Genomic DNA, 65,713 nt, shown 5'->3' with positions numbered 1-65,713 from the left:
CAAAGATATTTTTATATTTCCACACAGAATGGTCAAACTTTTTTAAGTAAAGAAGTTTAAACATTAAATTAAGGATGAATTCATTAGGCACAAACAATAATATTAGAATAATGATCATAGCTAGGGAACGGATTTTATTTTATCTCTGATCTATACTAATATCTGAGAGATCGGAACGCGAAAGAGACACGAAAGCGAATGTATATTTTGCCAAACGTACCACGACGTTAATCCCAGTAAGTTGCGGCTGAATCAGTAAGTTTTTCCGTAAAAGCATGTAATCGACTATCGGATGTATTAATTATTATTTTTTTAATTTCTAAATTTATTTGTTATATTACATTTTAAACGGTTTTCCACTAAATGGCATTTAATTTTTATAGTAATAATATGCTTTAGTATTAAGTCTAATTTGATCAATGGTGCCTTACTATATGCATTCGGAACCTGCTGTTCCAAAATAAAACTACAAAAATTAAGTGCCTTTTAGTGGAAAATTATTAAAAATGTTATAAAATGAATTAATTTAAAAATTTAAAAATAATTAATACGCCTAAAAGTCTATTACATGCTTTTACGGAAAAACTTACTGATGCAGCCGCAACTTACTGCGATTGGCGTCATGGTGCAATTGGCAAAATATGCATTCGAAACCTTAGCTTTCATGACTTTTCGGCGCTCCTAGCACTCGGATATTAGTATAGGTCAGGGTTGGTTATGATTATTATTTTATTAATATTGGTTGTCTCATTATTATTAAAACCTAATGAATTCATCCTTAATTTAATGTATATTCCTACTTCATTATTTAAAAAGAATTGTCACTTCAAATTAAAAACATCTAATGTCCTTACGCACCTATTCTCATTTAGTTCTCATACACGGTTAAATATCGGTCACGGCATTACCATATTTTGAATAAAAAATTTTATTTCAAGACCAAATTCACATTTGTTATTAATCTTTTAAAACTATATTACTATGTAGTGCTCCGTAGTCCACGGTATAGTAGTACAGAACAAATGTCCACTTGTATAGTTGTATGAGATTCCTTAATATATTTTTTAAGTCAATTAAGTTCATCAAAAATTAAAATGCCAAAATCACCTACAAAAAAAACACACAAAACATTCAGTACTCACTCTAATCCTATAATCACCCAACTGTCATCCAATCAAATTCCAGGTAATCCACCCAAATGTCTGAAAAGAAACTGGTGTAGAGACCTACTCTCTCCTTAAATCGCTTCCCACAGGATGTCGCTACTGGGCAACTTCCCCCTCCTGTAAATCAATCCCCATCACATTTACTTATTGTATAACTTGAAAATACAGATTGTAAATATTATGTTTTGTTCAATAAATAAAAAAGAAAGTGTAAAAAAAAAAAAAAAATAATTAAAAATTACCTACGAAATACGATGACACAGGAAAGACTCTCAGCATTAGCAGTTTTGTCCATTGAAACGAAAATTGCAAATAATTTAAATTACGATGATATACTTATAACATTTAGTGAAGCAAAAAGCCGAAAAGTCCATTTCTTGTAAATAAAAAAAAATGAAACTTCTAACAGTATTATTAATTTAAAAAAATATGTATTTAATTTTATATTAAAACTACATTTGCAAATAAAAGGTTAATAATTAGAGTTTATTGTTTTAAAAAATTATAAATCTTAATATTTATTTACTAACTATTGTTACTTAAATGTTTACTAAAAAAATTTAAAAAAGGACCTCTTTAAGTCTACTTCGCCTACATATAAATTTTACCTCGCGACGCCACTGCAGGAGAATTAACATCAAATGATATTTGTCACTTTAAATATGCTCCTAAAAATCCGTGGACGTCGAAAGGAGTTTTTCAACATATAAAAATATTCTTTCGGACAATAGAAGGTCATTGGTGTTTGAAAATATTAAACAATATATTATTGTTCAATGCAATGCTCAACATTTTATAGGTAAAATAGCTTAACGTAGAATTTAACATAATCTAAAGTGTATATTTTGGTATGTTTAGAATGATCAATACAGCCTCCAATCAAATAGTCAAATACAACCTTTCAGTCAAATCCATCTTCGCTAGTCGCAAGTCAAATTTTTCGATTTTCAGTTGTTTTTTTTTAAATAAATTAAAATATTATAAATTACCAATAATTTAATAAAAATGTATGTCATTTTTTAAGGGGTGAATTTTCCTGGTAAAATGCATTTTTAGCTATTTAGAGCATTTTCAATGATTTTTAGTGCATTAAAATCCGGACCCTAGTAATCATATAAATAAACCGCAATTACCACCAAGACCCGCAGTTGAGCTGAGTCTAGCCAATTGACAGCTGATCGCGATAAGGCCTATGAGCCGTGGTGTTACGGGGCGCCGATGTATATGGTAAGATTAAATTTTGCCACTGCACGGTGGAGAACAGCATTTTACACACCAATTACAAATGTGTTTTTAGCGAAAAGCGGTGAAACTTAGTTTTGTATTTCCAATAATATAGCTTAATGAATGACATTATTGTATAAACACTTATTATATGAATTATAGTAAAGTTTTTTTAGGCTTGTATAGGAGTTAATTGTCGGTATTATTTTTTTTTAATGTCAAATATATAGTTTTTAATATGGTAATATTTTACTTCTTACATTTTAATTATTTAGCTTAGCAATTAAAATATCAAAAATCGGCTTCTATACAAGCACAGATTAACTTCTCTTTTACAATATCGATAATAGGTGTTTTTGTTCTAAAACACACCCAAAAAGCCATATTATAAAAAATAAATAAAAAAAGTAACAAATCCTTATGGTGTTGTAATCACAACTAAAAAATCACAGTTTAATCATAATATATCATGTACATAACATTAACTTAATTATAATAGTTGTAATTATGTTCATTCTTGTCATGAAAATCTCTTTGTTCATGATCACATTGATTTTAAAATCTTCATATGGTTACTATGAAAACATCACATCAATAATTGCTCTGTGAAATAACAAATATTAATATTATTACTTATTAGGTATTTGTATTTTATTATTATTCATATTTCTAATACTCAACCTATTTTATAGAGTTATTAAAAAAAAATTAAATCACTTTTGTTTTTAATATTCAAAAATAAATTTGTATTTACTTGCATTTCTGTTATTTTTTTTTGTTTTTTTGCAAATTTTGTTTGCAAATCATGAATTTTTTTTCTCATTTTTTTAATTTTTTCCATTTTTTTCATTTTTTTTTTTTTTTGTAATCAAAAGTGTCAGATTGATATGGCAACTTTTAGGATTAATTTTTCAGGATAAACCTGATTCAGTGAAAGTTGCCTGTAATAGAAATATCACACATCAGTTGGACGAAACACAATTGCATTTGAATATGATGTATTTACACGCGAATAGGTTTAAATGTTGAAAGGGATTATGAAACGAATTTTAGGATAATTATTGTATTCATATTCCATGGATGCATCGGTTGACATGAATATATCGAACCGATGGAGGCGAATAGCTATAAAGAATCGAATTCTACATCTTATTAGATTTCGATGGAATGTTGAAAAGTGTTAAATTTATATTGTTGTTTAAATATATATAATAACTTTATTAAGTCGACTGCCCTCAATGCGGGTTGTCAAAAAACACAGTATACATATTCAATATTGATATACATTGGATTGTTTTAAAATTATAGTAAAAAATTATATAGATATAATTACGATCATTATAAAAAGATAAAATATGTACTTGGTAGAATTGATAAAGATTTATAAAAGAAAAAAAACACATTTTATATGAAATAAATAATTGGTAATGAGTAAATTGAAAAAAAATTGTAAAAAGAAAATAACACAGTTTATTGCATAATATGTGCTGGATTTGTAGTCTTATTAATATAAGTAATAATTTATAATGTGTATCTTTCAGAATAGACAAACATATTTTCACTAGATCAGAGATGTTTAGTATAATTACGTATAGTGCAATACGATTTGAGATATGCAATTTTGAAGCGAATGGTCTATTATTACTTTTTACCATTGATTTTTATTAATTGATATATTCTAAAATCAATGCTACAACCCTATGTATGACTATTAGTATTAACCGTTTTGTATTTAACGACGATAATGGTGACGAATACAAGTATTCATCCATCATCCATCACGATTTTACTGCTTTACTGAACACGTTTACTTACTTCAATCGATCGGTTAGCAGATCGACGACCATTGTCTCCGTCCAACGGTCGGCGGTGCATAACCTTTTAACTTGACGTTGTGGAATGATCAAGTCGAAATCCTCTTGTTTCCTTTTTCCTGGAAAAAAGATACATAATTGCATACATACTATAGGCATTGCTGTTGTTTTGAATAATTCAGGCATGAACGACCGAATTAGTATCTGATTAAGGTGTCTTTCGAAGTCTTACCACTAGTTACTGACATCTTTAGAAAATCAATACCACGAACAATTTTTATAAAACAATGTGGACGAATACCAAATGAAAACTAACGTTTCTTAATCGATGTATTAAAGTCAATTTTAACAATTCCTTGACAACGTTATTTTGGTTGTCCTAGGAAATTATAATAAACTTTGTATACCTAAATACTTAGAATTTCTGATTTACATAAAATTATTATTATTATTTTTTATTTTTAATATTAAAATACATGTACACTTTTAATTTGTGTATAGGGACCAATACCGAACATTGTGGTCTACAGTAGGTTGGGGTGGGTCTCTGATTCTTAAACGTCTATCTAAAACCATTATAATAAGCATATAAGACATTAACATATTATGTTGTTTATTTTTCGATTGGTTGTTCATTCAGTTAGTGTTTCAAACAAGTTTATTAAACATTTTTTTGCACCGATAACATTCATTTTTATACCTAAGTAAAATCGTTGTTCTTCTCCAGTAAAAATGAAAAAGGTAATTTTTAAACATAGCAAATACAAATTGTAGCCAATAAAAAAAGTCTCAAATTTCAAATCGAAAGTATATAGGAAATAGTATAGATTACATTAAAACCACACAACAAATACCGATTATAAACAGCAATTCGAGGGATTTTGTTTTGAAATTCAATTTTATTTTTACGAAGAACTGATTTATTGATTGTGGTACGTTTGTGGTAAATTTCACTTTATTTTTTGTCGTTGGTATTTTTTTTTTTACTAATTTAAATACTGGTTATGCGACTATAATTACTATTCATCAAGATAGGTGGAAAACAATTGTCTAGCGGTATTTGTACATCGAAAAATAAAGTTTAAAGATACCATTATTAATAATCCTTAATTGGTTTTTAATCGTACTTAATGCATTGAATTTATGCTTACACTGAACTTAAAGCGATAAAGTTAATTATCAATACAGTAAAAAAAAATGTTACAGCTTAATATTACGATTAATACAATTTACTGCGTACGGTACGCGCAACCGTAGGATATATTTCATCATAACTTTAACGTGTGTCATATGATTTATCATTTTTTTTTCAATGCAATTAGAATTAAGCGTATAAAATACGTCCTAACCCATTCCTTGTTCAACGCAGAGTAAAATGTAATACAACTGTGGTGCAATAACGGATGAAAAGTTTCGATTTATAGAGTGATCTATGAATATCTCGAATGTATCCAGAATCAATGTAAAAATAATCATGAAAAAAAAATGATTTTTTCATCTTAGATAACCCTTAGATACCCATCAGCATTTTCATCTAAATATGGTAAAAGAAAAGTAAATATAATATAGATGAAATATCTAGATAAATTAATTTAGATAAATCTCAACCAGGGACTGGAACCGTTTAAATTTATCGGTATCGGTTCCGGCACTGGTTCTCAGAAAATAAAATAACTATTCCGGTTCTATGATTAAAATTAATAAAGGTACCGGTTCCTGTTATCAGTAAAATATAATATTATTTCTTATCAACGAAAAAAAAATAGTGAATATACTCAAGGGCGCCCATAGGAAAATTCTCAAGGGGAGAGGATAACATTTTAATTTATCAATCTATTCATAAATATATATATAATCATTGATTATGGATATATCTATGAATACTATCTATAATCAATGGTATCATTAACAAAATTAACAAACTCTTTTTGTTTATAAATAACTATTTTTTATACAATCATATTTTTGATCAATGCCAATTCACGTGATCACGTGAATATGATTCAGATACGTGCTCACGTGATTATGCTTTCGTTGATTGCCGTGTATTAACCATACGTGATTTATTTTGATTCATTCACGTGATCACGGTATACGTGAACACGTACATTCATATTCACGTACAAAAACGAGACTCCTAGTTTTCATAGATGAACCCGTTTCTTTATCGATGGTTACATGGGAAAAACCGATCGAAACGCCGTGCGATAAAAATTAGTTATTCACTAATGTTTAAGGAATTGTGCACAATTCTCCTACAATCTCACTTCTATACTATTCTTATCTGTACCCAGTGGCGTACACAAGGGGGGTGTTTGGTAGATATGACACCCCCCTTGAGTCGTGTCATATATTACATTATTATAGGAATATAGGTAAATCGATAATACAATATGAAATATAAAATAATGCACAATACTAATTACATATATACAGGTTAACATTATCGCGATTGCGACAATACGTGACGAAAATTATTCGTTTACGTTTTCGTGCAACACAAAACGTTTAATAATAATAGGTATTGTAGCATCTAATACTGATATTCGAATAATTTATGGTAAAGCTATCCGAATTCGAATATACATTACATCTCTATTACAGACATTATGTATACATATTAATTAATTAAAATAAAAGTTTTAGTTTGTACGTATTATATATAATATTTAATAATTATAATTAACACCCCCTTTTAGAAAATCCTAGCTACGCCACTGTCTGTACCTATACATAAATTATTGTTTTGGCTACTAAAATAATTACTAATTTATTTACAATTATTTTGCTATTCCTGCGTAGTAAAAAATTGTTGAAGAAGTATTTTTTTTTCATTCCTATTCATATTTTTCTATTGCGTTGGTTAGTTTGCATAAATTATGACCCAACATTTTTCATTCAATAATGTAGGTAATAAATAATTAAATGCCCTAAGTATGTATTTTTACTTCTTTGTTATTAGTTATATAACAAAAAATAAAACTAAATAATAATTGTATATTTTTGTACATCTTTAAATAGCATTCATCACCAATGACTGTAAAATGAATGGGAAATAACCAACCTTTGACTTGTATTTATCGATTTAACTTTTATCTTTTAACTTTTAGTTCAGACGTATACCGGTTACTTATAATTTTTTCATTATACCTATTATTATTATATTAACTTGACGCATTTAAAATAAAATATTATTCAATTCAATTTTAAATACGCAATTCTTGTATAACATATAATTTTTGATAATACTTATTGGATACTTATTAATACGTATTGGATAAAATATATTTGCGTACAAAATGTTGTATTTATTTAAAAAAAACAAGTTTAGATTGACCAAGAAATCCACAAAATTTCATCTAATACTTTTACAATTATTCGCCACGTTACCAATTACTTCTTTCACTCCGGAAAGAACGTTTTCAACACTTAATCGCTTAAACATTTTTTTAAGAAGCACCATGTCGAAAAACAGACAGAATGGGTTAGCTATGGCTAATATAAATAAAAAAGAGCAATTCGATGAAAGTGAAATAATAACTGAATTTGTCAGAAATTCGCCTAAGAGAATGCAGCTGTCAGAGATGAGCAAGTGACTGAACACTGAAACCAAAATTATTATTATTATTATAAATTATATATTAATAAATATTTTTAAAATTATACTAAAATGCTTGAATTACGTTTAGAAATTTGGTGGTAGATGGTGGGGGGGGGGGTTAAGGGTGAATTCTCATATCCTCTCTTACCTAACTTATCCAAAAAAAGTGGTTAGCCCCCCCCCCCCATTTAAAAATCCTGGCTACACCACTGATGATGAGATATCAAGTGATCTCGAGAACACTGTAATGGACCATATGTCCCTATCCATTCATGGCCAAAACTTGGTTAAGGTATTCTTATATAATTAATATAAATACATAATGGGTGGGACTTCCAACTTCTTGGGAAAATAATTTATATATTTACTTTTTTTTGACTGCAAGAGTAGGTATATAAAACGTCGAAACACGCAGAGATAAAAAAAATGAATAGTACAGAAATGAGATTGTAGTAGAATTGTACGCAATTCATTTAACATTAGTGAATCACTGATTTTTATCGCACGACGTTTCGATCGGTTTATCCCATATAATCATCGATAAAGAAACGGGTTCATCAGTGAAAACCATTGAATGAACTTACATATGTACATACATGTATATAAAGGGCCTGTCGGTAAAGGTCGTTAATCAGTCGATAACGGTTGTTCCGATTCACCTAACCGCGTAGATATAAATCTCAAAATCACACTCTGCAAAGACCTGCGCCGACGACTTATCGAATACTGCTAACCTAAAAACATACGCGTACGCAATAGAGCGGAATCGATACGATAATCCAGTGCAATTCAATCGATTCGACGTTCGTTCAGATAAAAAAGAAAATGAAGTTTGAGTGCAGTTTTGTGTTGATGACGGCGGTCGTGGCGTTGACGGTATGCAGCAGTTCGACCGACGCGTTCCGGTTGAACATCGACTGGATGCCCGGCGTGTCGCAATTGAAATCGGCCGGCCAGGCGATTATGGGCGATACGGAAGGAGCGAGGCGTACGCAAGAGAACTTTTTGAGGACCGCACCGGTCGTTTCACAGTTTAACTCGTTAGGGCATGCGATCGCCGGCAAGTCGGACGAGGCGAAACGTATCCAGGAACAATTCTACAACGAACACTTTGTCGACAACGCAAAAAACGTAGCCACGGGGCTAGGTGCTTTTGCCACTATAGTTGGCGGTAAAAATATCGGCACAGGAGTCGGCTACGCTTCGGAAAAAGTTTTCGGATCACTGCCGAGGGCGGGCGGTAAATAGTTTTAATCATTTTTGTAATTATTTTATACGATATTTTAAGATTATTTATATTATTGAGATACTTCGTAATCATTCGACATTGTTATCTGTATTATTTTAAAAATATAAATTTTTTATTATACATCGATTACGATAAAAAATGTACATTGAAATAAAATCGTCGAAATTAAAAATTAAACAATTCTACATTTCCTCTAAACGTCTAAGCCAGAACATAAAGACGTTCCGAACCGGTACACGAAATCCAAAACCGGTGACAATCCCGTTTTTCCGGGACGTATGCCAACCCTATTCTTTTATATATTTTACAGGAGGGATAATTTAAAAATATATTTATAGAATAAAATATTTGATACATGTAGGTTTATTTAATTAAAAATAATTATAATATTATATGTATTTTATGTTTTTTTTTTATGCGCACTGTATAGTATGCAATGTTTAGTACTTAGAGTTTTAATTAATAATAATATTTTACGCGAGTATATAGAAAAAATATATGTAGTTGGCAGGGCCTTATTAGCGCATAGGCACTATAGACACTGTGTTTAGGGCCTACGAACATTTTTGGATCTACGAAAATGTGTGGCTACGATTTTTTTGTAGTATTCAAATTGGTATAAAAAATATTTTTTTTGTGGTGTTTGACAATTTATATTATACATGTTTTGGATTATAATGAATTTTTTTTTTAAAATTTTTTAAACTTTTATTATATAAAAATGTATAATAGTTATCATATAAAAGTTTAGATTTGATTTTTATGTTGTAAACATTATTGTTTTTAAAAGCTTAACACTGCATGAGATTTAACACTTCCTCTTCCAAAGTGAAGGTTTCTTAACCATTTAAATACTAGTCAACGGCCCTGCAAGGACTAGGGCTCTAGGACCTACGTTAGGACTACGATAGTGTTAATCCGGGCTTGGTAGTGGGTCGATAAAAAATTGAAATTCAAAACGGAGTCGTTACAGTAAAAATGTAGAGAAACACTGCTATAAATTATATTGATAAATGATAACGGTAATTTACATATCGGTGGATATTTCTCACATTAACACGCGCCACTGGCCAATAATAATAAATTATAAACGCAAAAGTCCAATGCGGAGTAGCGTTCATCACAGCTGCAACAACGAGCAGCAACACTGAACCGTCGTCGTTAGTGATAAGAAAGTGATAACCGTTATCAGTGTCGGCGGTGACGTTCATGCTTGACAACGTTGGGATAGGACAGGATCATGTATGGCGGACAAACATAATATTCAATTTGACGAAACATCGATATTTACAACAAAGGGAAACACCAGAATCGTCATCTGTTGATATCTTGTTGCTTGGGTATGTCAATTCTCTGTAGATTATGAGTCGAAATTTTGTTTTAGGGTATGCATGAAGCCGAGTACGTCATGTTCCATAGTAAACCTTTGCCTTCACATTTCTTTCAGTAGTTAATAATAGTACTCGATGCCTTTTTTTGTTATTAACTCTCAAGGTATATTCAAGTCTGATAATTAATGTGACACAGGTGCGAACGTAGGGGTGGTTGTTAGGGGCTTAAATCCTTCCCGAAATATCAGAAAAATGTAATAAAAAGATGATCTGACCTACAAATTTAAGAGTTATTTTAAAGTGTCTTATGAGACTTGCATATAAAATATATAAATATATATTATACATTGAGTTTTATGCATACTATATGTCAATATTTTATATTTTTTCAAATCCCTTTCTGTTCTCCGAAATGTTTTCCTGCGTTCGCCTATGTTATGATAATATACTCAATAGTAATTATTTCTTACAGAATTCAAAGTAGAATAATGTTCTTTTACATAATATAAATTATTTTACCAAACAAAATTTATGAAATATTTAAGTTATTAACTAAACGTGCATTAACAGGTTTATTGATTATTAAAAATCAGTATGTATTTACCTCACTATTTATAATTTACAAAACTAGTTAGCACAAATCGTAATAATTAATTTTTTAATATTAGTTAAAATTAATTGAAATTTTTTTCTATATTTTATGCCAAAAAGATAATTTAAATAGGTACAAATTTATACAAATGTTTATTTATCTATTACATTTTTATTGTACCATGGGAGAGGATTGTATTTTAATTGTAAAAATTTTGTCATCACAAAGATGTTATGCTTTCAATGTTCAACTGTTGCGGTTCACTAATGTAATGGTAATTGTAATTGTCGTGACTGATGATCGAGTGTAACGAAATCTAAATGAAAATTCAAAATAATACGGTAAAAAAATAATCACATCGACTTGTGTCGAATACAAATGATCGATGTATCGAACTAAAACATCGATGTTTGAGAAAAATCGATGTTTTTTCCCATCCCTACCACGAATTTTAAGAGACTAAGAGCTAAAATATGCGAACGAACAAAAACGTTCGTTCAAATATAATACGTATATTCATGTACGTTTCGCCACATTTCGGTCGATTCTCAATCAATAGGTAACATAATATAATATTAATATTATTCATAATTACTATTATTATTCAGGCACGTAATTTAGGAGGGAGAAGTAGGAGCGATCGTCACCCTCGAACGCTATATTGTAATAAACGACGAATTAAGATATACAGTATATAATACCAGGGGGGTATTTACGAGGGACTGAAGGGCTCAGACCCCCCTCAAAATTTCAGAAAAACATTTTAAGGCTGCTTCTACCCTATTAAATTTAAATTGTAGAAGCTCATATTTTCTTTGTTTTATGAATTATTAGTTTCAAATTGTTCGTGTTATGTAGTGTACCTATTTGTTTATCAGACAATTTTGGTCGTAACGAATACATTTACATTTAATATAAATTGTTTCATTATTATTATATTAATTTTCAATTATGTATATATTTTATTTCATTAGTTTTGTAAAAAGAGTTAAGATTATAGAATGAAAATAAAAATTGTTTACTAAAATTTTAATTTTAATTTTAAATTGGTTGAATTGTGAAATTTTTTCTGGTCAGCAAATCCCCCCCCCCCCCCCAAAAAAAAAATCATCTAATTACGCCCCTGTGTAGTATATTATTTATTTCTTATTATGATCATTTTGAAGAATGTTAATCGACTCTCGCTCTAAAAGAAGCTCCTATTTACGTGTGCCCGTTATTCTTTCCCGATCAGAACGTATTATTTTTATCACCAAGGATTATCAAAAATTATCATTGTTACGCTGCGTGTGATAAAAAAATCAAATCAAATCATATATATTTCGCAATAGCAGCTGACCAGTAGCATGTTCACGTTGAATTTCCAAGTTGAACCTGTTTGGTCATTTCCTTTCCACCGCATTATCATTATTTAATATTTTTTTTTCCCATTGTATTCCGTGATAATTTACATATATTATTATTATTATTATTATTATTATTATTAACAGCTACGACCGTCACCGCGTTCGACTTGGCCAACCGACGTTCGTTTGTAAAACGTATTCATTTACTAATCATTCAACATTAATATTATATTAAACACACACGCACATCCATCCGTAACTCGGCTGCATTTGATTATTGTTATTAGGTAAGCACGAATACGCAGTAGAAGAAAATATCAGGAGAATAACGTGTCGCGGACGTTATCTTGGCGTGTGAAAATTCGGACAGATAACCGAGATAACGCTGGCTGACACAAGACCCGTAGTTTGTTACTGCTGTAGATGTTGTGTTCTTCGAAACCGTGTCGACTCATAATTTATCAATTCGTCCGCGATCGTATCGATATTGTCGTTTACATTAAATTTTGTCGTACCTCACCACTGCGTTTCGACTGCCGACGAATTCGCGACTCGTGATCTGTGATTTTTCCCATGGAATTCGTCATCAGTTTGTTTTGGTTTTTCACCAGGTTACGATGAGGTGTTACGTTTGTTGTGCACGTTTCCTGTTGACGTTCTGTTCGTTGCCCCCGAGTTAGAAGGGACCACACCAATATGCCTACCAACGGTCTTGATCATGAAGAACTGGTTGTTTTGCCTCCGAACGCCTTGGACATGAGGACAACAGGGGTGAACAACAACAACAACAACAATAATAACAATAACAACAACCAAGCGTTCAATGTACGAGACCGTCTGTTTTATGCCTTGTTCTACAAGGCAACCTTGGGATATGCAAGAATATTTCCTAGATCGCTGAGGAGGCTTATTGAGTTTGTGTTCTTATTGAAGGTAAACTGTCCACACGATGCTTATCGCGGTTAATAGTATGTATTTCTCTCGCTAAACTTGTCCTTTAAATTTTTATAGGCAGTGTTCTCATTTTTCGTGCTCGTCTATGTGCATATGAATTTCTCAAGAATGCCAGCCAACTGTTTAGATCATGTCAAAGATTCATGGCCCAGAGACGGTATTCTCCGAGTAGAGATTATCCGGTCTTATCAACGGACTCTAGCTGAACAAAGAGGCACACTGAATGATTTGTTCACAGTAGAAAAATCTTATGAACGCGAGTATAAACTTAAAGAACTGGAAACAAACGATGAAAATGTTTCAATGTTTTTGAATCCTTTCACCAAAATTAATAACCCAGAGTAAGTTGATATAGTAATTATTCACATTCAATAAACATTATTTATTAATTCATTTGATAATAAAAATTAAATTATTTTATACTTTTGATGTAAAAATGTATGTGTTGATAATCAAGTTTCTTATAAAGAATATTTTTTTAAAATACAAACCATTTGTTTTTTTAATTTAAATTATTATTTTTAACTTATAATTTTTTTCTAAACTAATCTATCTTTTGAAATTGTATGAACTAATTTTTTTTATTACTGTTATGAATTCTGATGAATATTGTTATCTGTTAATATTCAATATCTACATAAACTAGAAGCAGATAAACTAATCAGTTAAATAATTAAATCTATTGTTAATTTTATTTATTTTATAAGTAAATCTAAATATAGGTATGCGCGGACTTGTATTTCAGAGGTGCCTATAATTCTTTTGGTCCCTATATTAACAAAATGTGTAGGTATATTTAATACTTTATAATGTATAAGTAATTAAATAAACAAAAGTTTAATTTTTGATTTAATATTGTGGTATATTAGTCCAAATGAATATGTTTTCCTAGCATCTCTTATATTTTTTTCAGATAGCTTCAATTATTTATGATTTAAAATTTTGTAGTCAATTGTAGCTGTTATATTATCATGAGTTTTTGCACAAAAATGTATTTGTATTATTTTTATTATTTACTTATTTATTATTACAATTATTTTTTTACCAAATATTTTAGAATAAATTACATTTAATTTGAACAATATTAGTTAAACCAGGGGCGCATTACTCTTAGGATTAAATTGTAAGGCCCCATTTACAACATTTTGGGCAGTGCCTAGGAACACCGGACACTCTCATCTTTACCATTATGCATCTAAGTATGTTATATAGTACTTCAAAACTGATTGTTCCATTGTAATTTGAAAATAGGTTATTTAGTATAGATTTTACTCGGAACACAAAAAAAATTGTTTCCAATAAATTTAAAAAGTTAATTTATTACATATTTAGTTAATTTTAAGATAAGGAATCTAAATAAGTTCTAACAATATATTTTTTCAAGTATTCACTTTGAAAAATTTAGAATTTGTTATTATAACTTAGATACAAACACTCAAAATAATTAAAAAGAATGTAAGCATTGTTTCATTTAAAATCAATTTATTTTTAAAAATTTATAATTTAATATTATTCATATATTAAAAATAGAAATTTTAAATTTTAATTATTTTTATCTTGACACAGCAAATATATTTAATTACCTAATTTTTCATAAAAAAATTTTTTTGTATTGAAATAACTTTTTAATAAATAAATAGCTGATTATGCTTAAATATTCCACTGTTAGACCATACAATTTTTAATTTGTAGAAGGGATAAATACTTAAATTTTCAATTATGTGAGAATTTCATTTTTTTTTTATTAAAACTTATATAGAAGGTATTTTTTTAAAGTTATAATTATGTTAAATTAAAATTATATACTTTCTATATATATGCATAGAATACATATATTGTTTTTATTACTTCAGAGGATATCTTATATTAAAATATTAATTTAAATGTACATAACTTCCAACATGTGTTCACAAAGAATTAAATCTATTTGTAAATATTGTATATTTTTATTATTTATAAACTCATAAAAATTGTTTGTAATCAATTAAAAATATTATAGTATTATATATATATAAATACATTATGTTAGATTTATGATGGTGAAAAATATCACTTATATACTCTTAAATTTAGTTATTAAATTATAAAAATCAATAGTGACCATCATAATTTTTAAAGTGATTAAAAAACCATAAAATTTATGAATAGACATTATTTTATCAGTAAAGTTAAATTAAATTGTAAACTATACAATAATATGCAATATACAATTACAAATGTGTCTATTATTATTATATCATATTAATAAATATACTTGCATTTTATATAGTTACCCACTTAAATAGTTAATGAGTATACTCATTTTTAAAATGTTTTATCTCAAGAATAATAAAACATGACTTGAAATATAGTAAGTATAGTAATACTACTAATATCTGTATTTTTATTATTTTAGTTTGTAGTTAAAGCAGTATTAAAATGAAATTTATTGATTTATCGATTAATCAGTTTTTTATTTTTAAATTTTTAATCTGTGTTAATTTAAATAAATTTATTGCATATAATAATTTGACATGAATATTTTATGAAATAATGTAGATGTTGTCATATTGATAATATAGACTTTTATAATGTAATGACATTTTGATGGTTTTGAAAGAATATATTATTTCTTCATTTTGTACTTGTTTGTAATAATTACTTATTAGGTAACAATTACTAAAAATTATCTTGTGTTTACTAGAAAATAAAATGATGATAGTTTCAAAGTAATAATGGTATGTAACTATATTTTGTTACAAATTTACATTTGTTACATATTATTTAATAATGAATATTAATAAACTTTATTTTTTTATTTTATTTATTTTTTTTAATTTTAGTTTAGTATTTAAGTATAAATAGTATTTTTAATTGAAAATTATGGTTTTCTTTTATTCTTTGACAGTTATTTTATTAAGTATATATTATTATAATTTGTTTGTAGATCTATAAGTTAAATCAATCTCGCATATTTTATTAAATTTCTTTTAATATTATAAAGATAAACATTATTGTATACATTATATACTGTAAAATATTTTAAATTAATAAATAATATTTAATTATTGTATTGAACTGTAAATTTATAATTATATTAAGAATAATTTAGTTTTAGCATAAAAAAAATAATACTAATTCATTTTGATATAAAAATTAAATTTGAGTTTATTAACAACAATAATATGTCTACATTCAATTATTGTTTTATCAATTCTTTATTGAAATGTATTTACATTTGTAAGAAGTTAAAAATATATATTTTATGTTTATAGGAACAAAGAAAAAGTTAATATTGACCCATCAACAGAAGAGCTAGATGGAAAAAAAAATCGATACAGCTCCACTAAATCAAACTTTTTTTTCAATTACATGTTAGCTTTAGATGAAGATGATGTAAAAGGTACATTTTAAATTATTTATTATTATTATAAACAAATTATTTTAAATTAAATAACTAAAATTATATTGTATAAATAATTGTATGAAAGTTAATCATTATAACTTTTAGATTTAAAATTTTTTTTTTTGAACAAATGTAATTTAATTTAATTTGTGTTGAAGTAAAACTTTTCTTTAATTTGAATTTATAATAATAATAATAATAATAATAGTAATTAATAAATTCTCCAACAAGTAAGATTTACAAAATGTATAACAATTAAATAACTGTTGAATCACCTACAAAGCCATAGACTGTGTTGGAGGCATTATAGTTCTTTACAAATATAGAATATAATTGCGCATGTATGCGATACGCATGTGCAACCAAAAGTGTTAAAAATTTAAAAGTCATAAATTAATGTATATTTAAATACCCCCTAGGCTCTCTAAAATATTCATTTCAATATAAGGTCATTCAGTTAAGATATTTAGTGATACCTTAAATCATGATTACATTGTATATTCAAAGTCAAGCCAAGGAAATAATTTGTTATTAACTTATAAATCATTTATAAAAATTAAAAACTAAGAAAATGTATCATGTGAATAAGAAGATTTTCAATGTTTGCTCAATCAATTTAATTTGCAATGATCTACTTTAAGATACTTAACACAAATTTCTTAATGTATTAATTCCGTTTATTATTATTATATTATATTATATTATAACTTAATCAACTATAAATAATATACATGTATTTAGAGCTGGTGAGATGATAGAGAAGGGTGGGCTAAAGTATTGGGGCCCAATGTAATTATATGCCCGTACTTCCGAGCGGACCCATTCTCTCAACCTCTTATACAAAATTAATTTATTTTCTTATTTGCCGTAACATATATGTACAAATAGTATGTAGATCTTGGTCAAACTAGTGTAACTAAAGTGGGCCTGGTACTGATCAGCTTTAGGGCCCTCAAAAGTTTTCGCCGGTTCTGCATGTGTTATTAAATTTCTTGTATGTATGGTTAATGTATAATAATCTTACAAAAAATGCAACACATTTCATCAGTACTTAATATTTATTATTTTTGAATTAAGTTAAATTCTATTAGAATCATCTTAATGAAACATAATAATTGTAAACAGTTCCATTTTTACCCTATGGACATTTGGGGTACGTGCTCAGGGCTCTCATCTGGATGGGGGCCCCGAATAATAGAAATTACAATTTTGAATTTTAATCTGTAACATATTAATATGATTGCCTATAAAAAAATAATTCTTAATTGCAGAACATTTTTTTTAGGTAAATAGCAATGTTAAAATGTTAATGTCAAATAAATAATGAATGCTTAATTGTGTGCCATTGCATTAGGTATATTTTATTTTTTGTCCCATTATTTCAAAAGATTTTTCTTTAAAATTAATAACTCATATCTTCCAGCTACACAAAAGTCATCATATAAAATAAGCTTTTGATGTTTTTACTCAACTTTTTATGGTTTAACAAAATGACCTCTAAGCTCCAGATGCCCATAGGCCCCTGGATAGCCTCAGATGGCCTTGACTGTAAACACTAACTAGAATACAATTATTAAATACTGTTTTATGTTGTATAATATTAAAATTATAATTTTTTTTGGTATATTAATATTTTTTTGATATTGATTTGTATAGAAGAGAAAAAAGGAATATCGAGTACTTTAAGTAACTTACATCATAATACAAATAAATCTAATTTTTCTCAAACGGATAGTTCTACAGAATTTCACTCCACTAAGGTATAAATGATTTAATTTAACTCATTCAAATGATAATAAAAAGAAAAAAAATGTAATTATTTTTTTTCAGTATGCAAATAGTACTATTAGAGGGATTTCAGGTATTGATAGCAATGAAATAATTCAGTCTCCAAGTACTAATACTAAACCACCTGTATATGAAGAAAACGAAGGTATTATACCTTATTTTTATACCTCATATTGTTATACCTAATGGAGTGTAAATAGACAATTATTTTGCCATTCAGGCATGTTTTATGAAAATTACATTATCGAATACTCATTGGAGTATGGATTTTTGCGGTTGTCGCCAAATGCTAGAAGTCGATTAGGCATTCCAGTAATGTTAGTTGCATTAGAACCTACTCGGCATAAATGTTTTGGCGATTCAATAGGTCAGTTTTTCTTGGAATATTTTCTCGGATACGATGATCTTCTTATGTCCTCCGTGAAATCTCTAGCTGAAAATGAACAAAACAAAGGATATTTGAGGTAAAAAAAAAATTACGATTTGTTGCGGTTTATTTATACCAGTAAAAATAATTATTTTTGTTTCAGAAACGTCATCACCGGTGAACATTACCGATTTGTAAGCATTTGGATGGCCAGAACATCTTACATTGCTTCATTCTTTATAATGGTTGTGTTTGTAAGTATAAAACTATTAATATATAGTATGGGAAAAATTCATTTTAGAATTGAATATTCCGTAGTAAGTAATAACAATTCTTGTATTTGTAAATTAAGTTGCTCGTGTATATTATTTTTCAACATAACACATCTTCGATCAAATTACCACGAGAAGTCATATATGTGAGATTGCTTGGTAGCGACATAATGATTAAGAAAACCAATAAGAATGGAGTGCGTGAAATTAGATACGATGTTTTATTCCCTCGAGAAATGAATGCCCATATATTCTCTTCCTCTTGTTGCCAATTACTATAGAGTTTTCTCCTTTTCGCTGGATTTTTTTTTTAAATTTTGCTATTGAAATTCACTTATTTTCCTAAATTAACTTTCTTTAATCTACTTAAAATTATAATTTATTGAAATCGCCAATCATTTTTTTTATTTTTACTGTATTTAACTGTGTGTCGCATATATGCAAACATAATATTTAATTTTTGTTGTAAAATCTTTGTATAAGTAGCATTATCTTGTTTCATTCTGTAATTCCGGTAGTTATATTTATTAATCATAGGTCGTTGCTATTTTATTGAATTGGTATTATAAGCTGCATAGATTTTGACCAGAAGAATTACCAGATATTATTTAGTTGGTGCATACAAGGGGTTCATTTTTGAATTTTTATACAATATTTTAAATAATTAAGAAAACACACGAAATATTACAAAATGTAGGTAATGTATATATATATATATATATATACACTACCTAATAGCCTATATAACCTATATAAATATCACAGAAGCTTGAAATGTTCATTGATTGCTAATACGCTGCTTAGGTATTGTTCTCTAGAAATAGCTTAATCATCTTCCATTGGTTAAAATAGCATATTTTATTTATCGGGAATTTATTTATTATAACGAAATGGCCCTTGCTCAAAGTAAAAAACAAAATGTATATTATCAATGGATATTCCGAGATTTTTATACGGAACATATAACAATAATTATTATATTAATAATATAATTATAATATAATATTATTAATATTTTATAATCAGAATTATTATAGTGGACTATTGGCGCATCTGATTATAATTATTATCAATAGTATTAGTATTAGTATTATTCAGGGCTTATTCTAAAGCGCAGTTGGGCTTATTTTGCGTATTTGGAAAAGGTAGATGCGCACTTGATAGTAAACTTTTGCGTAATTGATTTTTAATTCAACGTTGTTTAGTGTTATTTTATACATTACATTATGATTTATAAACAAAGTAAAAAGGAAATTTATTAAAAAATATTAAAAAAAAATACTTTGAACGCGAATGTAAATTGTTTTATATCTTTTAAATACATTACATTTTAAATTGCTTCACATAGAAGCTACACATTTTATCATTGTTAACTATAATTTGACAGTATATTTTGAGATCATAGTTCTATTTTGATAGGCTTATTTAAACAAAATGCGTAGTTGATAAAAATCCTTAAAATAATCCCTGATGAATATTATTAAGTAAATTAATATTGCGTGATGAAAAAAACGAAAAATTGTTGGTAAATCTAATTTAAGATTTATTATCATATATCATTCGTTATCAAGCTATTTTAACATTAATATACATAATATGATACTTAACGTTAATTTTTATTATTTATTGATAATTTATATTCAAACCCTAGTTAGAGCAACTATTTATATTTATGTTTATATTAATAATACAAAATATTTTTCAAGATACCTAAACAAATTAAAACAACTAAGTTCGTACAGAATGAAATAAGTATTATTGTGTATGTTGTTCAAACAGAAGGATTAAAAATCTAGCTCCGTGTACCAGAATTAAAATATTTAACAAATGTATTATATGTTATTATTATTACATTAATCACTAAACAAATGTATTAATTGCTTAAAATGTATACAAGCCAAATAATTTGTTTTTATTTCTATACAGACTGTATCAATTTCAATGTTACTGAGGTATTCACACCATCAAATATTTGTTTTTATTGGTAATTTACTTCTATATTTATTATTTCCTTTCATTTATTTATGCGTACACTATTATTTTCCAGTGGATTTGCTACAGCTATTGGACTTTCACGGTTCACTCTCTTTCCCAGCAGCACCACTCTTGACTGTCATACTGGCTTTAGTCGGTAAGTATTATGATAATCTACTCGTAATTTGTAGTCCATAACTATTTTCGCGGTGTACATTTTGTCGTGTCAGCCGGACGGTTATTAAAACCTTGTCAAATGGTGTACGCATCATCAGAGTTCACTGATGCGACAACACCCGTACGCGTCCTTTGAACATAATTTTATGCATTAACAATTAAGAACTTTATCAACACAATGTGCCGTGAGCCAATAATGCATGCACGTCGACAATGGCGGCGGCGGTGTTGTAAAATGGTTTTTGATTTTCGATATTGATTTATTTGCAATTATTATTATTTAAATTTTCAATAGGCATGGAGGCTATAATGTCGGAATTTTTTAACGACACCACCACGGCATTTTACATTATACTAATCGTCTGGGTGGCTGATCAATACGACACCATATGCAGCCATTGTCCGATTACGAAAAGGCATTGGCTAAAGTGAGTATACATAAAAGCTATTATTGTTGTTTAATATACACCGGCAGGGGTTCGTGTCATGTATCCTGTTCCCTGTACGTGCGTGCGCGCGCGCGCGCGCGCGTGTGTGTGTGTGTGTGTGTGTGCGTGCGCGCGTGTTGGAGAGCGAAGGTTAACAACGTTCGGAGTCCGCGAACGGGAGCGAAGGAATAACACGAGAAAGTTGTCTCGAACATAAGTGCATCACAGTTTGACACGAGATGAAAAAAAAAAAAAAGGAATAGGAAAAAAGGGTCCATCGTCGGAACGAACGTGAGCGCTACAGGGATTCCTCTCCATTGACCACCCGCCAGGAACTGTAATGAATACAAGAATTGCACTTTTCCCTTCCCCCGGCGTCACCGCGATGTGCTGCCGCTGTAGCAAGAATGCGTGCGTGCGTGAGCGTGTGCCAGTCTCCTACAGAAGTGTAACTCGACGGCTAAAAATAAAATGGCCCGTTATACATTATTATTATTATTATTATTATATACGTAATGTGTGCGCGCGTGCGTGTATAATATTTATTTGTGTGTACGAATGCGTACGCAGTGTTGTGTGCGTGGGTACTGCGTTTATTTATATGTAAATCGATTGTTTCTGTTCCAGGTTTTTCTATCTGTACCATTTTTCGTTCTATGCTTACCACTATCGGTTCAACGGTCAGTACAGCAATTTGGCTCTCATCTGTTCTTGGTTCTTTATTCAGGTAAACAATTATAGTATACGTGCACGAAATCGTTTACAACAGTAATCGGTTTTTTAACATTTATTCTGTCGTATTACTGGACGCGAAACCGATTAAACATATCGTAATAACTATTAATATAAATAACGCTGTGTCGTTGGTGCGCGTTACGGCGCGAGCGAGTGCTCGTGCAGTGCGCGCGTTCGTTGTGTAGACAATGTCGAAGAAGAGGAGTATTGCGTTTTCGTTCCGTTATTAACTTTACTTTGAAAGAAATACCAAGCGATTTCGGATCGATATCCGTTTGTATTATGTACGTAGGTACTGTGCAGCGTATAAACGAAGGGATGTTTGTACCTACTTATAAGATTTTCCGTTATTATACGTGCTTATATAATATATATAGACTACGTAAGAAAACGATGTTTTTATTGTTTGTATGGCGAATTTTACTGTAGCACACCGGCGGTTTATGTTATATACGCACTATACAATATAATACAACTAAACCAATAGGGTATTTTTATTTATTTTTTTCGTTTTTCTCGTATGTTTTGGACAGTTGATTTAAAATGTTTTTTTAATGATAATATGAATGTTAATATAATATTTTATATAATATCGGAGAGGGGGCTATCGCTAAGTCGGAAACATACTATTGCACGCACACACAGAGATGGTTTTAGTGTTTTTCTATTGTGCTTTTTGTTTTACGAATTTTTCTTTACATTTAAAGTTCAGAATATCATTTTTAAAATTTATAATCTTCAGAAACATGGACCTAGCAGTCTTATGAATATATAATGCGTGTATATACGTTTTCGACGCGTACATTGGTAGCTAAAAATAAGATATGCAGTTTGCATTCGTCACGTAGTAAACAGTAAACATTGAATTCTTTAATTATTAATCAGCTTGTGTACCCGCATGTATAGTATATTTGTATATTATAAGACTTAAAAAAAAATAATCCGCACAGTAAATTAAAAATTTCTTTGAGCCATTTCTCAAACGTTTTAAAAACGCGTCACCCTTTCAAGTTAACTTTTCGGAGTTATTAATGGCTTTGATTTATATGTCTGAAACATTTTTCTCGATTTCCCTGAGCTTCAGTTGTTACGCGTTACTTTTTTTCTTCTTTTCTCTCCTTTCTATAACACATCGCGCCCGTCGTTTCGTCCTATTACGCGTTGTGGTGTTTGGTTTGAACTGCTGAAGAAATAGGTGTACCTATATAATACATGCTTTTGAGGGTGCGGCGCGTATGTTGCGTTCAAATTGTTTCACGGTTGATAAAGTCGGTATATCGCTCGTTGTTTCCGTCCGTGAGTGTCTGTCATTTGATCCTCTACATGTATGCGTGCTACAGGGTTCGGCGTGAAACACATTGCAGAACAGTTGAGTGGGGTGGAGTGGGTTGAGCGGGTGCTAATGGACCTTTCGGTATTATGCGATTATTATACAAGTTTGAATTCGATTTTTCCAACTGTAATTTGAATGCGAAATTATCGTGTCCAGTGTTGTGTTATTAACGGACGAAAAACCCAATGGTCTATAGAGATTTTCGAGAATGCAATGATGGACCGGTCGTTGGGCTGGCGGTAGGGTCATAAACAGAATGAATTCCGGGCGACATCCCGAAGGGTTGATACGAAATTTCCATATAAATTTAACAAAGAGCACAATTCATCCTCCGCACCCCACCCACCCCAGTAGCTTATGATCAAATCGTTTTTTTTTATTGTTATCATTATTATTATTATTTTATTTAACATCTTTATTTTAGACGGGTTTTATTATTATAATATAATGTATTCATGAAAATTCTCACAGCTCTTGAAAAATGATTATTATTGGTATTAGATAAAATCGTATCTTTGGTGCGACCAATAGTGTGTTAAACGTTGTACGTTTTAAGCGAGATGAAATGTTACAATCAAAATAATATACATAGAATTACTTTATATATATATATATACATTAAAAATATAAAATATAAATACAAATAATTTCGTTAATACGAACATTTCTTTCGTTTCATCAATCATAATTTAAATATACATTTGTGTATTAAAAAATAATAAAGAAATAAATCATAAATATCTGCTTTAAAAATTAAACATCAAAAATTAAACTAAATGCGATTAACGTGAATTCGTTAGAGAAACATTTTTAATTTGCATAGACTAATTTATATTGGCATTTTATCACTTCGTCTGAGTTTTAAGTTTAATGTAAAGATAATTTAATAACTTTTTGTTATTAATTTGACTTATTTAATTTCTGTATGTTTAAATAATTTTAAAATACATCAATATTTCGAGAAATTCTCATTAATGTAAGTTAAAAAATTAACAATATAAGCGGTGTATAATTATTTTATTAAAGAGTGTGTGTGTCAAAAGTTACCTGAACTCCATAATGTATTGATGGTAATAGTCGATTTATTTATTAGTTAGCTTCGAACACTTTTGTATGTACTGATTATCGAGCGTTTATTTTTTATTTTGAAGAACGAAAGTTTACACGGCATGTTTTTCCGTCGATAATTTTTTAGAGCAAAAAAAAAAAAATAAAATGAAATAAGATTTCCAGAATGCATTGTCTCTAGTCATGGTCAGGTTTAAATTAAATCTTTTAATAATGTATCTCAATAATGCAATAAGTCGCGTTATGCCCTTCAGTTGTATTCGTATTCGTCGGATTCCTGGAGCACATGCTTATTTTCTCTACAGATCACACTCCTTCGTTGGCGTATTCTTTCTAAACAAACTTATTTCATATCTCGTGGTCGGCCTGTTCGGGGTACGCTAACGGTCTGTGTGAACAGAACAAAGCGCGCGTAAATTAGCGTGACGTCATCGCATTGTTTGCCAATCGTATGTTCAACCGGAAAATTAAATCGTACTATATACGTTGGATATAATATTTTTTACGCGCACATGGAACGTATCTCATAGGTGTTTTTTTTTTTAACGCATTTTTTTTCCTTTCCTACTGTCACGCGTATCGAAACGGTAACGACGACCAAAGAGAATCCAGGTGTATCTTCTAATTATAACCTACACCGTGTTCGGGTCTAGTACTCGTTTAATCTTTTTTGGATCACGTCATTTCGTATTCATGTCCTACTTTTGGTCGTTGGCATAGGCGTCAATAGTAGTGGGGTGGAACAACCAACTCCCCCTTATGTCAGAATATCATTAATATAAACATACGGTTCGTCTACGAATCGTAATTTTAAATATGTTCGTAACTATTTCTGAGCTAACGAGTTTACCATCCTTCGAATTTTCACTTATGATGGTATCGGAATGGTTTGATTGTTAAAAAGTGGTTGGATTCGACTACATATATCTTAAACTTGTATGGGTTGATTTGGTTTAAATAAATATGTGTAATCAGTGTAATCCGTTCATTCTCCAGTTTGAAATTATAAATGAACATGATGATTTTAAAAATTAAATTATTTTTTAAACACTTTAAAACATTGTACTTTCAACGTAGAAGTACCACATTTAGAAAGTTTTTCTCTTTGTCATTAGAAGAAAAAAAAAAAACGTCTAAATTTCACCATTTCATCAGGAACGAAATAAAGCTAACGAGAAGTTAAAATCGCTTTTTTGGTGCATCGCAAAAAAAAAAAAAAATAGTTCAATCTTTTCTTCGAACGCAAAAACCAATGGAATCAGTTTCCAAATATTTCCGATCGATTTTTCATGTCGTGTTATTTATCTCTTCCAGCATTCCATGATTTACTTTTACCATCACTACGAGCTGCCGTACGTGCTGCAGCAAGCCCAACTGCAGCAGGTGATTATTCAGAGGCAGCAGCAGCAGCAGCACCAGCAGCAACAGCAGCAGCAGCAGCAGCAACAGCAACAGCACCAGCACCAACACCAGCCCCAGTCGGCCACGGGCGACGGGCTCCGGTCGGATGTCGGAAGTCCGTTGGAAGTGACCCTGAGGCCGGTGCAACATTTCAGCATAATGAACGGGCTGAACAACCTGGGCCGCCTACGCGCGGTGCTGTTACGCCGGCGGAGGGTGCGGACGTTCGAGTCGCCTCCCCCGCCGCCGCCACAGCCGCCCGTCGATCAGAGCACGTCTCGGACTTCGACCGCCCGTACCCTGGCATCGTCGACCTCGGCCACCACCACTACTACCGCCCCTGCCGAACACGCTGACGCTCCAGGGCTCGGGAATTCCGACACGGAAAACGGTGGTGCGCCCGCCGCGGCCTTCCAATAGTGCGCGTTTACCCTCCCGGCGAGTAACGCTATTACGGCCCTAGTACCAACCACCACTACTACCACTTCTATACTACCATTACTGTTATACTACTACTACTACTATTACTACTCTATACTATTGTTCTACCACTATATATAACTCCCGTATTATTACCATGTACATATTTCTACCGCGACGTTCTGAGCACACGCCGTCGAAACGATAACGATACGAGTTTATGATAATAGCAATAACAAAGATATAAGAATAATAATAATGAAAAAAAAAAATAAAATAATATTACAATATAATAATCTTCGGGTGTGTCGACTTCGAAGTCTGCAACGGGGACGCGACGACGTCACCGGGTTGCGGATTTACAGACTAGTTTGTTTGGTTTTTTTTCTTCATCCTATCGCGTGTACAGTCGAAAAGCAAACTCGTATTAATAACATACGTATGATATAACACGTTCGTTTGCCTGTGACAAAACGTTCGTTCGAAAGTACTTTTCGTTTTTTTCTTTCTATTTTTCGTAATTAATTGATTTTTTCCTAATACGTGTCGGTGGCCGCCAACGCCGTATAGTTGTGCGTCGCCATCGGTAGCAGCGGTGACGGTGGCAGGGAAAGTGTTTTTAATTTTATTTTTTTCTTATTATTTTAGGGCTATTTGTTTTTATTTTATTCTGTCTAGTTTGTAAATTACGATTGTATATATATTTTTAGATCATTTGTAATATAAACGATAATTATTATTATACCACTATGTTATTGTTTTAAAACATAATATCTATATGTATATGGTATATTATTATTAATAATGCGATATCGTCGCGGTACGTTTGCAATTCAGAATGTTGTGTAAACTTTTACGTTGTATTAAATGACGACGTGTTCGTATGTTTTTCGATCATTACATAATACACGCATTATTGCCATATATATATTTGTATATGTGTGTGTACGGAATTTGTACTCGCACTGTTTTGTAATTACTCCCCCATGTGTTTCCTACGTCCGTCCGCCCGTCGAATACGCGAGCTGGAGATGACTGGAAATGCACTCGACTAGTACACGACTTCCGACCGCCGTTTGTTTTCCTACTCTCCTGGCGCACGTTGAATCCTGTCGAATCCTGGGCTCGCCGTGTACATGGTTATACGATTGGCGATCGTTCGATGTTCGGACGCGGTAGGAGTACGTCGGCGGTCCGTAAAGGCACGAGAGCAAATTGCTACGCGTTGCGCGCCCCAAAAAACCGTTCACTTGCCTACGCTGAACAGAGCGTCAAACGTCGTTCGCGATTAACGCCATCCGATCGTCGTCGGTATTTTGACGAAGTTCGGAGAGACTTCGGGCCGTGGACGGATGTTTTCAGTCATTCATGCGCACACGTGCGTATACCGACGTTCGTCGAACGACCGATGAAATATCTACGAGCGTCCCGAGTGGCTTCGAACATTGCTACATACATTGGTGCTCAACAACCGTGTGTCGTGACCAGAGCTACGTTTAACGGGGAGCAAGGGGGTGACGATTGCCATGGGGCGGCAAATTTTTGAGGACCAACGTAATATAATTATGATTTTTCTTGTACGACTGTATAACTATAATACATATCATTTCTATTGCATATATTATTTTTTATTTTCAATTGTAATTTTCTCAAGAGCGGCATATTTTAATTTGCCCCGGGTCGGCTGTATAGCCTAACGCGACAGTGGTCGAAAAATTTGCTCTCTTGCGTACGCCGCGCGCCCCATGACAAACCATACCCGGCGCGTCGCAGTCGAAACGCATACGGTTTGTAACAGCCGATATTCGAAATCGATAATATTGAGATCACTTATATTCCGACGACGACGACGGTCCGGCCGGGCACCGAAAAAGTGTTGCGCTCTCGGGCCCTCTTATTATTTTACCCGACGGCGAAATCGTTTTGGATTTAAAATCGAACGTAGGGTTAGAAAAATATTTGCTGGACCTTCGTGATGTGCAAATATGCATTAGAACCGACGAAATTATCGAAAAACATTAAAAAAACGCTCTAAAAATGAAAGTTAAAAGTTTCACCCTTGGAAGTATCTGATCATGATCCTGCCTCGGAAAGCATTTTTTCTATGGTCATCTAAAAACAAAAAAAAAATTTCCCATTGAAATCAGGACCCCGGCAACAATGATAAAATTAATAGATCATTATCCAGCATCGGTGACTGTGAAAATATTTGTGGGGAAAAGGTGTCGCGGGGTTGTCGAGCCGACGGGAACCTTTAAACCACTCGACGGGACCGGAAATAATAATACTAATGATGTGCGCACGATGATATGCTCCGGCGCGTGGTGCGGTTGGAGTAGAATATAATACGGGGATCGGGTGCCGATGCGGCGAGGTGTCGAGATTTCTTTCCGCCCTGTCCACTGCTCTTTCGTTATATTTCTTCCGCGCTCGCTTTTCCCTCGAGCCTGCCGCCGCCGCCGCGTAAGTCATTAACCCCCTTCGGCCCGGTGATTTAATGATATTACCTTTTGTGCCCAACACGCGCGCGCGCGTTTCGTTTGACTCCGAAATATTTTTAATACGTCGGGGCGCGACTTAGGGTTCGATTTTTTTTTTCACCCCGGACTCTCGGAATATTATTCTCAGTGGCAAACACGGACAGTTTTTTGATTTTCCGCTACGATATCTCGCGATCAATGTTGTCTACCACGATTTTATTTCGTTATCAACCGGATCAGTGGGGACACGCGGTGGCATTAGTACAGTCAAAATATAAGTCTTCGACCCGAAGGATAGGTGGTAGTGAGGCGAAGAGAAAAAAATTTCGGATCGAATACATTTTTTCGGGGTTCTTGAACGGATGACATTATGTTCGAAAACTTTTTTGAAGTTGTGTTAAAATGAGTAATAACTATGGGTTCTATCGCTTGAACCATATGGTCACATTCTTAACGTTCCGTAATTATTATATTATATCGGATAAATTTAAACATCTGTAAAGACTTTTAGGGGTCCCGATACCGATGTGTATTGTCTTCGTCTTTCACATGTGAAAATGTAGCAAAAACTACCCACCTTTCGTCCTTCGATACGGTTGATGAATTGAAACGATGAGGATTTTGAGAACCGAATAAATATCAACGAAGCAGTGCCGTAGCTAGGATTTTTAAATGGGAGGGGCTAAATACGTTTTTGGACAGGTTAGATAAAATTCAAGGGTTTATCCTTAATTTGTAGATACTAAACTTTTGTTCGAAACAGATACAACAATATTCAAATGTATGTTTATAGTATTGCAATTAAATTTATGGACGAATATGAATGTAAAAAAAAAAAAAAAAATAAGTAGCCTGATCGATTTAGAGTAATCTTTACGCTCAATGCGAGCGTAAATTGCTTTCAGAATTCCGAATCCGTTTAATCACCCCGTAATCACGGGGAAAATGTTAATAATTTTAACCGTGTTGCGCGTGTGAAAGACGAAAACAACACACATCGGACGTATCCCAGAGCCATGATTCGTAGTTTTTCACGACATTCTTCAAGATCATCATTTGCGCGTCAAAGAACTGTGCCCTCCCTTACAGTAGAACCGGGCAATCCTCCCCGCCGCCTATAAAGGACACGGCCGTAAGGATCGAGTTCAATAATAAAAACGAGTTGCTTGTCGTAGTTGGTCGTTAATCAGCGTACGAGGGCCTCCGATTGGTGATTTATTCTACTCCAGTTGATTTCACGCCGTTAAACATTGCACACTTTTACTCGTCATCGACCGAGTTGAATAATATTTTATACGATCGTCGAGTAACTGAACGTCTAACCAAATATTTGTTCGAAAACAATCCGAATTATACTGGTATAATAAGCATAGTTTGTAGTCGTGTGTGCCGAGCACGCAGATAAACTGCTGCAGAATGTACGTAGGTTTATTTTTTTCTATTACGTAACCATCGCGAATATGAAATTGGATTTTTTATTACTTCATTTTTGATACAAAAAAATAAGTACCGTATACGATAATAAAGCGGTTTCAGAGAGTCGCAAAATAATAACACCACGTAATACCATGTATACGAACGCAACATGATTTCGCGGATCTCCAAATTATGGTACTAAAAATATGATGCACTACAGTTGACCTGAAAACCCACGTCAACACACTTTTCCTTTAATCATTCGCTTTAATCCAATGTTTAGAGTAATAATTTGCCGATAGATATTAATTGATGGACTGAAAATCGGACGTTTTTGGTGCTCCTAAGTTAAACCTAAACATCTACTAAATAGACTTCGAAAAATATTTTCGCGCATAACTCTAATATTCACCAAGCCGGGTTAAGGGCTGGCCCCTACACCGTCAACATTCATTACTATAGATTCAGTTCGGGTTTTGATAAGGAAATGGAGACGAGAAGATGAAAATGCGCTATTTTTCAAAACAGATTTTGATTTTGGATGTTCCTAAGTAAAGCGAATTAAATAATACATCGAATAACAAGAACGGTTAAACGTCATATCAAACACAAGATCCTGAGATTCATTGTTCTTGACCTGGGAAGGCTATGAAAATATTTAGAGGAGCTTAGAACATCTAGTTGAGCTTATGGTCATGGTTCATTTCGTCGTGAAACAAATGGGATACACGGTCCGTGGGCAAATATGGTTAATTATGTTTTCAGAAACATAGTTTTTTTTATCGTTATTTTGTTTTATATTTGTATTTGTATACTTTTTCATTAGTGTTATTACGGAACGTTCAGCTACTGTTATTGATAATATTTCGATGGCATATTTAGGATAAGTAATATGTAAGTACACAGAGTTTACTTTTATATTATTTATCAATTTCAATTAACCGAAAAAAATTAAAAAGTGTACACTATAATGATATGCTTTTTTTTTATTACCTATATAAATCATACGGTGTACATGCAAAATAACTGTGCAATTAAAAGTTTTACCATAAATACTCTGCAAAAAAAAAAGTTCTACAAAACGCCTCTCTCTCTCTCTCTCTCTCTCTTGGATTAAAAGCACGACCCCCATCGAAAAAAAATTCTTGTGCGCGCTACCTTGGTAAAAATATCTCGGGAGAAACTCTAAACGATAATAATGATCGTGAATAGTAAACGCAATGACGTGCGGCTATCGCGTCCGATGTCTAAATGTGTGCCGTCTCGCACGCGGTGAGGTACAACCATCCTCAATTAATTATTGTCGCTCAAGCCCGCGTAATTAGCCTGATAAAAAACGAAAAACGATTATTTATATCCGACGTCACGTCGAAATATTATATTTATCGCGTGTAATACGATATTATTACCTATTATTTTCGTTGCCATACATAAATATATATATATTATATTATTACGACGGATAACTCTGCTAATTGGACGCAACCGCTGTTTTGACGTTCTGTGCTGTCGCCGCTCCGGGGAAGCGGCTAATAATAAATATATTTGGGGCGAAGAGAAATCGGCCGTCGTATCGGTGCGGGAAGCACAGCAGGACGAAAAGGACGTAAAAAATGACTTCCTCCCACCGCCCACCACTTTTTCATCCCCTATTTGTTGTCTAGTAAATTGCTTCAATAAAAGCCCGATATTACTACCGCGCATCGTTGAACATACGTCCGGTGACGGACGGCGGCGATCAAATTAAAACGGACGGTAAAATGTTTGCAGTCTCCGATATCACACTGTGCCTCATATCGAAGGGTTAAAACCCGCGACGTGGAGTTTTTAATTCGTCGCTGTCGCCAAGTGTTCGGAAAAAAATGATGTGCTGCGAGGAATCCATCGGCTAATCCATTCATTTGATTAATTTTTTTTGTAACCGCTCGATATCCGCACAGTAGGACATGCGGTCGGAAGATGTTTTCACGTAGCTTTTATTTAACTCCGAACAAATGTTTTCTTTTTTACTGTAACGTTTTTTTTTCTATTTTTCCATAGTTTTCCTTTTATCTCGATCACAATTTTGCATAGGAAACATGTGTCGCATCAAAAGTCTTGTGTATTTATCATACTCCATCGGTTGGCAAAACGCTATTATTTACGGATTGGTTAATTTTAAGCTTATATATTTCTTTCACTGGAACCATAGTACGGTGATTCGCTTGTGCAGAGGGCTGGTCCTTACCTTTTTCATCTTTTTTTCCCACTTATTTTGACGCTTTTGTTGATTACATAGTGAGTTTTAAGAATAGAAACTTTATTATGTTCACGTGTAATTTATCATGACATGTACTTAAAATGCTGAAAGCTTAACACATACATATATACACGTGTATATCGAGTGTAGTTTGCATATAATTTCCATTTGATCACCATGGGACTTCCCAAAGGCTTACCTAATCAAACTTTAAATTTGTTGTTAGACTGTTAACGTTCCGAAAACTTTTATCACATTCACAATACTGTTTTTTAATCGCTTTTTCTTCCGCTATTTCATCCGCCGAAAATATTGTAGGCAACTTTATACCGCCGCCTGTGATTACGTTTAATATAAATATATATAAAAAAAAAGTATGCATTATATCATTATAAGTCGTCGAGATTTGTCTGCGCACCTTCATGTAACAAGAAATATACAATATATAAACATAGGGGTTCTGCGAAATGGTGGAACCGCTGCAGTTGAGTTACGGTCGAAGTAGTTCCCGTAAATATTCTTGATTTGCTGATTGTGATTGGTTAGCAAGTGCACTAAAACGGGATGGTTTTATTTTAATGGTTCGGCTAGTCGAAATTTGTCTAGTTTGAAAGAAATTTGTAATTATAAAAAAGAAGAAATCATTTGTACTTCAAACGCGACATTAAGTGATCACTAGTTTTTGTTCTCCATTAATTTTCAAAGCGAGAAATTATTTTTCAATCAGTGCAATTGATTGACACAACAAAACGATAGGTAAAATTATTTGTGTTTTTAATCAAAAGCCGGTGATCGATGTAATATATATATATATATATGTATGTATGTATGTGAATATCCTTTGTCTTTGCGCGAATCATTTGCAGACATATATAACAAAGGCAAACGTTAATTAATTTGGCATTTCACTTTCGAACGATTACAAATACATAATATTATATATAATTGCCATGCATGCACGTGAGCGAGTCTTCCCGTAAGGTAAAGTACGTACATACTTTGGGTGAGTCACGATCAGAAGTGAATATTATAGTGAAAATTGGATAAGAGGTATGCTCCAAATTAGTCCTAATCGAAATAAATAAATATATTAATTGTGAATATATAAACAAACGAACAAATTGTTTGTAAATATATAGAAATAAATAATTAAATAAATGCTTAGCCTGGATCTGCGATTGTAAACTGCGTCCAATGCATAAGTAAACGTAAAATCGTACATACTGGGCCCGGGTAAAATTTAAAAAATGAATAACTATATTTTACAAAATTAAATAAAATTACCAAATTACCAATCTAAAATTACAATCTTTAATTTATAATTAATTCGTTACAGTGATATCATATAATAATTAATAGAATAAAGCTATAAATTAAAAAAAAATATATATATATATATAATTTTTAAAATATAATATGAAAACATATTGTTGATACATATTATATCAATTGAAATTTGGCCATAGTTATATTTATTAATTACATTTTGTAACTTTTCTTGTTTTTTTTTTTTTGGTTTTATAGTTTTAGTATTTAATGAGTTTATTTATACTTAGTAGTTTAAAATATATTTCTATTTGAATTTCTTTTAACTTTTCTATAAACATGAAAATAATAGGATGAGTTTTATTAAAGCTAGAATTAGAAAGCTTTTGATCACTTAATGATTTAAATTTTGTTCAATTATTTTGTCGTCATCACCTAATATTTAAAAAAAAAACTGTTCAAGTTTTGATTATACATTGCCACTTAAATTTTAAATCGTTTTTAAATATTTTTTTGCGCTGCAACACGAATTGTTTGGTTATTGTGGCTTCACGGAGTAACAGTAATTACTATTGGTACTAGCAGACCTATGACGGATGTAGTGATAACCATCAGTAGTCATATGACTGCAACAGTTATTCGAAAACGTATTTTACAAATATTACGGTCTTGTACCAAAATAAAATGTCTGTGATTTAATTAAAAAAAGCACACAGCCATAGAGACTTAAATAAGTTAAAAGTGCCCGCCTGGAGTATTATTATAATTGTAAAACACGACCGGTTTTGAGTTTAAAATTCATCATCAGGTATATAAAAAATCAATACAATCGCGATTGAATATGATTTTATGTAACATTTATAATATATTTTATACTAAAAAAACATTTATTTATTTATTCATATACTTTTATACATAAGATATTTGATTATTTATTTATACATTAATTCACGGGTATTAACCATTTACTAATTAAATTAATTAAATTAATAATTAAATGTATTATTTATTACTTTGTTCTAAACTGTTGTAAGGAGTGCACGTAAAAAATTTGTTCATAACAAATAAAGTCATAGTCGTTTGGTAGACTTGTGCTCTCAAGTACCTAAAAGAACATTCGTGTCCAACCGGTGTGTATGTAATCGGGGTGAACTTTACTTCTGACGGTATCACCTTAGGTCGATGTTCGAAATTCGTCTACATTGAGTACTACAATGCGAAAGATTAACCGCACACGCAACAAATTCCCGTGCGAAGCCATGGTATGGGTCGAATACGATATATATTACAGTGCACTGTTGCAGTGGCGCGTGGAGATCCGACGGTCGAAACCGTTCCCGCGAAGGTGGCGGAGAAATACGTAGCGCGCGGCAAGGGCGAAAAGCGATATATCCGGTGTTGAAGTCATAAACACCGCGCACGTGCGTCCGTGATGCGGTCATCAACAAGTATTACAATGGTTCATTGTCCGGACTTCCTACATGTTGATATGTTCCACCGAGGTACGTGTAAGGATCTCCTGCGCCGGTACTCAAAGCGCTCTAAGGTATTACAGTGACCCCTAGCCCCTTCAATAATATAATCGTAGAAAAAAGATTTTGTTTCATGTACACCATTGAGACCACAGTCTTTACAACTGAGCTTGTTTTCGTGGTTTTTTTTTTTTTTTTTTAAGATTTATAGATTATTATTGTACATTAACACTACACGTATACGACGGAAAAACTTAAGATTCCAACGTTGAATGTTAGAATTAAGTTAATACAGCTTTTAGGTCAAAATCAATTTGTTCTTTCACACTTTCCCTTCTTATGAGTTAAATATATATTATACATGTGAATATGTATACTGATTCTATGGTTTAATATTGTGCACGGGGAATGTTTTTTTTTTATTTTTTTATTAACGAGATCCTTTTGATTTTTATCGCTTACTATTTACTTTCAGATTTACTCTTCGGAATTCTAAAGATTTTAATGCCTCGTATTTTTCTAATAAAACAACCGTATACTTCCACTCCACTATGTGTATTCATGCAATAACGATACACATCGTGATTTTTGGAAAGGAAGATCACGCTTCGAAAAGTATTGAGATTTTATCTAATGACGAGTAACTAGAAAAAACAGGCCCGTTTCGACAGAAGGAACGTGCATAAAAAATTTTATAAAAATAAGAAATTATTATATTACTTTAATCATACATTTTGATAGTGAATTTTCCCAAAAGAGTCTAGAAACGTTAGACGAGTATTTATTATTATTATTAATAGACATAAGTTCTGTTGTATATGTTCACACATAGTTACTGTGTACAATTTTAAGTATCCACTATACAGGATAATTAAAAAATAAACAAACATACATATGTAAAATTGTAGGCATTTATATAGAAATACAGAAAGAGCTATGGTAAAATAATAGATTTTAAAAATAAAAAAATAAAAAAGGTTTATACGATAAAAATGAAAATAAACGAGAACTGCTAAACAAAATAAAAAATATTAGAATTTCACGCTGTCATTAAGAAATTAGTAGGGCTGTAAGACGTTTAATTTGTACAAGAAGGTTAGGGATAGAAAATATTGTTATTTCTTTTACTGGCATAATATATTTTAAGACGAATTAGGAGTTCTGGAAAATATATGTCATCTATTTGTAAATTACCTATTAGTTTTGATAGATTTTGTTTTCAATAAGTGTCTTTTGTTAGGTGGGAATAGTTTCGTATCTACCACAAAGAGGTATATGTATATTACAATTAAAATAACTTAAATATAAAAATTGTTTTGAATTAATTCAATAATAAAATGTTGTTAAAATGTAGCGTTAAGATAATATCATATTATGTAAAGGGATAATCGAAATTAGAGCGTGCAATGGAGCAATAAATAGTTATTAAAGATATAAAATCACTAAAAGATCCGTTAGAATGTTTAATAAAGCCTAAATCATGTTTAGTTTTATTTTTATAATTGTAATATGAATTGAGAAGTTTTATTTTGAGCTAAAAATTAAACTTTGATAGTAGTTCAATATTTGAATTTGAATAATGATATAATTATGATTAATAGGTTTTTTTTTTAATTAGTTATTAGCATAAATTTACAGTTATCGATATTTTATGAAAATCGATTCATCGAGCATGAAGTTTGTATATAATTGTTATAATTTTGTAAGTTAATAAAGAATTTATGTAAAAACTAATTATTTTTTACGAGTTTAGATTCGTCGGAAAAGAGAAAAATATGCGAACTGTTGATAATATATTTTAATTATTATGAATATAGATGTTGGAAAGTTGAGTTCACAGATTATTATCTTGTGAAACGTCAGATGGTACCTTAAATCTAATGCACTTGAAATTCAAATGCTTAACTCATATTATGCGATTAGGGGGAAAGGAACAAAACGAAAAAAATAAAGAACTAGAGAATCCAAATAACTGTATTTTTTTAAACGAGATTTCATGGTTTACACTTTCAAAGGTATTAGATAAATGTGTGTAAATTAAAACTGTTTACAAAGTGGATTCAAATTATTTTGGTATCATAGGCATAATGTTAGTTAGTACTAAGGAACCAACAATATTTGGTCTAAACCCTTCTCTTCAAATTTTTTTCAGTTTTTTTATCAAAAAAAATATAAAATATAAAACTTCTAAAAATAAAATATTTCATGTTTATTATTTTACTTCAGATACCATTATTATCAGGACAAATAAACAATGATTATTCAGTCACATAACGGAAATATAAATTGCTAGATATGAAAATACCTATACTCGGATAGTCGGATGTTCTCAATAAGTACATAGGTACTAATAAGTTATTAATAATAACTAGTAACTAACTGTCATTATTTTATTACAAATGAAATATTTTCAAATCGTAATAATAATTGTAATATTCTTACTATAGCCTATAAGTACGCGTTATACAATGTACATATTAATATATTATTATAACTTTTTAAAATTATTTTTATTCGTGTTTATATGACAAATATAAAAAAAAATATATTAAAATATATATACCTAATAAGTCAATAATAATCCTTAATTCTATAAAAAAAAAGCCGCTCTCCGAAAAAAGCCGCCCTAGGCTATAAGCCTTTTGGCCTGCCCCCTAATCCACCACTGCGTATTGGTGATGAGTTGAGTGAGTTAATAACGATTCAACGATTTATATACTTTAAACTCTAACAGGCAGGATGATTTTTACCTATTAATATGACGACTACATTTGAATTCCTAAACAAAAATAGTACATTACTTTGCGTTGCAAACTATTGCTGCTATTTTTTTTTAATTACCTACTGTTGTACATCAAAAACATGGGTACCTAATTTTCGATAAACTATAATTCAACAAATATGGTATACTGCGATAACGACGAATGACTCCCTGGACGATGGTGCGGAAAAAAATGGTACCCGCATTAACGCCACACACATTAATAATCATTTACAACTATCACATAGATCTCGGGTGGTGACGATAAGATTAGAAATTGCCTAAATGTTGCTCTTTAAATAAATACTATAGCGATGCCCCTTAAATATTGTTATTAAATTGAAAATGATTTTCGGTAATCTAACTGTCAAAATGAAATTATGTTATCGAGTTTAGATTTATAGTAATGACGAAAGATAACATTCGGCAACAAAAGTATACACAATACACGTGTTGACTATAGAGGAATTCTAAGAAACGACCATTATTAGACATAAATAGTTTAATACTGACAATATTGTTTTGGTCAAATTGTTCTATGATTTTTAGAAATAATAAATCATGTTTCCAATTTTAACTGACGCTCATATATATAGTATATTTTCAATATACAATAGTAAAAAAAAGTAACTACATTGGTACAAAAATGTATTCTAATATGATGAATTATTGGCGAGTACCTATATATATATATATACTCGTATATGTAATTATTATGTTTATGATTTTTTTTTTTTTACAATAAAATAATTTCATAGATACAATAACTTTTGTATAGATACTTTTCCCATATTTCTCTATGGTTAATTATAAAACCCTTTAGAACGCGAGGCCCTTTGAGGTGCGAGGCGGTGGGCAATGACACACACCGCCCACGCCTAGCGCCGCCACTGAGAGTTATGTTGCATATAAACGTAAAAAAAAAAAAAATACAATACAGAAATAATTACATGATGTACTTAATTAAAATAGCTGACCATCATTTTTATAAGTCAACTTTGATACGTATTTAATTCGTTTTTCATTGAACATATTTTTACTTATTATATTACCTAATTGTGTCCGATTCATGGAACATTCATTGCTGAAATGAATAGTTAGAAATTATTATTTTTTTATTTTCCGTGTTACATTTTATTGATTTTTATGTCAAATGTTATATTGAAGGAAGTGGGTATACACCTACGTATACGTTCATAAAAATATGTTATTTACACTGCAGCAATGGATGAAGTTTTGTTTTTTATACACTGCGTTTAGAACTTATATTTATTACCGCAGTACATTTTATGAGACTTCAAATTAACAAGTAAAATACTAAAAATATGTTTTCAAAACTTTTAGTGTTTCCATCAATAACTGAATTATTAACAGTGTACACTGACGACCATTAACCATTTTTTTATTTTTTTATTGTTATACTACAAACGTACCGTTCTGTGATATCGAAATGCATGTAGGTATATACAAATTTTTTTAGTAAACCGTTTTCGGAAAGAAATAGTAAATTAAAAACAAAAAATTAAAAGTAAATACCAATGTGCGTAATTATTTGTTTTAAAATAACGCAGTTAATCATTGCGAATAAAAAGGTCGAAAATATGTCCGAGTAGTATACATTTAAAATAAAGATGAAGACACCTGTGGTTCGGAAGAGCTGTTTTCCACTGCAGATGGAATGGAGGAATATGTTTGAAAAAAATGATAGTCGCGATTAATTATCATGAACGCAACTCCGAGATCATTTTAGTATTTAAAATTATTTGAAGACTGACACGTTCTTATCGTATAAAAATATACATGCTTTACATTGCAGTCCATACGTATCTTAGACCACCTCTGTTACGTCAAATCTTCTTTTAAAGACTTTGGTCTTTTTCGTTTTAGACCGATTTTCATTTTAATTTAAGACTGCGCTTACGTTTATTATTTCTAGGGATCGATGTTATTCCTGGGCATTTTTGATCTTAAACACTAATCAACATAGTCGCGGTGAAAATTAACGTTAGGCATACTATTTACGTTATACTTTATTTGTTTTCCTAACGGAAAACAATATTTGTAAACGGGGTAATATATTTTACACGAAATGTTGTATATGTACATTCTTGTTTGGCCACTCTCGGACACGTTCACATTTTTTTGAAAAATAGATTAAAAATCGTTTTGAATTTAAAAGTTGAAATTAGCACAAATAGGCGAGAGAGCTCTGATGGGAGTAGCAAAATTAGGTATTACTATAATCAAAAAAAAAAAAAAAAAAAAAATAAATACTATTATTAATTATTATAATCACTTTTTTCGTTAGTATTATTATTATTATTAAAAATCAATTTTATGTATTATTATTTTAAATTAAGTCAAGGTTTTAAATCCCCATTTTCAGTTTAGTTTTCCTTTACGTGTCACTGATATATTTTTTACATATTAAAGTACTTATGTTGAATTTATAATACCATGTGTACATGCCGAACATACATTTTATGAAGAATTTGTGCGCGTTTAATAGCGTCATAGAGCAGTATCATCTGTATACATGATCATAATATGTATTTTATAAAACTAATTATAAAATATGCTTCGTTTGAGTCAACGTAGATTGTGTACATTGCACTCTTACCTAAATATTCTTCTTTTATCATTGGACACGAAAATCAAATTTTCAAAAAAACGACGCATTTCATTTCTTTGTTAGCAGCACACGTGTCTCATAATCTGCAGTACTCGGAAAACTCAATGTACAACAAGCGTACACGTATATAGCGTAGATGTCACTAAACCTATGTAATTTTACATTAAGATCTATAATAGTATTTTTTTTCCTGGAGTACTTTGGATATTGAAACACAAGTCACGTTGAGTCTTATCCATCTTTTAATAAATATTAAATTTTGATAAAGTATACCATGAAATAACTGTAGGAGGCTGTATCTGTTACGATGTAATTATTGGTATTATTACTTTCTACTCAACGGTTCCAACTATAGAAGAAGTATTATTGATTTTAGAGTATACTATTGAACAAAAGTTCTTATTTTATACGGAACTTGCGTGCATCTGACTATCTCGGTTTATCAAAAATTATAAAAAAAAAAACTATTTATGTAATAGTTTTATTGACCACATTAATTTGAAAAAATAGTTATTTTTTGTTATTTAAAAAAAAAATATATGTATGTCAATTATCAATGCGCGAAAACTTTAATATACGAGTTTGTTTATACAACATTTTTTCACGATTTTTCCGAACATAAAATAATGCATATTTACTAAATGTTAATAAATTTATTCTAAAGGCGTACTGTATAAAAGTGGCGAACGACAATAACTGTTTCAATTTATCCGTTATTTCCTTAAAATATTTATTATTTTATTTTCTTGTATTCTATAAGTGTTTATTACGGACCACCTGGTAAATGTAAAATATAATGCTTGCCACTGATTATTCCTAAAAACGTACCATTGTATTATTTATGTAGGTGCTCAAATGACCCTGCCCATGTACTGTTATTAAATGTATGCGGATGCAAGTCGTACAGTATGATCATTACGTGTTTATGAATAATAATCAGCGGATTAAATGTATACGTTTTAATAATTATTTGGTTAGGTTCTTTTTTATTCCATAATAAAACATATTATCACCACGCCACCGTATATGACGTATATTATACATTGTACCGATTACATAAGACTCGGTAGTTGCTGCTCCAATATCGATCTTTATTGTTTCCGATAATAATATATTATATTAAAACATTTCAAAGTTTCGTAATAACGTGATCTAGCTAGAGAAAAAAATAACGTTTTTACCATCGGTTTTGACTTCGAGTAAATGTATATAATTTATTATCAACTGAAGTACTAAGTTGTTTAAAACTGCAGTATCTAATACACATTTAGAACAAATTTACAAAACTAATGTTCATTTGTGGGGTGATAATCACCAAAATAATATGCTCGCATTATTTTGTTGTCAGTATCCTAGGCTTGTTCTTATCCTCATTTAAATCAATTATTCCTTTAATTCACATCTCTGAATACAACGAAATAACTTATACTTATTATACTAACGCTATGTGGCATGTCATGTACTGCTCTAAAATCGTATAAACAATTGTAATTTTATTGATAATCGACCATAAATTAATTCGTGTGACTTCGTGATAGTAATTTTGATTTTAAGTATAACTGATTAAGAGTCGCTAATCTGGTTGAAAGGATCATGAAGGAGCGCGATGTTAAAGAACCATTACAACAAAGGACTGAGACCTTACGGCATGATCATGTCATACTAAAAAAACCAAGGCGGTGACCAGAAGTTAATATGATTTATATTTTATTACCTTGTTAAATCTTCTATAATGTAGGTCGAAGACCAATCTAAAAAGTCAGATCCTTTACTTTGTATTTTGAATTATAGTAATAGAATAATGTCCTACCTCCATCCACGGACCTATGTAATTTTGCTTTAATAAACGATGATTGGCATCGGGAGAGTAATAGGTAATTGATGTCTCCGTTGTTGCCGGTGCAAACGAAAAACAAAAAAAGGGTTTAGGTTTAGGTTAGTTGTGGTAAAAAATTGGTATAAGTCATAATCGTTATATCGAATTAACAGTGCGGTATTTCATGCTTTAAAGTACTCTATTTATGACGCAATTAATTTTTCGTTGAATTTTATCATTACTGGTTTTTACTTTGTTATTAAAATTCTTAACTGTTTGCACGAGGCAGCTATTAAGCGTAGCAAATATTTCGTAACTATACATTGGTATCTATTTATTTTTATAGTATTATAATATTCTACTGATGTGTTTTTAAACTATAAAATTAGCAATATCGTTATTCGATATTAGATTTTTTTTAATTTATTTTTTTGTTAAATTAAATATTCAAAAGATTTTATCTATAGTTTTAATTTGTTTGGATTTGAACGTATTTTATCAAAATGAATTAATAATAAAAAAAAATTCGAATAGTGTTGTTTAAAAATGGTCTTTAAAGTAAACTAAATACTTTGTTATGCGAATTAATATTTTAAAATTCATGAAAAAGAATTCCATTGCATTCCATGGAATTTCTATTATTAAATAAAAATTTAAAAATTAATTATTTAAATAATTTATTATTTATTAAATAAATTATTTTTAATACTCAGATCTTGGTTTAGAATCGCTTTTCGAGTGTGATACAGCGTTTTTTATTGTTTTAAAATTTTAATTAATATAGGGCTATTACGCATTCCGTTTAATAATTTAACATACTACAATTTAACGTCTTTCATGTTACTGTACGTTCATTACCAATATTCTCTGTATGAGAATCAAAACAACTGAGTACACTAAACACGGTCTTAAGTATATAGAGGCTGATCCACCAGTTTCCCTTTGCTCAAAACCATTTTCTATACATCGTCGGTTTCAAATTTCTGGGAACTATTTATCTATATTAGTCACCAGTCCCTATGTTCCACCCAAACCTATCGTATCTTAGATTGTTTTTCGTTGATCATAAAATAGTATTTAATTAGTAGCTTGCCCCGAAAAACTCGTATCTCCGCTCTTAGTATCTCCATGACAAGTCAATATATTTAAATACGATTCATTTTTGCAGTAATTATAAATGGTAAAGCCATCATAATCGGCAGGAATAAGTTTCAATTTTTTTTTCTTCAAAAATTAAAATGTCATTCAATCAGAATTCTCTGCTAACTCTTCTCGATGACTGTAGGGGACAAAACCATACTTAAACATATCGGTTTTCCATGGAGATACTACGTATATAGGTGGTACAGTACTATAAGACTGGAGACATTTTTTTTACATTATATTACTATAAAATATATAACTATGCATTATGTACGTACTTAGGACGTCGATTGCGCCTACTCTGAATACCGTTCACTGCTGGCTATAATTCAGCGACGTAGACGAACATTTTTTCGCCATAATATAATGTTTTAGCGCGTTCGTTTTACATTTTAATCTGGAGAATCCTTCGTTAAGTCTAAACAATCTTAGCAACAAAAAGTATTATGGCATACGATCGCGTTGTGGGCGTTATCGCTTGAAATAATAATAAAATAGTACCCTGCGAGTCTGAGTTCATAAATTTAGTGTCAGTGCGGTTGAAAAAAAAATCCTTTTCTTAGGATAAAATGAGGAATTCCTGTTGCGTTGTAAGTCTAAACATACATCCACAAAATGTTAATTTTTGTTTTACACAAATTACACGTTCGTGTACAGAGTGCGATATCCTCGATTGATCCGAACTGGTGTGACGCAAAAGCGCGTACAGTATAATCCGGTCCATTTAATCGTTCATATCAATACGTGGTAAAAAAAATATACTTTATAAACCAGTACATACTTATTGTGTCCGAAATTATTATTAGTAGGTGATTTACGTCCCATTCAAAATAGGTTCATACAGTGCCAAAACCTACTTGCGCTCGAAAGTATTTTTTTGGTCAGCCTAGTTGCATCCTCTTCTTCGTAAAATATTCGTATATAATATATATGTTATACAATTATACTGCTTCATAAAATCGGAAATTGTCAACTATAACTATAATCGCGAGGTATTACAATCTCAAGAATATTGAATTAAAATAATAATGTTCAATAATTAATTAAAATGTATAAAAATGTAATAAAAAAAATTGATTTGTTAAAAAATTGTTAAATATATCTGTGAGGTCAAATCGTGATATGGAAAATGATTAATTACAAAGTTAAAATAATGTTGGCCGAAACGTTTTTGTAGTGTATAAAATCAGAATCTGTTTTATTTTTGAAATTTTGAATTTCTTTGTTTTAATAGTAATTTTTTAAGTGTTTTTTTTTCTTTAATATTTTTTTTGTGTATTTTTGCTACTCATTGACATGTATGTATATATTTGAAGTTATTTTAAAACGTGTATAAATGGATGTATTGAGATGGATGGTTTGAGTAAAATGATGAGTTGAATTTGGAATAAAATGCTTCACACGCGTTCGTTGTCCGTTGCGCAACTACAGCACATACTTGTAGTAACAGATAGGAAAAATAATATAGTTATATCCGAAACGAGACGAAATTTACCGGTCGAACTTACTACCTGAAAATTATATATTTTTTAGGAGCGCAAGTAACGTGCAGCAAGTAAACATAAGCACCAATGACAACAATAGCATTTCGTAGAAAGTCACGACCATACGAGGAAAAATCTCTTGGCCTTTTTACATTTTTTGTTCAATCATTTATTATCGTAAATACTTAAACTCACCTGAAAAAAGATTAATAGTATATTATATTGTTTCAAATATTTCCGGATATGACAAAGTCTCATGGGCTACAATAATTGAGTCTGAGCTCTTCGTTATATTTTTGGTTTTCGCGTATCGAAAGAAATCCATTGGTTGCCCGAAAATACTTCTTGTTAAAATACATACAGTATACTAGAATTATTATTTAAGCTTAATCTATTATTATAGACCATAACTTGTTTACCTTAAATTTAGTATTTTATTTATGGTTATGTATAGGTAAAAAAATAAAAAAATTTACTAAAATTCTCCTAAATTTCTCATTTCTCACACACACACACACACACACACACACACACACAGAGGAGTATTACACCGTCATAGGAGTATTACACCGTACGGCCACTATGACTGGGAAATTTGAAACGATACATATCGACGTATCCTGTCATTCCTCCACTCCATCCCTTTACCAATATGGGTATATACTTCATAACCGTGTATACCTACGTGTTATGGCGCGGCTGATGAAATAATATTCCAATTAGGTATATTGTGCAAGGGTTAGAATATATGTACATCGACCATAATAAAATATATATATATATATATATATATATATATTATGTGTTGTTTGTGTGCATATAATATATGCATATTATTATGTGTGTGCATAGGCGGCGACCATGTGTACGAGTATAGTTTATGTATAGTTTTGTATAGTTTTGTGTATCGAGTATAGACTACAGTCACCGGCGGAATTTGTGCATATACGATATGATATTACGCGTTTGTATATTATTATATTTGTGTGTATTCCCACGAAACCTGGACGTCGAGTATCGGTGGCGTTATATCTATAAATTAGGTCGGTTCACATTTATGTAGGCTAACTATTTTATTGTGAAATTCAAAATTAGTACTCTCCCTTTTCGATTTTTTTTTAGTAATGACAATAAAATAATTCTGCGAAAATTTGAACTCGATAACTCAACCTCCTTCACGTGCCGCAACAGATTATGGGATGATTATCGCATAAATTATGGTCCAAAGTGGTTGTTTTTCAAATTCTTTTTTTTAATTACTTCGAAAATTAAAAATTCACATAATTTTTTTTAAATTATAAGTTACAGAGGAACACACTGTCGACAAAAAAATGTTACTATACAAATTCTATTTAATCCATTATTTTATATTACATATACAAAATGCGGTTCTTTAATATTCCAAAAAAAATATAATACAATTTTATACGTCATAGGTATATATTATGTGTAAGTATATAGATATGTTACGTGATGTTCTCATTTTTTACTGAACGCGCAACGATGACGTATGCGTGTGTATACATTTGAAATATTACATATCATACCATATCGTAATATGCGTGAATACCGCGCGGTATATTATTATCATTATGACTGAATTGTATGTATTAAATATTATTATTATTTATTTATTTTTTTATATATAATAAGTGTCACTACTGGGTAACTTCTTAAATCAAAATATTCATGTCAAAAAAAAAAAAAAAAATAATAATAATATTACTTCAATTATGCTTATTGTAAAAAAAAAAAACTTTACAGATTGTGTATTCCAATAAAAAAAAAATTTTTTTTTGGCGATTACAAGCCATTACAAGGCTTTTTGCTGCTTCCACGAGTTCTCTTCAAACTTCCCGATCGTCGGCATCTTAATTTCTTTTTGTTCCTACATTTTACAAGGCTTTGTTTACTCTATCAAACCAACGTTATTTGAAATTTTTTTTCACTTAGAAATCGCCTACACTCCGTAAATGCGAACAACTGTTCACGTACGTAGATTTTGAAACGTGCAGTATATCAGGCGTATACCACGTTTATTACGCATTAATTGCTGCCGAAAGGCAAAACGATAGCCGAACATAATATTACAATTACTTATGTTAAGTGTACATCATGCGTATACTAGTAGATCTCGCACGTTTCAACAAAATGTCGTTTGCCGACCACACTGTTAACGTTTTGTAGATGTAATAAATATAATAATAATATAATATATTATAACTGTACAGGGCCAGTATATTATAGTGATCCTGAACAGGTTTACCTAGTCTATATATATTAGGTAATAATATTACGACTAGGATAAGTTTATAGCAAGTTTTGCGGCTTAAAATATTATAGGTAGGTACCCTTTTATTTTTTTTTATAAATCGCTTTCCAGAACGGAATGAATATCCGAACGGTTTGACACGGAAATATCAATTATTGTTGAAACAATAATATTGTTTGTTGAACGTCATAAATATTTCAAGTCTCACGATAACATGAGTGGGCAAACATAGAAAATGTATTCTTCGATAATTCACCGTTCTTCCAAACTTTGAACACTTATGAGCGCGATTTGTTTTACGTAAATAATTAATATCAGATTCTTCAATCTACAAGCATCTGTATCAACATTTTAATGCAATTATTCCAATTTGGAATATTAAATTACTCTTATTAATGTGCGTATAACCTTTTTGTTGCATAATTTCTCGGTAAAGTTTTGAATTATAAGTGTAATATCGATTACTTTTTTTTTTTGTCAAGTCTTAATAGCTCTCACGATTGTACAAATGTATTTTATAAACGAAGTATAAATATTTTATGCATAGCACATGTTTTTGCAAAAATTATATTTCTGTTCGCTATGATGTATGCTAACATTTATTTTAGTCTTCTTACAGCGAATCAAAATACATTAAATTTATGAAACACAAAGACTGACAAAGTAGTTGATATACATAAAACAGCTATTTTTAATAAAGCCGTTGGTCTGATATCGGGTGTCTAATAATATTAGTAAACACACAATTTCGGTAAACGCAATAATGCAGTGGCCGAGTTATCGAAACGAAGAATAATAATAGAGGAAAAAACTTATTACACTATATGTCGCTTCCGTTTGCTCCCGGGTGGGATAACGGACCTGCTGACATACACGACACGTAAGCTTTGTATCGAATAAATTCGGCAGTGTTTCATCGTGAAAAATATAAAATGTTCGACCATGTTATCCATTTCTAGAGTCTTGCAAAAAGCCAACGGAGAATCGTTGGAACTGGAAATCATAATATGTCCTATTGTTACGGCCCGCAGAATCTTTAATATACTTTTACGGAAAATCAATTTACTGACGATTTGTCGTGGTCGTAAAATGTTGACGTTTTGAACGTAATAATACAATATACCACATAAATATTAAATAAATACGAGGGACCATGGAGACTAATTTAATTCATCACTCGCGGTACACGATAATTTAATATCGACCGGAGTTGCAAGTATAACACAAAATATTGGTACAATATAACATTAATCCTGTATAGAGACAAATTTTTCCTCATGAAATAAGCAGTTGAACAATACTATGTACACCGATGCTTATATATTTAGAAACTGTACGACAAGATGATTAAAAAAAAAAAAAAAAAACAATTAGTTTTCAATAGTTATATTCAGTTTAATGAGCAAAATATATTGTACAACATATCTGGACAAAATAAAAGAAAACAAAGCAATTTTAAATATACGTCATTTGTTAGCAAACTTCAATGTGATTTTCATAAAATTGTTATAGTATTATTTAATTTTTTCTTCCGAACATTGTTGAGATGTAGTCATTTAAATATTGAAAGGCAATAACGGGAACAACGGAACCACGATATTTTTTCATCATCTTTATTTGTTACAAGTTTACTTTGAAAACGATTAACGGGTAGTATTCAGCTACAGTATAGTGATCGATACTGTAAGAATGTATCATACGGTGTTCAACATTGGACGTTTGGAATTCAACAGCGAGTAATAAAAAGTTTTCAGCTAGTATTCCCTGCGCAAAATTCGAGGTTTAATAATAATTATATAAAAAATAAGAGAAAAAATAGTTTGTTAAGTCTGATAGTTTGTTAAAGATTACGACGTTAAAAAAAAAAAAACCTTAAAAAAATGCACGAGTTTGATTTATAAAATCAAAATACTTTAAGCCGTTCTTATTTGCATATATTTTTATCGCAGCGATTGCCGTAGTATACACCTTGCTAGTAGTAAACATTCGTTGTATCAGTGGTGCAAAATCGATTTGACGAAAACAATAAGTTTCGCAGTTGTGTTCTCGATATGGTTTTTTTGCAGTAATAGTAACTCTCAGGACAGCGGACGCATTTTTATAATTTATAATGTATTATTATTATTACACTTGTTGTTGCATACGTAAACAAGGGGAGACGACTGTTTATTTACTTTCCATACACATACACATTTTGTACAAATACCGTCTTCTGACAACTGTTTTTCGTCATGATGTTTTATTATAATTTTTTTTTAACGATTAATTATAATAAAAACATCCCACGTCACGCTAAATTACTAATTGTTGTATAGTGAACGTTGTTTGCACGACCCTCAGAATATGGTATGCGGGGGTGAAACGAACGATTAAAATCAGTGCACGGAAGTAATAATATACGTTATTTTAATTTTTCGTTTTTATATCAATCGAATACATTATTTTAAACGTTTACCTACATTTCACGTGTAATTGATACGTGAATAAATCAACAATTTATTCAAATCACTATTAATTTACTATCTTAATAATATATCATAGAATGTAAACAATTTGTGTTGGAAACTATAAATAAAAACACACAAATTAATAAATATATATGTGTTAAATGAATGTTAAAAAATTATTTATTTCATAGGGCTTTGAAACAATTTTATCGGGAATATTAAATATATTTATATTTGTAGTATTGATCCGTTATACTCTAACACTTACCATAATCAGCAATACGATTTCCGTATTCCTCTTTTTTTTTTTTCTTAGTAATCATAGCTGGGAAAAATCGAAAACAAAAAAGTACGTATAAACTCAGAATACAATCAAGTGTAGCATATAATCACATAAGATAAAGCTTTGTACTATCTTATTCTTAGCTGTTTTACACAAATTAACTTAATGCAATAACAATTGCTCGTCACTTGTTTTTTTTTTATTGAAAAACTCATTTTACTGGGTCAATTTGTTGTACAAAAAATAAAAAAATTTTAATCATTGTTCCCACTACATCTTATTCAGAAAATATAAATGTATAATTATAATTATCGATCATCATATGCTTTCTGTTGTAATTATTGTTTAAATGGTTTAAGTCTTGTATGATTCGATAGCGCGTAGTTTTATTTTCATAAATTTTGTTGTGAACATGTACAAAAATCGATCATCTAAACGGTAAATAATTAATTTTTTGTACTCAGTATAATATTTTAGTCTTTAGAAGAGTGGGGTATTTCACCGAAACATTGTGGGGTATCCGTCCTACACCCGCCGCCACTCTTCTATAAACTTTTTATGTTTCTTAATTATTATTATAACTACCGTAGGGTTCGATATTCGATTTTTGTACGTCGAAGTTTTCGAAAAATCATTCCGTTTCGGAATGCGGAGTTAAAAGTTGGAAAACTTTAATAAATTATGATTTTACGATTAAAATATACATTTTTTTTTCACAAAAAACGGTATTTCGCCGAAATTACAAGAATTATAATTTTTAATATTTTTCGTCTCCATATTTTTAGCTTTCGACGTATCGACCGAGAAAATGCAAATAATATATAAATTGTTAAACACAGGAAAAAATCCACTTCGTACGTTATGTAATATGAGAATTGAACCACTCCGACTGTAAAACATTGGACGTGTAGAATATTGTAAACGGGTGTCGCGTAGGATTCCGAACGTAGTCGGAAAATGTAGTTGCTTCGTCGTACTTTTTCCGCGCGGCTCGTCTCGACTGAGTTACATGTAGGGCTATAGGGGGGGGGGTTATCAACTATACATATTGGCATGTAATTATTGTTCAAAGATATAACGATTGCCGCCCGGACCTAACGGGGAGCGCCGCACGGCGACAACGATAATAAGTCATGTCCTGCGACACATAACCGTTCGGATGAGGACGAAATGTCCTGCGAGCTCGCGCTCAAGATTCATGGACTGTGCACTAATAAAGACTTGTACACAAAGGATGAGGAAGGTCACCTGGATTGTTACGAAGTAATTATTACCGCCTGTTTGGCCATCGTGGACGTTTCTCGCCGGGTGCGCGTTACACGTTTTATTTTATTATTATATTTATCTTCGTTGCGCCCCGTTCGTTTTCTTTCTTTTTTTTTCATTCACCAAGGGTCGCACGCGCGCGAAAACGACGACGGTAACACCAATTATTGGCCGCTGATGTCGCGCTCACGTGTATCCCTTCACGTTTACACGCACGGCACACACGTGCAAGCGCGCGTCTCCGCCGAGCATTTGTTTTCATTAGCCGGCACACCTCGTGGCGCGTCCCTTCCGGCGTCGGAGCGAAACAATTTCCTGAGCCCCGACGAATGTTCGACTCTATTTCATCCGGCTTTATGCTGCTGCTGCTGCTGCCGTTTCTTCGTCTTCGTCGTCGATAGGTGCGCGATATACGTATACACTAGTGTGCACCGGCGGTACGTACACGCGGGTGATGCCGGTGCCCCGTGCGTGCGTGAAATGAAATTCGGGAATACAATAATGCGCGTGTTCCGTCGGGAAAAGAGGGACGAAGGCGCGCAAAAAAAAAAAAACAAAGGAAAACGAAAGAAACATATTATTATGTCCGTCGGACAACGTAGGCAGTACTCCGTACCAGGTACAGAAAAAGTCGTAACGGACAAGCGTGCGAAAATCAACGGTCAAATATCGTGCGCATAATAAATGTTACACGCATACGCGTAAGAAATTACTGATATATTAACTGAGTATCTACTTGTATTAGCATTTTAAAGAAATTCAATAGTTTCGATGTACATTTATGAAATTTGTCCTGTTTATAGGCATTTGAAATGTTCGATATTTTAGATACATTGATTTAGTAAAAGTTAATACCTTAAGAGTTCGATCTATCTTATTAAGGAATTTGATTGTATTGTTAAATTTTGTAGAACCGTTTTCTCGAGAGCAATGGTACATTTGTTTCAAGCAATATCATTCACCCATCTCTGCATTACACATGACCTAAGAGTGTCACCGTTTTTTCTCTGTGTCCCTATTAATTCCATACACATCCCTATGTTATGTACATTTTCTGCAATCCAAAGCCCTTATATATACCTATATACGTAAAAAACACATTTAAAAGTTGTGTACATAATATTTTCATATTTAGTATCAATAGTTAAAGGTATTTTTCTTCCCTTTTACGACTGTATGATTAAATACAATTTTTCCAGACGAACGAATCGCGCTATTCGAAAAATATTTAAATGTTAGCTTCGGGAACTCGACCATATTAAATGTTTCACCGACAACAATTTGGATGTTTTTAAAACCATATCATTACTGGCGACAGTTTTTTCGGTGACATTATTTTCACACGCCAACGAACCGTACGTTGAACATAACATGATAACTCGCGGAGCACAGTAATTGTAATGTTAATCGTGTACACAATACACGCGCGTTGCACATTATTTTCGTTTTCTATCCTCGTCCCGTCTGTATGTGTTCGCCGCGGCTACAGTGCGTTTTGCACATAGCGTTAAACGCGAACCATTAAGTATTAACGTACGTTTGGCGAACGGCGGGCGAGTAAGTACACTTTAGGTTATAGGCCATAGGTATTTAGAGTCTTGTCACGGGGGCCGGCAAAATTAGTCACTGCCACGACCCCGGTTAGAGGTGTGCGTGCGCGTGCGTTTTCGCTACTGAACGAAAACATTTTACACACGTGGGTTTTGAAACAAGCAACGGACAATTTTCGCGGTGCCATAAATCTTCTTGCCTCGGACTACGGAAATGGTTTTATTTATTTATTTATTTATTTTTTACTGGACGTGGGTCGAACGTATTATTGAATTGCGTCCATGAACCGTCGGGATTATGGCAAATAACCGTATCATTCTGATACAGTTCGAAACAAAACAAATAGTCGATAAAGAAGCGCGAGCTTTCGAATAACGATTCCTATCAACTGTAATTTAATAGACAATACATACGCGTGTTATTATATCAGTCACCCCACGGATCGCTTGGTTTTTATTACCTTACGAATTTTCTTTGTTTTTGCAGAGCGATTCCGCCGAAAAGAATCTCGAAATCGATAATGACGATACCTATATAGTATATTTTGGATGTTTCGCACCACCAATAACATTCGTGCGTTGGAAAATCGAGGCCTTGGCAGCGCGTTTAAAAAATGATTGAATTGTTAAAACCCACGTTTGTTTGACGCAGCGCAAAATATAAGGAATGTCTGCAAATTAGATTCGTCTGAAAACGTAATGCCATGTCGTTACATAACATCATTTAATGTTCTCAACAGTGTTTGCATATCATACGGTACAGCGGTTTTCAAGCTGAGCGCCACGATATTCTAAAAAAAAAAAAGGGAAAAAGTTGTTCTCATGGCTGAAACGTGTGTCACTAGAAACTTTCGAAGAGCAAAGTGTGTCGTGTTCGGAAAAAAAAAAGTTCGAAAACCACCGGTACAGTTGTAGAATACATACACGTATAATGCAATACGTCAAACTTATAATATTATGTTGACACCGTGTCATAATACATACATCCGCAGTCAATCGCAATATTTGTTCACGTCAAACCTGTACAGGTACGTCCCCGGCACGTACTCGACTTTTTACAATTCGATTTCCCGGCACCCGGGCAACGAGAAACAATATAATTATGAATTTATTTTTCAGAGCTCTCGACGAACGAAATAATAAGGGCACAGAGTTTTAACTTTTGAACGGTAAGATTTTTCCGTGAAAATCGGTTGTTTGTATTCGGACGGATCCGAGCTGTTATTGACAAATCGACCACGATATTATTTAATGTACATAAAATTATATTTATACATGCAAGACGATCAAAGTTTGATTACGTTTGTATGTCCATAAGATTAATTTACATGTTTGAAGATAGCATGTTTAGTAATTGTCGGCTTTTGATGAAATACACGCACGTATTGTAAACATCATATCGCTGTTTGTTTGTCGAATGGGCGAGCATATCGCTGCAGGGGTATATTATTTAACCAATAGGTTTAAATTCAAATTTGTGATGTTTTAACGGTTCAATACCCGGATAATCAAACATCTCAAAGGTATAAATATTTTCATAAATAAATATATGTGTGATACGTTATGTGTTTACTGCGTACGTTACTCGAAAACACGAAATATTAGGAGTTGAAAATTTCCATTTGAAATCATAATAAATCGCGTCTGTTATTCTAATCGGTCATCTTATGCGCAATTGATTTGATATAAATGTTGTTTATGTTGTCACCGAATAGTAAACGTTTTGTTACTAACAATATAATATGTCACTGGATAATTATTAATAATAAAAAAAAAAAAAAAAATGCGTTCCTGCTCGTTTCCACAATATTAATTTTTGGCTTCTCTGTGTTGTTTTTTTAATATTGCCTGTAGACATTATTAATGGTTTGATCAAAACCTTGTTTGCTGCATTTGTTTCTCTGGATATTGAAGCCGGACATTGTTTTTCCAAGTCTGTTCCTTTACTTCATTGTCAGTGGGAATGCTGCATGGAGTGTGTATTACAATTGAAAATCAATTATTCGTTAAAAAAAATAATAAACAAATATACAACGTCATATTGTTGTTGGAAATTAATCGTTCGTAAACGTGTTTTAATTCTGAACTTGCTTTTCAAACTGTTGAACGACGAGTATAGTCAAATATTACATTTCATTAATATAAAAATAAACGGCGTTTATGGTTTCGTTTAACCAAAGAAATATAAATGTTTATTAACGATTATCGTGCTCATATGAATACATATTCGTAAATTAATTCAGCGTTAAAAGACATTTTTAATAATATAACTAAATGTAAAATATAAATGATGTCATTTAAATATTTTTTTATTTTTTTTCACAAAGCTTTTTTTATTATTAATTATATGCAGGGAAAACGTAGTATTAATTTTAAGAAAAAAAAAGATGTTTGTTTCTACAAGATTTTATTTTATACTCTGTTGCTTAACATTTAATTAATCTCGGGACTAAATTAAAATATTCATTATAAATATTTTTGGCATTTTGTACTAAAGTAAGCTTAATGTATTTATGTTATTTATTGGATAAAATTACCCTTTAGAAATTAAAAAGCTCTATATAATAATTAGATGGATTTGAGTGGCTCTAAAACGGCTGTATATACGTATTCCAGCAATTATGGCTAAGTTGATTTTAAATTATTCTATTTTCCTGATTAAATATGGTTGATAACAATCAATAATTTATTATGTTCAACTTATACCTTATAAGTATACATTTGTTTGAATAATCGTCAGAATTCTAAATAAGTTCAACATTTAATAACGCAATAACGCGGATAAGACACTGAGAGACCAGTATTTCTCTTTCATCGGTTCGTTTGAAATACAAAGTTAAAAAGATATTTGTTTGAACCAACATTATTTTAATTAATAGCAACGTTAAAAAAATTAAAAAGAATAGTTTTTTTTCTTAAATTTATTGGAAATCTACAACCTATGAACATTTTTTTTTTTTTTTTTATGCAATAAAGGCTAAACGATATTGGTGTGTTATCATCAGAATGAATGTATAAGTGGTATCTAAATACTCATGAACAAGAAATATAATAATCATATTTCGTGAAAATCGTCTATTAACAAATTATATCCCTTGTTTTAAATCGTGTAGTTTTGTCGTGAAAAAAAATGATGAGAAATCAAAGATTATTATTTTTTTTTGTATTACAGCTAAAATTAATCATACATTATATTTTCAAGGCATAAAACGCAAAACTGCGGATTTTAAAAAAATAAATTAAGCACTCTTGAAATCAAATTATTTGCAATCAATTGAGATTTAAGATTGCACAATGGAAATCTTAGTGCAATTCTCCTACTAGAACGTGTATTGACAGATAAGAAAAAAAAAAATGTAAAATCAATACCTTCAGTCGCTTCGCTAAGAATCTAATACAATTGTATTGTAAAATAAGTCTTTAATCTATTATTTAGTTGATAAAATATTTAAATTTTGTTAAATGTAAATACAGTTACTTATAAATGATACAGTTAATGATGATAAATCGATTTTCATCGCCCTCGACCATTATTTCATTTTTTTTTTTTTTACTCACAATTTTACCGAATCCTTGAACGTAATTTGCACAAATTTGACAGACTGATTTATCTGCTAGATCTCAGAATTATCTTAATAAAAACAGGTCCCCTGATGATGGTCAAAAAAAAGAAAATCACGTTTCGTAATTCCCCTTTGTAACGTATAACAGTATTATTTCATTGGCGGACGCTTTAACACGCCGTAAGACTCGCATAATAATATTGGAAGTAATTTACATGCATATTTTTACCAATCGAACAAAAAAGACGATAAACGTGTATAATCATGTTTTGTCGCTCATCCTACAGTAATCCGCATTTCGTGATTTCGGTTTCGGTTAGATGCACCTACACAAAGTTTCCATCGTTAATGCCATTACGTTTAAACATCATCAACATATTTCATCAATGTGTCACAGATGTATAGATATTTTTGTTTATTGTACGCCGGAAATTGATTAACATTAATACACTTTTAGATTCGAACATTCGAATACATCGGTCTTTTACTTTTGAACTTACAACACAAAGTTATTACAGTTCGACAATTAAATCATCCGCGTAAGATAACTAAATATACGTAATATCATTAATGTACATTAATCATTATCGTAAAACAATATTACTGAAACATAATAATAATAATAATGTAGATAATTATCGAATGAAGTAATTAAATATGGGTCGAAGAACTGTAACAGTTTACGAGTAACAGATAACATATTCAGTGATAATTTAAATTAATTGGGAGAAAAGAATTGGGATTACGCGGGATAAGCTGTTTGTGCGGAACAGGCGCAAGAAGGGAAACGAAGGGACTTATTGATGGCGAAAGATATGAAATAAATTCGGAGAAGGGCTTATCGTAGGGCTATTGGGTAATAGGATATTGTTGGAATCAGTGTCGGAGGCATACGGAGCTTTGGGAAGGCGAGAAGGAGATTGGATAAGAGGAGACGGGTATTTGATTGCGTTGTTCTAAGACGTGTATAATAAGCAAGTTATGTACCGCGGGCGACCTTTGTATTCGGAATCGTGGTCGCCCGCCGCGCAAAGGGCGCAGCTGGCAAGCCGGACTTCTTCGGCGCGACTGTCCCCGAACAGCGGTCTCTCCCCCTGCGTCTAACGGAACGCGAAGGGCGGACGGCGAAACAGCAACGAGCAACACGGGCGCGTTAAATGCGTTCACGTGCAACTCGAGACGGCAACTCGATCGGGACGCTATCCGAAGAGGTATTTCACGAACGCGCGGTACGAATTTGCAATAACCGTGTTCGCGTTGTTCCGAGCAAGCCGTAGCGTATTGTTGCGGTGGTGTCGCGCGCCCGTCCAGGTACTTGGTAAACGTCTAAAATATTTTACGTCGCGCGCGTAATAAGAGGCGATCGCCCCTTTGAACACCGGTACTAATCGAATAGGAAATGCGAAAGACGAAATAATGTGCGCGCGCCAAACCGAATCGATACTGACCGATAGAGGCGTTTAGTTAGCCGTTTAATCTCGGGGTCGCACCGCGACAAAATTATTATTGTTGTATCAGCCCCCACCCCTTCCCCCCCGGGGGGGAGGGTGCGCGTTTCGCTCGCTCGCGGAATATCGCGTCGCGGTGGCGTCGGATAATTCGTCGGGAGCTAAACAAAAGCGACCGGACGGAGATCAAAGCGAAACCGCGCGCAGAGTAATAACCATAATCGTCGCGGGCGAAAACTCAAAACGCGCGCGCGCAGCGGTATCGTTAAATATCCGTTTTCGCCCGGCGGCATATTTTCCCGTCCGGTAAATCTTCTCTATCGCGGTAGGGTGTCGTGTTTTTCTACCGCAGCGATATCGGACACACGGTGTGTAACTTCTCGGCGCTCCCGCGCGGTCTCTCCGTGCCGAGAACCCTCGGAAAAGAAAACCCCATGGAATTGGCCCGCGGAAACGTTTCTATATTGTTGCTTCGGAGCAACGAGTTCGTTCGAGTTCCGAGATTCGAACGTTACGTCTGTTCTTGGAGTTAAAAACTCGAAAGACAAATTATCACGTTTTCTACGTTCGAAATATGGCAAAGTTAACGATTACGACAAACTAACTGTATAATAATTTATTCCGAAATTGACGGTGGTTTTTCGGAGTACCGTATTCAGACTCGTTCAAATGGACACGCGGCATTTCCGTAGAAGATTTATTTTATTCTTATTTTTACCGTCACGGGCCGTGATCGAACCCCTGACTGCAATGGCAATGCACGGATACGTTATTGTCCAACACAAGTTTGTTTAGCGATAAAATACTAACGAGGGAATGTACGTCATAAGTTACATACGAACACGTTAATTTCACGGCGCTTGCCGTAACTGGGTACGTGATAATTTACCTGTCTGAAACGGTATAAATGATAAAACCGATAAACTACGTCACATAGGGCCTAATCAAACATAATGCAATACGTCCGAATTGACATTGCTAAACGGTAAATATGCCAAAACGACGACGCGGCGTGCATGCGTGTGAACCGTAGCTGCTGTTATGTGTGAATGTTGCGCGTGAAATGTGCTAGACGACGTGCTTACGTGCGATTGGTAATGTAACAGCAGGGTAAGATTTCGGATAAATAACTGTGAAATAGGTTAGTGCTGTAGGGTAGTCATTTTTTAAATCTCTCATCAGTTTTCCAAACAATCGAGAAAAATGTATAATCTAATAAACATTATTCCTGAAGCGCAATGGTTCGCAGACCGACGAAACTGTGAACTCGGTCGGATTTGCTCTTGTCACCGTATTCCATTCGTTTCACGAACCATTCGATAAGACATAGGCCGTGCGTCTCGCGGTTCGATCATCGCAATATCACACGTGTTACTAAATAGGTAATGCGGATAAATCAAAATACACCCTAACAGCATATATACTCGTATAACTAATGTACGATTTTACGTCCGTGACATTAGTGCGTTACCAATGCAAACTGGAATAAAATCATTCTCTCATAAACGCAAAATAATCCTCTTTAAACAATATTTTTACATCTTAATAAACTAGGGATTACTAATTTAGTACTTGTGGGTGCTATCAGAGACGTGTTCAGGATCAACATTTAACACAGGCCCGGTAATAAGAATAATTATTAATTAGTATAATATACACATTGTTTTTTTTTTTTTTTAATGAATTTTTTATATATATTTTTTAAATGTAATTTGTAGTTAATCATAATATAATCTAGTAATAATAATAAATGTTTTATCATATTCATTTAGTAAACTGGCTGAATTGGTTATTCATCACAATTTAAACTTTTATTTTTTATTTTTTTTAAAGTTTTAACTTCTGAAGTCATTAGTCGGTAAAATTTACATATTGAATGTTTTAGCTGTCGGTAGTATTCACTGTGTCGCTAAGTCCCAAAGTATCACTTTCTACCGATTGATACGAGAGCAGTACGAATTATTGTTTTTGCTCTTCTGAAAAATAGTGAAACCGTCGATCAACCCTTTATGCCTTTTACCATTCGATATGTATGTATCTCGTTCCGTAGATTTGATCTGCTACATTGCATACATGCTTATATATTTAATCCAGGCTTGTATCCCCCTACCACTAATTATTGCGGATATTTACCGGTATGTGATTTTTTCCTACTGCGGCAAATATTTTATCGCTCACGCACGAACAGTCGCGACTACGCACTTGACAAATGATGGACCTTATTAAAAACGAAACTTTCAGAGTAAACGATAAAAATAATACGACGCATTTCGTCTCGTAAATATTATAGTGTACAGTCGCGCGAAGACCGCTGAATGATACGCGTCAAGGGACGGAAACGATAGCGTAATATCTACTATCTCAGACCGTATTATATGAATTGTTCTTCTCCTCGACGACGGGTTTCCCGCACATAAAGATGAATAATATAAGTTGTCGAGGATAACGAGATTGTATAACGTAGCGCGGCGGCTCTTAAAATTCGCTTCGTAGTGCCCTCCAGGCGCCTCGCGGACACATCCGAATTCGGATATTATTGTTTGCTGAACCGTTGAAAAATTATATATCAATAGAATGTGTGATATTATTTGGACCGAACATGATAAGTGTTGATAATAATTGTAAATACCTACGCGTTATAAAGAAACAATGGTTAAGAACCGAACCGTCGATACGTTATTGTTTACAAGTCGTGGTAAAAATTGGCATTTTCTGGTTTTTAGAGCTCCGTGTTTTTTTTTTTCTAACGCCTTAAATGCTCCACGAACAAAAGAGTTTGAGAACCACTGCTGTAGTAATATAAAACTGTGCTCATACGTATAGAGCTTTGGATGATAATGTTACGTACTGTTCGACGACGAGATTTCACGTATTACGTACATAGCAGTGACCCACATAATTCATGGAAAAATCGTTAAAATTTCTTTGGATAGTTGACAAGACCATGCGGCTACTTTCGAGGGTGGTTCGAAACGAAATAAGTTAATTTTAAGCCTCGGAAAGTCGAGCTAGCGGGTGTTGCCCCTAGCCACGGGTCCACAATTTTCTAAATTTCTTTCGCGTGTTTTTTTTCTTTTAATTTATGAAAGAACTTTGACAACGAAGATAATCCGATTTCGGTTGACGTCAAAAACTTCATTTGAAAAATTCTGACATGAATCGATACGTTGACTGAAAATTGCAAAACTGCATAATGAACAGGGCAGGAAAAGGTATAATAAATAAATAATTACAAAAACCGATCAAAATAAAGTGTCGACAACGGTCAATTTTACAATTTTCGGTACATAGTTCGTAGCATTTGCATTTTAAAAACGTTCGTTTTTCAAAAGCAGATAAAATTATGAGTTGAAGATAACACTGATTTCACGTGGCAATATCATAAAGTATTAGTTAAATTCAACCTTTAAATCGGGTTAATAGTATATTTTATTTTGTCTATTCGCTACCAGTTAATCCGGCTGCGTCTCGTACGTATATCCAATCTAATCTTTGCGGATATCGACGGGGGATAACAAAATCGTGTTTGTTCAATGTTTATTGATTGCGCTCCCGTGCGTGATGAAAAAGGGAACCGTGTAAAGTTCCGTTGGCGCGCCATTCGTCCTTCGTACTATTCGTTTTATATCGTTGCAATAATGAAAAACAAAAATAAATAATACCGTTTCGATACGATAATAACTGCTCATTCCGCTTTGCATAACGACGTTTTTAATGGTTTCCCGACAGTAACAATCCGATAGCAATTTATACGGTTACAAATATTGTGTGGTGCGCACTGAATTTTTGGTTTATACACATGGAGTTAATTTATCGACAAGGACGTACAAGTGTGGCAGCAGCTGAAGCGGTACATGAGGATAGATGTCACCTCGGGAAAAACGTGGGAAGGGACATAGGCTAAGTGAACCGGAAAATTAAACGTCATTTCCAGTTAAAATATTTATTACTATCGAGACGGTAGATGGATATTTTTGTTTTCAAAACGTTTTACAAATTGCAAATTCATAACCGAACTATACATACAGTATTCTATATGTAAATAACAATGGAGACAGTATTGCGAAAATCTCAATCATCATTGTTTTATTTTTCCATCGTCCAATAAATGGTCGACAACTTGTAGACGTTGTGTGTTGAATATTGCCCTTACCAAAAAAAAAAAAACCTATGTAGCTTATAAAGCCTATAAGCCTATGAATCTTTCGGCTCGATAACGTGAAGATGCGTTCGAATACAATGCTATACAATGTTGGCAACAATTAAAATCTGTATTATTCGAACAAATTCGGCACAGTCTTTAGAAACAGTTTAAACACTTTTTAGGTTAGGTGAATAAACAATAATCGTCAATGATTTGAAAATAATCACGAAAGAGAAATAGTAAGTTTCTTCTAAGACGTAGTGCCACTGCCAACGGACACAACAATCACAACAATGGTAACCAGAAAAATAAAAATTAATCATAAGAACCGATAAAGTTGTATCAAAGCTGAAATCAGTGGTGTGGATTTGAAAAATACGTAAATGTAAAAACAATCTACTATTATTTGATGTGAAGTACGAACAAGATCGGGCGTCTAACAGCTTCGTTCGCCTTCGCTATATTAACAGCTTATCATTATATATGCATACCACGTTATCGTTTTAGACGTAAATGTCTCATTGTAACCGAACTCGGTTCAAGCGCACACCGGGTTAACATTTTAAGAGCTCATAACAAAATGTGTTGATTTGGATTTTTAGCATAATAATTCTAGACATTATATCATGTACAATACCATGTATACGGACGCATTGGCGCTTCTTAGACCTCAGAGGTGTACGCATTACGACTCGCAGGGATGATTTTTTTATTTTATTATTTGGATATGTACTGCTGTTAACGTTTCTGTAAACCTGATCGTAAAAGTTCTGCAGCAAAAGCCGTCTTCGGTCGTGTCGAGTTCGCTATCATAATATTACGCACCCACGGTTGGAGTTGATGTAACTGTACGGTTATGGAACACGCCAATACGATTATTCATTTTCGGTTTAACGACAACATGTCAAATGCTCCATCGTCTCGACCGGAACTTTTCATTAAACACGTGATAATATTGCTCACGGATTACGTAAATTATTTGTGATTACTTTTAAACTTTATCAATTAAATATGGTTGTTTTTCATTGACGTGTTATATTTATTTTCACGATCAATTTTCGATAGCCTGTTCATTTTCGTGGCTTTACGATTTTTTCCGGTGAAAACAGTACGAGTACAATACAGCGCGATCAAAAGCAATCATGCAACACGTCACGTCGGTAGATGTTTCTGAATATCGGTCGTAGGCATAGGGTTACCGCTTGTACGGTGAACACTGTATGAAACAGGTGTGCGAAAAGAACGAATCTTTACTAAAAAAGTCAAATTTCAAACCGCGGGGCTACACAATTTCATCCGTAAACATGATCGGAATCCAACAGGGCGTTTTGCCTTCATGACATTATTTCACCCGTACCACTACATTAGAAAATATTATAATTTCAGACGTTCCGAGTTTCAGAGTTTTTCCACGAGCTGACCCCGGCCTCGTTTATCGCTGGCTACCACGGCTCAACGTATACATTTATATTTATAAATACGAATCTGGCGGATGCGCGCGGGTAGTAACAACAATAATAATAATAATAATAATAATAATACTATATAGATGTCTCGTCGCCGCCGTCGTAGTCGACGACGACGAACCGTAGTCGCTGCCCCGCAATGGTCGGGAGATTATTTTTTTTTTCCCCTCTACGCTACTAGGTTTTTCAATTAATACCGGAACGTGACGCATTACCGCCGGAGGCAGCTTTCCGCAAAATACCGAGAAACGCGATATCGTAACAAGGTGTACACAATACAAACCCTCCGCAGCTTAATAGGGCTGCTGCACACGCGTATCTTCCTGCGCTTTTTTTTTCTCTCTCTTTCTTTTTTCGGTCTTTTTTTACCCTCTTTTTCCCGGTCCACCGACCCCAGCTGTTTCTTTGCCGCCAACGCCGCGGTGATATTAAAAGTTATTACGCAACTGGAAACCGTGGAAGACGGGTCGCGATGCCTTTTCGGTACGTCGTCGGCGGAGGTGGTGCCATCGTTATTTCCCGCGTACATCACGTCTTGTGCGCCGTTTTCGCGTATGGTTACATGTCCGCGGGTTCGATGTCGATCCCGTACGACGGAGACGATACGATTCGACGGACGAGAGAGACGGAGAGACGGAGAAACGTCGCGGGAAAAACATACACAATTTCGTGCGTGTTCTTTTTTTGCTTCGTGCTCACACTTACACGTAGTATTCATTCACCTGCGATCTTTTCAGCGCATTTCAATCGTCCGTCGTTGCTCGTTTCGCGCACATAAAACTCTCCTCGGCCAACACGTGCACCCTATTCGCGGCGCAATACGTTTTTTTTTTTTTTTTTTATCTTACCGATCCCGGCGAGGGGTGAAAAAACTTTACTCGACAAACTGCGTCGTACGTGCGTGTGAACAGGACCGACGTTGACGAAACGTCACAATATTACGGATGCGACGCATTGGTGCAGCATTCAGCGGTTTTCAACTTTCACGTTGTTGCCGAGTCGCGATAACTCGTCACTACGGATCGCTATAAAATGTTAATTCACATTGCGAAAAACGTGATTAGAATTCGATTTTTCCTCGTATTGTATACACTGTACACGGGACGTTTAAACGCATTCGCATTCACGGTCGTCGCGTTCGTTTAACATTTGGAAGTACATAGTTGGTCGCCGTTTAAAACAGCTACCGCTGTGTGCCTGGTGAGTTAATAACATTACCCTCTTCAACTGCGACATCGAAGAGCTGAATTCGACTTTTATGTACTTTTGACGTGACGAAGTCGCTATAAGTCCCGACTCGATTCGACGTTAATTTTTATTGAACCACGTCCGCGCAGCGACTACGATAACGTTAAACCCGCGGATAAACCGTTACGTTAAGTGTATAGGGCGTGTATAGGTCGTACGCACTATTGTTATTATGTTTACTGCGTTGTAAACAATATCCGAGAGCGCACGCATTGCTAGCACAACCTCGGGGTCAGAAAGAATAGAGCAAAAGTTGTATTTTTGATAATAACCGTCACTCACCCACCGGCTAACAGGCCATAAAGTACACAAATACTTTCACGTCCTACGACTCGAACCCCACACCTTTTTTCTATGCCTTAAATACTGTGTTTTATTGTATCATATACTTTTTAAGGTGATTTTTTTCTTTTTCGGCGACGTTTTTCGATTTTATTTTTTTGGTTTTTATAGCATAATTTTTTTTTAATCAAGAAAAATAAATCGTAAATAATATAATTGAACGCTTAGAATAATTCGATAGACGTTAGGTCGTTTGGTCAAACTCCGAGTTAAGGTAACGACCGAAAAATTCGATGATCGTATAACATCATGTAGTGTAGTAACTCAATAATGTAATCGGTATCGATTCGTTTTTTAGATTTTAATTTCTTACTGGAATGGTGTACGGAAAACATACTATGTTGTTCGCC

General features: G+C 32.3%; 1 protein-coding gene across 3 annotated transcripts; it reads left to right on the top strand.

Moving 5' to 3' along the window:
- Positions 1–10,267: 10,267 nt before the first annotated feature.
- LOC112680029 (membralin) lies at positions 10,268–26,908 on the top strand. 3 transcript variants are annotated; one of them, XM_025550006.1, is made up of 13 exons: positions 10,268–10,394; positions 12,935–13,256; positions 13,335–13,618; positions 16,532–16,659; positions 18,319–18,422; positions 18,493–18,595; positions 18,671–18,914; positions 18,981–19,071; positions 21,016–21,073; positions 21,137–21,220; positions 21,536–21,668; positions 22,296–22,395; positions 26,119–26,908. In XM_025550006.1, exons 2-13 carry the CDS (start codon positions 13,020–13,022, stop codon positions 26,623–26,625), a joined length of 2,073 nt encoding a protein of 690 aa, XP_025405791.1. In that variant the 5' UTR covers positions 10,268–10,394; positions 12,935–13,019; the 3' UTR covers positions 26,626–26,908. The 3 variants fall into 3 exon arrangements, with proteins under 3 accessions (XP_025405791.1, XP_025405790.1, XP_025405789.1); XM_025550005.1 differs by lacking the exon at positions 10,268–10,394 and adding an exon at positions 12,299–12,518 and having other exon boundaries at positions 12,611–13,256; XM_025550004.1 differs by lacking the exon at positions 10,268–10,394 and adding an exon at positions 12,299–12,610.
- The last annotated feature ends 38,805 nt before the right edge of the window (positions 26,909–65,713 follow it).

The sequence above is a fragment of the Sipha flava genome, unplaced genomic scaffold (assembly GCF_003268045.1).
Source record: "Sipha flava isolate LNK unplaced genomic scaffold, YSA_version1 172_pilon_pilon, whole genome shotgun sequence".
NCBI lineage: Eukaryota > Metazoa > Arthropoda > Insecta > Hemiptera > Aphididae > Sipha > Sipha flava.
The sequence above is the reverse complement of the archived record's forward strand: the minus strand, read 5'-3'. Positions and strand labels throughout refer to the sequence as shown.

Coding starts and splice junctions, on each gene's coding strand:
- LOC112680029 (XM_025550006.1), top strand. CDS start 13,020: ATGCCTACCAACGGTCTTGATCATGAAGAACTGGTTGTTTTGCCTCCG. Junction 18,423..18,492: donor CAGAATTTCACTCCACTAAG/GTATAAATGATT, acceptor ATTTTTTTTCAG/TATGCAAATAGTACTATTAG. Junction 19,072..21,015: donor TCTTTATAATGGTTGTGTTT/GTAAGTATAAAA, acceptor ATTTCTATACAG/ACTGTATCAATTTCAATGTT.